General features: G+C 40.4%; 1 protein-coding gene across 1 annotated transcript; it reads right to left on the reverse strand.

The window, feature by feature from the left end:
• Positions 1 to 44,544: 44,544 nt before the first annotated feature.
• Positions 44,545 to 47,397, reverse strand: LOC145813563 (putative receptor protein kinase ZmPK1). The gene has a single exon (XM_082909142.1). The coding sequence runs from the start codon at positions 47,275 to 47,277 to the stop codon at positions 44,845 to 44,847; it is 2,433 nt and encodes an 810-aa protein (XP_082765268.1). The 5' UTR covers positions 47,278 to 47,397; the 3' UTR covers positions 44,545 to 44,844.
• Between the last annotated feature and the right edge of the window lie 24,692 nt (positions 47,398 to 72,089).

The following is a 72,089-nucleotide window of genomic DNA, read 5'->3' on the forward strand; positions in this document are numbered from 1 at the left end:
GACCTTAAACCACCATCTTCACCACTGAAATCCCTCAAGATTTCAGTGGTGAGGAGGCCCAAACAAGGTGGTCCCAAAACTCACCAAAAATAGCACAAAATGGGGCCAAACAAGGCCTAAGAGGGGGTAAACGACCCCAAACACAAACGTGGCCTTAATGAAGTATCTTAAATACAAAAAAACTGAACTTTTTTATGTTATACACGAAGCTCAAAACAGCAAGAAAGATAGGCTAAAAGTGTGTGCAAAAACGGAAAATAAAGAGGGAAAAGGGATTACCTTTGTAGCCAAAAGGGGACAGCAGCCTCTTGGTCCCAAAAACAGTCCCTTAGCCTCTGAAAATGGCCTCCAAGCTCCTTAGGTTGATGATGGAGGTGTTAGGCCAAGAGTTGTAGTTCAAATGGCCAAAAACTAGACCCTTTTGGACCCTCTGACCCACCCAAATGTAGAGAGAGAGGGAGACATACAGAGGGAGTGATATATATATCACATATATCTGATTTTTCCAACCCCTAAAATGGAAGGAGAGGCTCTCCTTATATAGAGAAACCAATGGGGCAAAGCTTCTCTTAGAAGCTTTGACCAAAAAGGCCAAGCTTCTCTTAGAAGCTTGGAGCAAAAGGGCCAAGCTTCTTGGAGAAGCTAGGCAAATGGGTCAAGAGGTTCAAGCTTCTTGGAGAAGTTAAAAAAAGGGTTCAAGCTTCTTGGAGAAGCTAAAAAAAGGGTCAAGCTTCTTGGAGAAGTTAAAAAAGGGTTAAAAGGTTCAAGCTTCTTGGAGAAGCTAAAAAAAGGGTCAAGCTTCTTGGAGAAGCTAAAAAGGTTCAAGCTTCCTCAAGAAGCTAAAAAAAGGTGCAAAAGGTTCAAGCTTCTTGGAGAAGCTAAAAAAAGGGTGAAGCTTCTTGGAGAAGCTAAAAACGTTCAAGCTTCCTCAAGAAGCTAAAAAAGGTTAAAAAGGGTCAAGCTTCTTGGAGAAGCTAAAAAGGTTCAAGCTTCCTCAAGAAGCTAACAAAAAGGTTCAAAAGGGTCAAGCTCCCTCAAGAAAAGGTCTCGGCCAGGAAAAGTGGCAGATTGATCAGAAACAGTGGCCGGCCGACCAAACACAATGCCGACCGACCATCAATAGTGCCGACCGGCCATCACGAATGGCCGGTGGCAAGGAAACAAGGCCGGTGGCCTCAAGCCATGGCCGGTGAGGTGTAGGGATTGCCTACAAGCTACTTCCCAACCTCAGAAGCAAAACAACAAGTGTTTGGTGCAAAACCAGACACAAAACAATCGCGTCGAGAGATCCTGAGGCAGGGCGCGTAGCCGAGACCTCCGGGAACTCAAGACGAACACGAACAAGGATGATCACCGAGTGTTCAAACGATGACGTCCAAGTCTTGAGGTCGGTCAAAAATGGGTTGTCTACAGTTGCCCCTCTTTGACAGAACTCGAGAGTCATAAAAATGACGGGAGTGAGTGTCAAAGCCCAGAGACGACCCATTTTTGACAAGGCCGAAGACTTAGACAAAAGCATACAAGCTACAAATAAAGGTATGCGCCCGAGGGCAGGGGCAAAACGCAAGACAATGCACAAAGCCGAGCATAACATATGATCATGCAAGAAACATAGGGACGTATCCCGGTGTTTCAGAAATGCATAAGCATTGGAACGTATTCCAAATGCTCTTAACCAAAGGGGGAGAAACATAGGGACATATCCCGGTGTTTCGAAACGAATGGGAAACATAGGGACGTATCCCGGTGTTTCGGAAAAAGAAGGAGAAACATAGGGACGTATCCCGGTGTTTCGGAAAGAAGGGAGAAGAAACATAGAGACGTATCCCAGTATTTCGAAAAGAAGAGAGAAACGTAGGGACGTATCCCGGTGTTTCGGAAAAAGAGAAACATAGGGGCGTATCCCGGTGTTTCGGAAAAAGAGAAAGAAACATAGGGACGTATCCCGGAGTTTCGGAAGGAGAGAGAAACATAGGGACGTATCCCGGTGTTTCGAAAAAAGAGAAAGAAACATAGGGACGTATCCCGGAGTTTCGGAAGGAGAGAGAAACATAGGGACGTATCCCGGTGTTCCGGAAAAAGAGAAAGAAACATAGGGACATATCCCGATGTTTCGAAATGGTGTGAGCATTGGAACGTTTTCCGAACGCTTTTAACCGAAGAGGGAGAAACAAAGGGACGTATCCCAAAGGTTAGGGACGTATCCCAAAGGTTAGGGACGTATCCTAAAGATTAGGGACGTATCCCAAAGATTAGGGACGTATCCCCAGGATTAGGGACGTATCCCAAAGGTTAGGGACGTATCCCAAGGATTAGGGACGTATCCCAGAGGTTAGGGACGTATCCCAGTGTTACGAACAAGGAGGAGAAACATAGGGACGTATCCCGGTGTTTCGACAAAGGAGAAGAAACATAGGGACGTATCCCGGTGTTTCGGAGAGGAGGAAAAACATAGGGACATATCCCGTTGCTTCGGAATGGAAAGAGAAACATAGGGACGTATCCCGTTGTTTCGGAATGGAAAGAGAAACATAGGGACGTATCCCAGTGTTTCGGAGAGAAGGAAGAAACATAGGGACGTATCCCGTTGTTTCGGAATGGAAGAAGAAACATAGGGACGCATCCCGGTGCTTCGGAAAGGTAGGAGAAACATAGGGACGTATCCCGGTGTTTCAGAAAGAAGAGAAAAGAAACGTAGGGACGAATCCTGGTGTTTCGAAAAGAGAGAAGAAACGTAGGGACGTATCCCGGTGTTTCAGAAAGGAAAAGAAACGTAGGGACGTATCCCGGTGTTTCCAAACAAAGGAGCGCGCAAAACAATGCAATGCAGGTGCATAAGACAGTGCAATAAAATGCATTTTCTATGCAAGTATGGGGGCATTTTCTATGCAACATTGAAAGTATATTCTATGCAGAAACATAACGATGCGCGGCATGCATGCAACTGAAGTGTATATGAAAGTTCACATTCTATGCAATGGAAAGGCATCAAACACGTACTCTAATGCCTCCGATTTACCTTTCGGAGGACTTGGCAACACAACTCTGCTCGAAAAAGGGACACCCTGTTTACATTGGCGAGAGATAACATCTGCTACTGCTTTAATTGCCATTCTGACTTGAAGCAGGCTTAAGCTTGGAGTAGAGGCACACTCATTCTTCGGAGCACTGACAAGGCCTGAAGAGGTACATCCGGAGTACAATCACGGAATTTGCTGAAGGTGAAACACACTTAGATGCTTCGATTTTTTCTCTTTTTTTTTTGCTTTGTAGTCTGGAACCCATATAGCTTCAAATAGGTCCTGGTTTTACTGTTCTGACATGACTTGGGTTGAACCCTGCAGTTTTATGAAAGAATGAATCTTGTTTTGCACAAACGTGAAGAATGGCACAGCACTCTAAGCACAAAGCGATTTTATTTTTGAAGTCAAGAAATGAGTTTTTAACCGGGTATTGAGTCTACGACTGAACACAGCGCACTACGACTCAACAACGGAAAACAAAGAGTAAACAACCGAAACACATCGAGACACACTCGGAACGACTCAAAGCAAGAATCGAGACAAACAAAACAAAAGACACGACATACAGACGTGCACAGGGAGCCTGTTTCACCGGGTATTGTTTCCCACCCTTTCTCATTTGTGATCCTCACATCACTCGGCCCTCAAGCTCTATTTTTCTGAAAAAGCCCTTTTCTCACTTTTTCTCTCATCGCACATCTCTCTATTCTTCAATCTCTCGTTTTTTTTTCCCCTGGTTGGTGGATAAATAGTAAGTTGCGGGGTCTTGCCCCTAGCATTCCGCTAGATTCTTCTTCTTGTTCATAACAGTGAGTTTCTTCTACAGAGGGGCTGCGCTACAATTGGGTATGTAGCAAATCTGCAGCTGACATCGGTTGACGATGCTCTGCTGGGGAGTTTGGACGTGATTAGATCTGCCCGGAGGAGGGAATAGGATATCTTGTCCTATTCCGGTTCGTGCTTCGCACTTGGCTTGATACCTCATTGCTTGGAGGATGTGAGAGTTTTCTGCCTTTTTGCGGTCAGTTTCAGTGGTGCCCTTTTCTGGCGAATACGGTGCCCTTTCGGCAAGTAGAGTGCCCTTTCTGGCAAGTATGTTGACAACGGGAGAAAGACAGAACACCTGACTCAACTGTGCCCCTATTTCATCATTTTGACCATTTTTTGTTTTTGCTTTCTACTAAAACAATCTTGACCAATATGAGAGTTAGATTAACATACTTGTTCGATTTTTGATTTGAAATCATGCAAGTCAGGCTATGAGCACTGAAAATTTTTCTTTTTTGGGTCCAAGAAAATGGTCTAGTTTTGGAAAATGAAATAATTTTCGAGAAAACTTAGTCAACCTCAATAAAAATTCTAAAAAACTATTTTTGCAAACGGCCACTGTTCAACGAGGACAGAACCTACTCTTCAGATGCACGACCTCGGATCGGAGGCAATGGAAAATTGTCCCTTGTCTGAAGGGCACTGCATGGCAACGGAAAGTTGCCCCTTGTTTGAACGGCACCACAGCACATTGAATGGCAACGGAAACTTGCCCCTTGTTTGAACGGCACCGCAGTGCATTGAATGGCAACGGAAACATACCCCTTGTTTGAATGGCACCGCAGTGCACTGCAATCAATCCTCAGAGCGACGATCACAACCGAACTCTCGGATACAGAAAAGGCAAAGACAGTCAAAACCATTACATGGACACAATCGATTTTAGAGGTATTTGTGGCTAGACTTCAGAATGAAGCTGCCTACGTATCCCAAACATGGGAATCAAGCCTTACGTAGTTCCGGTATAAGGTACACTCGAGTATTATCCTCTCCTTTTTTGGCTCTAACTTTTGCCAAGGCGCCCGTTGCGGGTTTTCGACCTTGCGAGCTTTGTTATTCTTTTCTTTTCAATTTTTTTCATTTCTTTTTCTCTTCTTTTTTTTTTCATTTTTTTTCTTTCTTTTTTCCTTTTCTTTTGCATTTTTTTTTCTTTTTTTTTTTTGTATTTTTCTCTTGCTCTAACTTTTGCCTGGGTCGCCCTTCCGGATTTTCGGCCCAGCGAGCCTCTCAAAGGGTAAAAGTGTAACAAGTCCACGCCAAATGGTTTTAGGGTTTTGAAGCCATCCGTATCCAGAAGAGCGGCTGTTGTATTGATTTACTGAAGGATCCATCTTCGGCTCTTCGAGCATATCTGACATTTTTGCCCCGAGTTTGAGGGGGGGCTTTTGATCTAGCTTTACAAGCTTCCGTTGATCTGATCTTCTTGATCTGACTTTGGTGCCTCTTGTTCGAGGGCTACTTCAAAATGGCCACACAGGCCTCACGTTATGGTTGACCGTTGAACGTTCTGAACTCAGGTTCAAGGTTTGAAAGTGAGGGGTCGAATCTCGAGGCTGAGAGCAATCCTAAGCTGCACAATCTCAAGAGCGATCCCACACAAGTCTTCGCAGGACCACGCAAAATATTTTTTGAAATTTTTTAAGAAAGCGACAAATTGCTCGCACCGAAGACAGTGTAGAACCAATATGGATCAAGCCAGGGTCCTTCTCAGTACTCACATTAACAAGCATGATCTCAATCATTAAGGGCTTAGCATGCCTCTCTTTCTCTCAATTGATCAAGTTTTGCAAAACCTGAGGAATTCCTTCCTCTTCGTTTTTATCACAATGTTTCGAAAAAAGTTTTGAAAAACTTAGGTCATTACAATGACTTCAAAGGCACAGAAAAGGCAAGCGAAGAGCACTGTCATTTCATTCAAACTTCTAGCGCAACTGGCACACGGCAGAAGCAAACATAAGAGTGTGAAAATCACTGCTGTTCCATTCAAATCTGTTAGAATAATTGGCTCCAAGGCAGAAACAGACTCAAAAGAAAGCAAAAAGACAAACACAAAACAAGATAGTGATGTCCAAGGTGACACCCCCAGAATCACCCGACTCTAACAAAACAGGACTGACTCGATACAACAAGACAGACCCGACTGACTCAGTATGAAAAGACTGACTCAATACAAATTGAGAAGACTGACCCAATACCCAAGTCAGAAAACACAAAAACTAGCATTCGCAAAATGCTCAAAACAGTGCGTGCCAAACGCCACATCTTGTAATAAACTGAACGCCGCCCGCAGGTGGTTCAACCCCCGATCACAAATTCACATTATCCCCTACAAGTTCACTAATCAAGTGCCGATAGACTTTACAGGACCCGGTGTGGGGATGACCCTATTGTCAATCAAATTTTGTATCTCGTGGCAGAGACGGACGCAAATGTCGGTGTCATGACCGGTTTGTTGATAAAAAGCACAGTACTTGGTTGGGTCATGCTTTGCAGGGAGAGGATCGGGTAGGGACCGTTGTTCTAACGGTTTCAGATGTCCTTTCCTGAGTAGGACCCCTAGAGCTTTAGACAAAGGCATAAAGAGCGGGGTGAAAACCCTCTTGCCTCTGGGTAGATAGTCCGAAGTTCGGGGGTTTGAAGTGGATGCACCAACAAAGAGGATGGCTACTCTTGGTGTGGTGGTGGCGACCATACCCACGTCTGAGGTCCTAGTAGCTGCGTCACCGCTGGTGGTCGCATTCGAACTGCGGGAAAACGCCCTCCTAGGTTGCTCCTTCTCCTGATCAATAAGGCCCTGCTTCATAGCATCCTCGATCTGTACCCCCATCTCATGCAAATCTGAAAAGGTAGGGAAGGGGAGCACGATCATTTTCTGCATTAGTTTGGGTTGGAGGTTGCGCACAACCATCCTTATCTGGTCTTTGTCGGAAGGCCTTGTAGCCATCATCGAGGCCTTTGCTCTCTACCTCGCCACAAACTCTGAAAAACCCTCCTTTAGCTCTTGGCGGGTGACTTCAAGATCACGAGTTGTGACCTCAGTCTGTGTGTTATAGGAGTACTGGTCACTGAAGGCCTCAGCCATCTCTTCCCAATTCTATTTCACAGAGTTCACTAATTTTGCATACCAGATTGCGGCTATCCCAGACAGGGTCCGGCCAAACAATGATAGCTTCTGTAATCTGGTGAGGCCCATCGGCCTTAGTATGTCCGAAAACAGCCGCAAATGTACCATGGGATCCCCAGACCCATCGAAACGGTCAATATGTGGCATCTTGAATCTGTCTGGCAGTGTCACAGCTGCATCGGTATACCCATCCTCGATGTTCGGGACGGATTTCATGCCTTGAGCCTTCTTGAACATCCTTTCAAGCTTGCTCATCTTTAGCGCCGTTGGATCCTTCTCTAACTCAAAAGGGGAGTCCGGTAGGTTAATGGGTGTCTTAGATAGCTAGAGTAGAACCGGGGGTGGAGCTGGCCCGACTGGAATGTCCGTATCATCCTGGACGTGGGTTGCCTCCCCGAGTATAGGAACTCTTGGTGGGGGAGGAGCCTGGTGCGAAGTAGATACTCCAGTTTGCTGCTCCAATCTGGCAATTGTCTCTGCCTGTTGGGCTATGACCATAGCCTGTTGCTTGGCGAATTCTGCTTGACGGACAGTGTCTTGCTGCATGGCTTTCATACTATCCTGGAGTTGGCGCACCATCTCTTCCAGACTCGACATATTGTTCTAATCAAACTGAGCAACCGGTATATCTGTGTCGGCAGTAGGCTCGGAAATCTCAGCCCGACTGCTCAAAGATCACTGATCTGGTAGCTGTTGTACTGGTGGTCTGTGCCTGACTAGCCTTCTCTAGCCCTGATTACCCTTGAACTGAGTCTATGACCTAACGAAGTCTATCAGTACAAGTCCAATGAACCTCGGGGGATATTGGAGCCTTCTAAAGCTATGGTTCCAGGACTACCTTGCAAAAGAGAAAACAGACAGCATCTCAGCCCAATTTCGCCAAACAGATATGAGCATAGTAGGATGACTGTGCCCTTCTATTGAATTCTGCCCCAAAATTCTGCCTATAAACCGATACCCTCAGGTAAAACTGATTCCCCAAATACTGATCGTGATGCCCACAAGCCGGATACTCAAACTTGCAAACTGATACATGCAATCTTGTAGAGGCCAACTCTAAAGCACATAGTAGATAAGTGAGAGCCAAAACACCCCTATGTTGGGATAGGGTTTCCCTGTCCTATTTTGTCAGGAGCTAGGGTTTCACTACGCACGCAGCAGTTTCAAACAACTTAGCATCGGGTAAGCAACCTGTCCTAGTTTGGAATGGTCACTATGGATTCCGAATATGCACTAGGTCGAATGGTCGAAAAGGGTGCCCCGGTAAAAACCGGGGTTTGTGTTCCCATACTGTCAGAGCCCATAACCGGTCAGCCTTATGGTCATGTCTTGACAAGACAAGCCTCCGGCAAACCGTTCAGGAATGGCAGATGGCAAACACTGTGTTCCTAGGCGCACCAATGCACATGCAATGCAAAGAAACACAAAAATGAAATCAAAACAGGATATCACGAGTTCGAGTCAAGCTCTCTAACATCCCCAGCAGAGTCGCCAAAAACTGTAGACGCGCTCGCGTGGGGGGCCCTCGCTACAGTTCGGACTCAATTTGTGTCACGGTTCTTAATCTGAACCAAAGAGTCCAAATCTGGCAAATCGTTTTGAGAAAACAGATTTTTGAAAGAAGTGCCAAACATGGACTGCTTTGCCAGATACAGAGTCGCCACCTAAATATTTTATTTTGGGAAATTTAGGAAACCCTGACTCGGTGCCAAAGGCCACGTGTCCGTCATCACCAAAGTTGCCTCGGCTCAGGAACTTGGGTACGATTGGGGAAGGTCAGCTATGAGCACCCCCTCTCGCCCGATCCGAAGATCGGCCTCTACTAACCGTGATATCTTGTTTTGAAGGCATTATGTGTTCTTATTCCATTTATTAGCTTAGAATTACTATGTTATGCGCGCAGCAAATAAGTATAGACCAAATCGCCTAAATTGGAACAAAACATTACATTTTCGTTTTGAAGATGGTTTGCTACTCGCAAGTAGGCTAAAATGCAGGTTTTGCCACCCTCAAGTGGGCTTTTAGAAAAGATGGTTTTGCCACTATCTAGTGGGCTTAAAACTCACAGTTTTAATGCGTTATCCCAATTTAGGTAATTCAACCTCCATCCACAGGCACTCAAGCAGTTATATCACATAAGCAGCTAGCCTCATGGTAATCATGCAATTATGGCAACACTCACACGCATGCAAGGATGCTAAAGCATAGAACTTACAGAGTACTCCAAGCCAAAACGAAAACTAGTTAGTAATCACATGCATGATCCTAGTTCATGTTAAAAATGGCTAGTGCAACACATGCAAAGATGCAATCTAGACAGGCTCGGCTATTCTAATATGGCATGTGATGATGATACAACTAACACGTATTCAACTTGGAATTGAAGTACAATGCAGTTAGTATGATGCACCGAGCCTGGTGCATGCAATACTGATGAATGATGCACGCATGCATAGCATAAGGTATGTTAAAGTAAACATGTCCTAATACTAACCATCAAAAGCAGGTAAGTAAAAGGGAGAAAGAAGTGGGGGTTGGAAGACATGCATACACGCATCCACACTTATTACAAAATTGCCCTCACTCGGAGGGTCCGAAAGAATAATACAAGTTAATTAACCTACAAGCTAATTAAATATTACAGACCAATTAATTAATTAACAAATTAAGTAATCCAATGAAAGCAGTAAATGGCCTCGGGAAGAGGGCCCAATGCAATGCGCGCTCGGCTTCGCTCGGAAAGTCACTGTCATGCACAAGTTGCCTCTGCTTTGACTATTCTGCTTCTCTGAAAATTGCACAACTTCCAAGGTTGCTTCTCTGAGTATTTTGGAACACCACCGGCTGAGTGGGATCATCACCGGCCGTTTAAAATGGTCATCGGCTAAACGTTATACTCTCGGCAAACACTCTTTGCCGGTCGGCACCCAACACTATCGGCCGGCCAAATCTTCCTGCAAAAACTGGTTTGACAGCAGCAGAGGACAAAACATGGCATGGCAATGCATTTCAAGCAAATGTGTGCACCACCACACTCCATATCATGTTTAAGACTCAAGGGAGTATGGTGCTCGACCCTCGAACCACCAATCACGCATTTCAATGCATGACGGCCCAAGAAGCCAAAGTGTGCAATTTCAATGTGGAATGAAATGCACATAAATAAACAATGAACTCAACCTCTATCATACTCAATTCAAGAGGCAAAGTATGCATGCCAATGTAATGCAACCTAGGCATGTGAGCTAAGTGTGCAACATGATCATGCAAACAACAAAACCATGTGCAATGGGCCATGAACTAAACAAGTAAGCATGCAAGGCATATAACATCAATGTTAATGACACGCATGCCACAACATGAAAGGCATAACACATGTAAATATGCAAAGCAACTTAACACAAAAAGCATGCCAAATGCGATGACACTTAAACATGCAACATGTTAATAGACTATGTGCCTAAACATACAAACATGTATAGCATGCAACAACATGCCAAAGGGATGGTCTTCAACTAATTTAGACAACTCTCTAAGAGGCCCAAATCAGTGGCCAAATGCCATGGAAATGAGGGCCAAAACACATACAAGCATGCATGCACACAAGGTTCAACACTTAGGCACCAAAGAGAAACTTTTAAGCACACTTAAAAGAGAATAAACATGGATACATGGCATGCATAGAAAGCTCTGAAATCATGTTATAGAAGGTGCAAAACCAAGTAAACAAGACAAGCCAAGCATGCAACAATGGTCTAAAACTCAAGGCAAGCCAAGGGGGATTACATGGTAGCTATACAAAGCGAAGCATGGATGACCCGAATGACCCAAGACAGATCTCAAGCACACTAAAAATGCATAAAAGCTTCACAAAGCTAAGCCAAAACAAGTAAGCATAGTGGTCTAAATGCTAGATACATGTTAAGGCAATTTCATGGCATTACAAGACAAGTATGCAAAGCAAGCATGGTGTGTCTAAACCAATTAAAAATAGTGCTATATCATGGCAAAATAAGCACAAATAACACTTAAGACATGGCCAACATGAACTTAAAAATGGTGCTCACACATGAGACTAAAATGGTATTTTTTGAAGACAACAAGGAGAGGGGATGGCCCTCTCCTTCTTAGGACCTTAAATCACCATCTTCACCACTGAAATCCCTCAAGATTTCAGTGGTGGGGAGGCCCAAACAAGGTGGTCCCGAAACTCACCAAAAATAGCACAAAATGGGGCCAAACAAGGCCTAAGAGGGGGTAAACGACCCCAAACACAAAAGTGACCTTAATGAAGTATCTTAAACACAAAAAAACAGAACTTTTTTATGTTATACACGAAGCTCAAAACAGCAAGAAAGATAGGCTAAAAGTGTGTGCAAAAACGGGGAATAAAGAGGGAAAAGGGGTTACCTTTGTAGCCAAAAGGGGACAGCAGCCTCTTGGTCCCAAAAACAGTCCCTTAGCCTCTGAAAATGGCCTCCAAGCTCCTTAGGTTGATGATGGAGGTGTTAGGCCAAGAGTTGTAGTTCAAATGGCCAAAAACTAGACCCTTTTGGACCCTCTAACCCACCCAAATGTAGAGAGAGAGGGAGACATAGAGAGGGAGTGATATATATATCACATATATCTGATTTTTCTAACCCCTAAAATGGAAGGAGAGGCTCTCCTTATATAGAGAAACCAATGGGGCAAAGCTTCTCTTAGAAGCTTTGACCAAAAAGGCCAAGCTTCTCTTAGAAGCTTGGAGCAAAAGGGCCAAGCTTCTTGGAGAAGCTAGGCAAAGGGGTCAAGAGGTTCAAGCTTCTTTGAGAAGCTAAAAAGTGGGTCAAAAGGTTCAAGCTTCTTGGAGAAGCTAAAAAAAGGGTCAAGCTTCTTGGAGAAGCTAAAAAGGTTCAAGCTTCCTCAAGAAGCTAAAAAAAGGTGCAAAAGGTTCAAGCTTCTTGGAGAAGCTAAAAAAAGGGTCAAGCTTCTTGGAGAAGCTAAAAACGTTCAAGCTTCCTCAAGAAGCTAGAAAAAGGTCAAAAGGGTCAAGCTTCTTGGAGAAGCTAAAAAGGTTCAAGCTTCCTCAAGAAGCTAACAAAAAGGTTCAAAAGGGTCAAGCTCCCTCAAGAAAAGGTCTCGGCCAGGAAAAGTGGCCGACTGATCAGAAACAGTGGCCGGCCGACCAAACACAATGCCGACCGACCATCAATAGTGCCGACCGGCCATCACCAATGGCCGGTGGCAAGATAACAAGGCCGGTGGCCTCAAGCCATGGCCGGTGAGGTGTGGGGATGGCCTACAAGCTACTTCCCACCCTCAGAAGCAAAACAACAAGTGTTTGGTGCAAAACCAAATACAAAACAGTCGAGTCGAGAGATCCTGAGGCAGGGCGCCTAACCGAGACCTTCGGGAACTCAAGACGAACACGAACAAGGATGATCACCGAGTGTTCAAACGATGACGTCCAAGTCTTGAGGCCGATCAAAAATGGGGTGTCTACAAAGGTCCACTTTTCCAGTACCGAGTTTGGGTTCTGGGAGGGGTGGTTAGGGAGATGTTACTTGTTATGTAACGCCCTCAAAAAAATACATAATACCCATCATTCAGACATACAATAATATATGAAAATCAACGCCTTTTTATTCATCAGAGTAGTTCTTACAACAGTATTACATGTTAACAACAAAAGCAAGTGTCGTACGGGCTTACAGCTTTCCAAGTCAACACTTGGTTACACAAAAGAAGAGTACTAACTCTATACAAAATAAGCCCTTGGCTTGATATACATGTAACACAACCAAAATTAATCAAAAAGAGTCTTCAACTCCCATAACTATCCAAGCTATGTCCTTGGGGGTGGCATGCTACCTATACCTGAAAAATAATGTCCCATATAGGGTGAGCCAATGCCCAATAGAGATATGCTAAACACAATATGAGCAGTAACTAAGACATTAGCAATTGATAAATGTTTAACTCCCATAAATCAATTCATAAAACCATTTCCATTACATAATCACTATGTCTATGTTTCATTTCATTATTCCATTTCTTATCCAATTTCCAAATTCATACCCATGGCTCAGAACCTGGCCACACACTCTAAACGAAATAATAATTCATATTAAATGTTTCCCAGTTCGCAATAGATAAGCATACAAGTTGTATCAACACCTCCACAGATAAGCATATGAGCTATATCAACACTTCCATAGATAAGCATATGAGCTATATCAACACACTAACTGACAAGCATATGAGCTGTATCAGTGGAGTCCATCCCCTATCTCCTCCCAAACAACATCCGGTTTAGAGGTCCATCCCATATCTTCCCCTAAACCGTGGAGTACATCCCCTATCTCCTCCCACACATACAACGTATATACATATAGGTCATATACACAATCAATCAATACATAACGTTAATGTATTCTATCAACCGTCATACTCTATGACACATCCACTCGATTAGTTTTAGTTTGCCTAATCATCATCCATTGTCTACAACAATCAAAACTACCCTCCACCGGTAGCCCAAAGCAATTATTTCTAAACAGATAATAAAAGCTCCAATCGAAAAAATATCAATGTTTTCAAGAGTGAGTGATTAATAAACCCAACTCTACCATTCTACAATATAATGAGCCAATTTCATTATTTCCAACTTAATTCCAAATAACAACAATTTTTCCAAATTAATTATACCAATTAATTTATACAACAGATTAGGGTTTTCTACCCCATTTCCCAATATAGACCCAAGAGTCCAAATATCAACAACCAACAACAATATCATTATTTTGAAACCCAAAATACACATTTTAGAATCAAAATAACAAACCCCCCTTTTATACATTTTGAAACCCTAGATCTCAAAATCAAACCATTTAACAAAGTGCCCAAAATCTAGGTCAAAGCCCATAAGAGTGAGTAGGAATCCCTACCTCAAAAGATGAAACCCAACGAAGGAGATGCCAAAAATGAAGATGCTCCAAATCACAAATTTCTCGGATCAAAAGATAGCCCTCGACGATTAACAACCTTTTTGTAAAGGCCAAAAGTGAGGAAATAACTCCTACTAGATCAATACTTAGAGAGAAGTAGAGGTTTTAGAGAGAGAAGCTCTCAAATGGCATTTTTGAAAAGTAAAAGAGAGAGTGAGGATGTAAAAAGTGACTTGAAAATACCCAACTGCCTTCTAATATACGATAGGTCCACTCGAGCGGAAAACACAACGCTCGAGCGTCAAGAATAAAGTACTGAGTTCGCTCGAACGCAAGAAGTCCCGCTCGAGCTCCAAGACACAAAAATAAAGTATATCCACTCGAGCGTGAAAACCAGTCCACTCGAGCGTAGATTTTTCCCTCCCAGAACTTACACCAAAAAAGTACTACCCGCTCGAGCGCCAACAAGCCCGCTCGAGCGCGACCCGCTTGAGCGCAGGAAATCCGCTCGAGCGTAGAAATCACACCTGCAGAAGTTTTGCAAAGCACGAAAATACTGGGAGTGTGCAATCTCCGCTCAAGCGCTAGACGACCCGCTCGAGCGGAACAACCAAAAACCTAGCAACAAGAAATTTAGACCAAGGCTCAACCGACCTGCTTGAAACATGCCCAACACATCCTAAAACTCAATCAAATGGAATTAAAGGACGACAACAAGGTAGACACAACTACCACTTCACGGAACCGAATCCGGAATGCAACTGAACAGTAAAGGGAATACCGGAATCGCTATAACCTTCCCCCCTTAAAGAATTTCGTCCCCGAAATTAAATACAAGTTTTTCAAAAACAAGTTTTCTCCATTCCCAACAATATTACAACATAATGTTAAACAATTCGACCCGTTACCGGTCAATCCCATCTCTTTTCAAGAGGCATTTCACATTGTACACAACAACCTGCATTATCAACATGCATTCCTTTGAAATTTACCCATTTCAACTCATTTCCCACAATTCCTTAACACATGCAACATTAATATCATGCTTGCATTATCACAATACACTCAACATGCACAACGTTAACACCGCTTCCAATTACCAAAACATTTACAATGTTTTACAACTTAAGACATATATAACGTTCTTAAAGTCCAATATTATTACAAAATTTCTTTACATGATTACACATCAACAAACATGTCCGGATATTTTTCACAGACTTCCAACTCACATTCCCAAGTGGCTTCCTCCACTCCGTGACGCTTCAACAAAACTTTTACCAAGGAGATGGTCTTGCCTCGCAAGACTTGATCCCGCCTATCCAAGACCCGAACCGGTCTCTCCTCATACGAGGTATCCTCATCTACCTCTAAGTCGGTCCAATCTAACACATGGGATGGATCCGGCTCATACTTCCGAAGCATACTCACATGAAACATATCATGCACCCCGGACAACTGCAGTGGCAAAGCCAAACGATAAGCAACTTCCCCAATCCTCTCAAGGATCTCAAAGGGACCGATAAACCGAGGGGATAACTTCCCACTCTTCCTAAACCTCATCAAACTTCGCCTAGGTGATATTTTCAAGAAAACATGATCACCTACCTCAAACGCCAAAGGCCTCCTCCTACGGTCGGCATAACTCTTTTGGCGACTCTGGGCTGTAACAAGCCTCCTACGGATAAGCTCAACTTTCTCCGTCGTCTCCCTAACCAACTCTGGACCCAACAAAGGTGCATCACCTACCTCGGCCCAACAAACTGGAGACCTACACGGTCGGCTGTACAAGGCCTCAAACGGTTCCATACCGATGCTAGACTGGAAACTGTTGTTGTAGGCAAACTCCACCAAGGGCAAGTGCCTCTCCCACGTCCCACTAAAGTCAAGGACACAACCTCGAAGCATATCCTCAAGGATCTGAATAGTACACTCGGACTGCCCGTCAGTCTGAGGATGATAAGCCGTACTGAAGGTCAACTTAGTGCCCAAGGCACTCTGCAAACTCTGCCACAACCTAGCAGTAAAACGAGGGCCTCTATCTGAGACGATCGTCACTGGGACCCCGTGCAACCTCACTATGTCCCGAATATACAAGTCAGCAAGATAATCTAATGAATCTCTCACGCGCATAGGAATGAAGTGCGCTGACTTAGTCAACCAGTCTACAACCACCCAAATGGCATCACTACCTCGCTGAGTCTTCGGAAGACCTACAACGAAGTCCATAGTGACATGCTCCCACTTCCACTCGGCAATAGGCAAGGGTTGCAACAAACCCGCTGGCCTCTGATGTTCGGCCTTCACTTGCTGACAAGTAAGGCACTTAGACACGAAAACTGCCACATCTCTCTTCATTCCCCGCCACCAGAACTGGCGACCCAAATCCCAATACATCTTAGTGCCTCCCGGATGCACCGCAAGGCGTGAATGGTGAAACTCTCGGAGTACTTCCTCTCGGCAAGACTCCGGCAGAAACAAATGGTCTCGGTATCTCACACTTAGGTCGGGATACACCGTCAAACCCTTCTCAACCGTCCCACTTGAGATCTTCTCTCGGAGGGATTCTACCTCAAGGTCCCCTCTCTATGCCTCTAACACTCGAGTCACAAGTGGAGGCTGCGCAACAACAGAAAACAAGGCCGCAACCTCAACAGATTCGCTCAGGAGCAAATCAAACTCGCCAAGTGCACCCAACATCTCCCATTCCCGGATGGCTATACAAGCTACATCACTAATGGATTTCCTACTAAGGGCATCGGCTACCACATTGGCCTTTCCCGGGTGATAGTGCAACTCAAAATTATAATCCTCGATGAATTCCATCCACCTCCTCTGCCTCAGATTCAAGTCTCTCTGTGTAAAAAGATACTTCAAACTCTTATGGTCTGAGAACACCTCGAACCTCTCACCATAAAGGTAGTGCCTCCAGATTTTTAAGGCAAAAATCACGGCTACTAACTCAAGATCATGCGTAGGGTAATTCTTCTCGTGTATTTTCAAATGACGTGAGCCATAAGCTACCACTTTCCCCTCTTGCATCAACACACAACCTAAACCCTCTCGTGAGGCATTGCAATAAACCACATAACCCACCCCTCTCTCCGGAATAATCAAGACTGGAGCGGTGGTCAATCTAACTTTCAACTCTTGGAACGACTTTTCGCAAGTCTCACTCCACACAAACTTGACCCCTTTCCGCGTCAATCTAGTCAAAGGTGAAGCTAGACTGGAGAAATCTCTCACAAACCAGCGGTAATACCCAGCTAATCCCAGAAAACTACGGATCTCAAAGACACTCTTAGGATGTGCCCAATCTTGCACTGCCTCAACCTTAGACGTATCAACAGACACTCCTTCCCCGGATACCACATGGCCTAAGAACTTGACCTCTCCTAGCCAGAACTCACATTTCCCAAATTTGGCATACAGCATATAGGCTCTAAGCAGCTCAAGCACCACTCTCAAGTGTTCCTCGTGCTCCTCCTTAGAAGGCGAATAAATCAGAATGTCGTCCACGAAAACGACTACAAAACTATCTAAGAATTCCCGGAAGATCCGGTTCATCAAGTCCATGAAGACTGCCGATGCATTGGTAAGCCCAAATGGCATCACCAGAAACTCATAATGGCCATACCGCGTACGGAATGCCGTCTTCGGAATGTCCTCCTCTCTGACCCTCAACTGGTGGTAACCCGATCTCAAGTCTATCTTAGAGAAACAACAGGAACCCTTCCACTGGTCAAACAAATCATCTATACGGGGCATAGGGTACTTATTCTTGACCGTAGCCCGATTCAACTTTCGGTAATCGATACACAATCTCAAGGCACCATCTTTCTTCTTAGCAAAGAGGGTCGGTGCTCCCCGTGGCGAAACACTAGGGTGGATGAAGCCCTTATCTAACAATTCCTAGAGCTGAATCTTCAACTCACTCAACTCAGCTGGGGCAAAACGGTAAGGTGCCATAGAAATCGGCGCTGTGCCGGGCACTAAATCAATAGAGAACTCTATCTCTCGGTGAGATGGCAAACTAACGAGATCCTCGAGAAAGACATCCGAATACTCACAGACCACCCTCGGCAACACAATCTGGGTCTCGTCACACTCACTACTCAAAAGGCTAGCAAGAAGACCACTAAGCTCGATCCGCCCTCGCGGATTATGCACCGGTGGCAACACACTACCAACCCGATCCCCCAAGAAATGGAAACACTCCCCGCTCAAGGTACATACTGTGACCCTCTGGCGGTAGCAATCAATAACAGCCCGGTATAACGATAGCCAGTCCATACCTAAAATAACATCAAAACCCTTCATGGGCATGACAACAAAAGGAAAAGGAAGCCTATGGTCGGCGACCTCTATATCACAACCTCTACATCTGTGTTTCAAAATCAATTCACCCCCAACAGGTGATACCACACATATAGGAGATGCTAATAGTGCCAACTCCAACTCCAACACAGATACGAATGCAGCAGATACCAAAGAATGAGATGCACCCATATCAATCAACACACTAGCAACTGAGTTGCAAAACAGAAAGGTACCTCTCACAACTGATGGAGCCGGTACTAGGTCCTGCGCGGTAACAGCATACACGCACCCTGTAGGCCCCTGATCCACCTGCTCACCTCTAGAAGAAAAAAACTGCTGCACAGACTAGGATGACGAAGCTCCCGGATTGGCCCTCGAGGCCTGCACAGACTGAGCTGGCTGATAACCCTGCGTCTGCCTAGAACCAGACGCCCCCCAAGTGGCACTCAACTGTGGGCAAAACCTCTTCAGGTGCCCGGGCTGACCACACTGATAGCATGACAAAGGCTGGCCCCTGCCCTGACTCTGGCCCTAAGGTCTAGCTGAAGAAGAAGCAGCTCGCTGACCCCCCCCCTTCTGCGGGCAAACTGAAGACTTATGACCCAGTTGGCCACAAGTAAAACAAGTCAAGCCTTCCTGATTATCTCTCCCGGAGCCTGCACTCGGCACTGGAAAGGTCGATCTAGCCAAACCACCCTGAGACTGCTGAGGGTTAGAACCCCTCTGTCTCCTGCTATCACCATGACCATCTTGGCTCCTCTTGGAGCCTCTCTGCCCTTCCTCCTCCTCCCGCATCATAATCTCTATGTGAGCTGTAGCATCCACCAAACGTCTATACTCTTGAATAAAGGACCCTCCAACCCTCAACTTGAGTCCACGCCTCAACTTCAGCTCAAACTCTAAGCAACGGCGTTCCTCAGATGCCACAAGTTCAGGTGCGAACCTGGACAAGCTAGTAAAAGTAGCCTCAAACTCGGCCACTGACAAACCCTGCTGTTTAAGCTGGCAAAACTGTTCCCTCAGCTTCTCCCTTGCAGCTGAAGATAAAAACTTCTCCTAGAAAGCATCTCCTAGAAAGCATTCACAAACGCCTTCCATGCCCCCACCGACACTGCCCTTCTCGTACTTCCACCACTGACCCGCATCTCCCTTCAGTTGGAAGGACGCCAAGGTCACCTTTAAAGCCCCGTCCTCGATGCCAAGCATCTCGAACGTCTTCTCCATCTGTTCCAACCACTCGTCAGCCTTAAGTGGCTCCTTCGGATCCCTAACAAACTCGTCCGGATTGGACCGGAAGAATTCCCTCTTCAAGAAGGAAGGCCCTGCCTCAGCTGTGTGGGCCTGCTCCTGATTCCCAGCTCTGAGAATACCCAAAGCTCCTGCTATTTCTCGGGCCAAGGCACTCATAGCCTGCTGACCCGCTGGCTCGGCCACATGAGCCTGACCAACTCCCTCCTGCTGTGCCGGAATATCATCCGGTAAAGGCATCTCCTGCCTACCACGCCTACCACGCCTACCACGTCCTCGTCCTGACATCCTAATAAAGGTAACCAAGACTATTAGCACATTCACAAATGTGCTGAAGCTATAACACTCACGTCCTAATGCATGGACAACTGTAATTCACTCCACATAAGCACCTAATCACATAAGCAATTACGAATTTCATTTCCGGATAATGACAGTCCCGAGGTGTTACTAGAGTTCCGATTAGAAACAGCATTGATCAAGTGCCTTTCCAACAAAACTCCCAGAAACCCAAGGATCCAATCAACATCCTAGAAACTACATTCCATACCCACATAGTCACAGAAGCATGTTATCAATTAAACACATAGCATATGACACTACATCTAAGTCTCTATCAAGCGAGACAAACCCATTGTGATACTAATCACTTCCCACGTACCGAAAGTATTCGAACTCGGTACGCTCTGATACCAAGTTGTAATGCCCTCAAAAAAATACATAATACCCATCATTCAGACATGTAGTAATATAAGAAACCCTTTCCATTCACCAGAGTAGTTCTTACAACAGTATTACATGTTAACAACAAAAGCAAGTGCCCTACGGGCTTACTGCTTTCCAAGTCAACACTTGATTACACAAAAGAAGAGTACTAACTCTATACAAAATAAGCCCTTGGCTTGATATACATGTAACACAACCAAAATTAATCAAAAAGAGTCTTCAACTCCCATAACTATCCAAGCTATGTCCTTGGGGGTGGCATGCTACCTGTACCTGAAAAATAATGTCCCATATAGGGTGAGCCAACGCCCAGTAGAGATATGCTAAACACAATATGAGTAGTAACTAAGACATTAGCAATTGATAAATGTTTAACTCCCATAAATCAATTCATAAAACCATTTCCATTACATGATCACTATGTCTATGTTTCATTTCATTATTTCATTTCTTATCCAATTTCCAAATTCATACCCATGGCTCAGAACCTGGCCACACACTCTAAACGAAATAATAATTCATATTAAACGTTTCCCAGTTCGCAATAGATAAGCATACAAGTTGTATCAACACCTCCACAGATAAGCATATGAGCTATATCAACACTTCCATAAATAAGCATATGAGCTATATCAACACACTAACTGACAAGCATATGAGCTGTATCAGTGGGGTCCATCCCCTATCTCCTCCCAAACAACATCCGGTTTAGAGGTCCATCCCATATCTTCCCCTAAACCATGGAGTACTTCCCCTATCTTCTCCCACACACACAACGTATATACACATAGGTCATATACACAATCAATCAATACATAACGTTAATATATTCTATCAACCATCATACTCTATGACACATCCACTCGATTAGTTTTAGTTTGCCTAATCATCATCCATTGTCTACAACAATCAAAACTACCCTCCACCGGTAGCCCAAAGCAATTATTTCTAAACAAATAATAAAAGCTCCAACAGATAAAATATCAATGTTTTCAAGAGTGAGTGATTAATAAATCTAACTCTACCATTCTACAATATAATGAGCCAATTTCATTATTTCCAACTCAATTCCAAATAACAACAATTTTTCCAAATTAATTATACCAATTAATTTATACAACAGATTAGGGTTTTCTACCCCATTTCCCAATATAGACCCAAGAGTCCAAATATCAACAACCAACAACAATATCATTATTTTGAAACCCAAAATACACATTTTAGAATCAAAATAACAAACCCCCCTTTTATACATTTTGAAACCCTAGATCTCAAAATCAAACCATTTAACAAAGTGCCCAAAATCTAGGTCAAAGCCCATAAGAGTGAGTAGGAATCCCTACCTCAAAAGATGAAACCCAACGAAGGAGATGACAAAAATGAAGATGCTTCAAATCACAAATTTCTCGGATCAAAAGATAGCCCTCGACGATCAACAACCTTTTTGTAAAGGCCAAAAGTGAGGAAACAGCTTCTACTAGATCAATACTTAGAGAGAAGTGGAGATTTTAGAGAGAGAAGCTCTCAAATGGCGTTTTTGAAAAGTAAGAGAGAGAGTGAGGATGTAAAAAGTGACTTGAAAATGCCCAACTGCCTTCTGATATACGACAGGTCTGCTCGAGCGGAAAACACAACGCTCGAGCGTCAAGAACAAAGTACTGAGTTCGCTCGAGCGCAAGAAGTCCCGCTCGAGCTCCAAGACACAAGAATAAAGTACATCCACTCGAGCGTGAAAACCAATCCGCTCAAGCATAGATTTTTCCCTCCCAGAACTTACACCAAAAAAGTACTGCCCGCTCGAGCGTGACCCGCTCGAGCGCAAGAAATCCGCTCGAGCGTAGAAATCACACCTGTAGAAGTTTTGCAAAGCACGAAAATACTGGGAGTGTGCAATCTCCGCTCGAGAGCTAGACGACCCGCTCGAGCGGAATGACCAAAAACCTAGCAACAAGAAATTAGACCAAGGCTCAACCCACCTGCTCGAAACATGCCCAACACATCCTAAAACTTAGTCAAATGGAATTATAGGACGACAACAAGCTAGACATAACTACCAACTCCACGGAACCGAGTCCGGAATGCAACTGAACAGTAAAGGGAATATCGGAATCGCTATATGTTACAAGTATGGCCAGTCGGGCCGCAAGTCTCCAGCTTGCCCGCAGAAAGGAGGAGAGCAATGACCTACATCATCTTCGGTTCATTCTTAGGGCCAAAGTCAGGGGAGAGGTTAGCCGCTCACTTGTTATCAGTGTGGGCAGGTGGGGCACATGAAGAGGTTTTGACCTCAATTGGGTGGCACACCTAGTGCGTTTGGTTCTAGGCATACACAGAGCCACCAGCCAGCACAGTCAACACAAGTCTTGAGGGCCAATCAAGGAGCCTCTTCGGCTCAATCAGTGCATCAGTCCTATGCTTCAAGGGGTAAGCAGGTAGATCAAAGGCCTACAGAGCGTGTGTATGCTGTTATCGAGCCAGATCTTGTACCAACTCCTTCAGTAGTGAGAGGTACCTTTTTGTTTTGCAATTTAGTTGTTAATGTGTTGATTGATACGAGTGCATCTTATTCATTTATCTCGTCTACATTTGCATCGGTTTTGGGGTTAGAGTTGGCTTAGTTAGCATCTCCTATCAGTGTAGAGTCACCTATTGTTGGTGAGATTGTTTTGAAACATGGGTGTCAAGATTGTGACATAGAGGTTTCCAGTTATCGACTTCCTTTTGCATTTGTGTTGATTGATATGTCCAGTTTTGACGTTATATTGGGTATGGACTGGTTATCATTTTATCGGGCTGTTATAGACTGCTACTGTTAGACGGTTGTTGTATGTACTCTGAGTGGTGAGTGCTTTTACTTCTTTGGGGACCGGTGGATAAAGTCTTATCACCGGTATATGATCCGCGTGGTCGAAGTGAGCTTAGTTGCCTTCTTGCTAACTTCTTGAGCACTAAGTGTGATGAAGTCCGAGTTAAGTTGCCAAGAGTAGTTTGTGAATACCCAAATGTTTTTTTAGAGGATCTTACTAGTTTACCTCCTCACTGAGAGATCGATTGATTTAGTGCCTAGCACAGCACCAATTTCTATGGCACCGTATAGATTTGCACCTGTCGAGTTGTGTGAGTTAAAGATTCAACTCTAGGAATTGTTAGATAAGGGTTTTATTCACCCTAGTACTTCACTTTGGGGAGCACAGGCTCTTTTTGCTAAAAAAAAAAGATGGTGCATTGTGATTTTCTTTAGATTACCAGATGTTGAACCAGGTGACTATCAAGAACAAGTACCCAATGCCTCATATAGATGACTTGTTTGATCAGTTCAAAGGGTCTTGTTGCTTCTCTAAGATAGATCTCAGATTGGGTTGTCACTAGTTAAGGGTAAGGGAGGAGAATATTCCGAAAACGGCATTCCGTACACGGTATAGCCATTACGAGTTTCTAATGATGCCCTTTGGGCTAACCAATGCACCAACTGTGCTTATGGATTTGATGAACCGGATCTTCCATGAGTTCCTAGACCGCTTTATGGTCATCTTTGTGAAGGACATCTTGACTTACTCACCCTCTGAGAAGGAACACAAGGTACATTGCGAATGGTACTTAAGTTTCTTAGAGCCCACAAATTGTATGCTAAGTTTAGAAACTTTGAATTCTAGTTGAGGGAAGTTAAGTTTTTAGGTCATGTGGTATCCGGGAAAGGGGTGACGATAGATTCATCCAAGATAGAGACAATGTAAGATTGGGAGCAACCTAAGAATGCTTTTGAGATCCGTAGCTTCTTGGGGTTGGCCGGGTATTACTGTCAGTTTGTTAAGGATTTCTCTAGATTAGCCTCACCATCAACTAGACTGATGAGAAAGGGAGTTAAGTTTGTGTGGAATGAGACTTGTGAGAAGTCTTTTTAAGAGCTTAACACTAGACTTACCACCGCTCTGGTATTGATTATTCCGGAGAGGGGTTTGGGCTATTCGGTGTATTGTGATGCCTCATGAGAAGGTTTGGGTTGTGTATTGATGCAAGAGGGGAAGGTAGTAGCCTATGGCTCGTAACAGTTGAAAACTCATGAGAGAAACTACCCTACTCACGACTTAGAGTTAGCGGCGGTGATCTTTGCCTTGAAGATTTGGAGACATTACCTGTATAGTGAGAAGTTTGAAGTGTTTTCTGATCATAAGAGTCTGAAATATCTGTGTACCCAGAAAGACTTGACTTTGAGGCAGAGGAGGTGGAGGAGTTTATGGAGGATTATGACTTTGAGTTACATTATCATCCAGGAAAGGCCAATGTTTTGGCCGATGCATTGAGTAGGAAATCTATTAGAAGTGTAGCTTGTATTGCCATCCGGGAATAGGAGATGTTGGGTGCTATTGGGGAGTTTGACTTGCATCTTAGCGAGTCTGTTGAGTCTGCATCCTTGTTTTCAGTAATTGCACAACCTACACTTATGAATCGAGTGTTAGAAGCATAGAAGGGTGACCTTGAGGTAGAATCCCTCCAGGAGAAGATTTCCAATGGGAACGGTAGAAAAAGGCTTGTATGTGCATCCCAACTTGAGTGTGAGATACCGTGACTATCTTTTCGTGCTGGAGTCTTGCTGAGAAGAAGTACTCCGAGAGTTTCACCATTCATGCCTTGTGGTGCATCTGGGAGGCGCAAAGATGTATCACGACCTTTGTCACCAGTTTTGGTGGAGAGGTATGAAGAAGGATGTGGTCATGCTTGTGTCTAAGTGCCTTACTTGTCAACAAGTGACGGCTAAGCATCAAAGGTCAATGATTTTGTTGCAGCCCTTGCCTATGGCTGAGTGGAAATGGGAGCATATCGTGATGGATTTTATTTTAGGCCTTCCAAGGACTCAACGGGGAAGTGATGCTATTTGGGTGGTAGTTGACTGGTTGACCAAGTCGGCGCAATTTATACCTATGCGTGTGAGTGACTCGGTAGATTATCTTGTTGACCTTTATATTAGGGACATAGTGAGGTTGCACGGGGTTCCTGTGACAATTGTTTCAGATAGAGATCCGCATTTTATGGCTCAGTTATGGTAGAGCCTATAGAGTGCCTTGGGCACGAGATTGACCTTTAGCACTGCGTACCATCCTCAAACTGACGGGCAGTCCGAGCGTACCATTCAGATCCTTAAGGATATTCTTCAAGGTTGTGTCCTTGACTTTAAGGCGTTGTGGGAGAGGCATTTGCCCTTAGTGGAGTTTGCCTTAACAATAGCTTCCAATCGAGTATTGTCATAGCACCATTTGAAGCCTTGTATAGCCAACTATGTAGATCTCCTATGTGTTGGGTCGAGGTAGGTGATGCACCAATGTTGGGCCTGGAGTTAGTTTGTGAAATGACGGAGAAATTTATACTTATCCGTAAGAGATTGGCTACATCCTAGAGTCGCCAGAAAAATTATGCTAACTGTAGGAGGAGACCCTTGTCTTTTGAGGTGGGAGATCACGTCTTTTTGAAGATATCACCTAAGAGGGGTTTGATGAGGTTTTGGAAGAGTGGAAAGTTGTCCCCTTGATTCAATGGGCCTTTTGAGATCCTTGAACGGATTGGAGAGGTAGCTTATCGTCTGGCCTTGCCGCCGCAACTTTATAGGGTTCACCATGTGTTTTATATTAGCATGCCTCGGAAATATGAGCCAAATCCATCGCACGTGCTGGATTGGACTGACTTAGAGGTAGATGAGGATGCCTCATACGAGGAGAGACCGGTGAGAGTCTTGGATACTCGAGACCAAGTCTTGCGAGGCAAGACAATTCCCTTGGTTACGGTATTGTGGAAACATCACGGAGTTGAGGAAGCAACTTGGGAACGTGAGTTGGAAGTCTGTGAAAAATATTCGGATTTATTTGTTGATGTTTGAACTTGTATTGAGATTGTACTACGTTAATGAATATGACAAGATTGAATATGTTATGAGATTATGGAAGCATTGTATGTGTTCTGTATGTTTTGGAAACACCAGTTTAACATGAACATTGTATATGTTTTGGAAATACGAATTGTGTATTCAATATTAAGAATTTGTTTATCATATTGATGGGATTGACTAATTGGAAGACGGGTCATGGTAATGGAATTACTTGATTGTCATTGTTATAATTGGTTCTAACTCAATTTTTAAACTTGATTTGAAATTTCGGGGACAAAATTCTTTAAGATTGGAGATTATAGTGATTCTGGTTTTGACCCAAACCCTCGTTGTATTCTGGTTAAGGGTTTCATGCTGTTGATTATATCTTGCTTCCTTTGTTTTTCCCTTAATTTTGGCTATTGGGTTGTTGTGGTTGCGATTGGAACAGATTGGTCGCTTAGTTTCCAAACTTGTTCCTATCCAGATTTTTGCTCCTCCGCTCAAGTGGCACTTCTTGCGCTCAAGCGGGATTTGCAAACTCTCAGCACTTTTGCAGGTCTGCAAAACTATTGGGAGAGTGTATTCTACGCTCGAGCAGTCCTTTTTGTGCTGGAGCGATGGTCGGTTCTCTACAAAACTACTGGGAGTGTGTATTTTGCACTCGAGCGTCACTTCTTGTGCTTGAGTGGTGTCTCCATTTTCTTTGTATCTTGGCGCTCGAGCGTCACTTCTTGCGCTCGAGCGGACTGTGTGTATATTAGTTCACGAAAATAACTTTTTATATCACTTTTTCAAATCTATTTCTCTCTAAAACCTACATTCTCTCTACTTTTTCATCTAGATCTAGTGATTTCTCCACCCTCAAGCCTTTGTTAAAAAGGTAGAGCACAACAAGAGCTATGTTTTGATCCGAATCAATCTTGGTTTCAGCATCTTTGGAGTTTCTCCACTTCTCCCTTGGTCTTCTAAATTTGAGGTAGGGACTTTCTATACTCCTCTATGAGTTTTAACATAGTTATTTGTTGATGGGTAAGAAATATTGAAATTTATTGTGACTTTGAACAAACCTAGGGTTTTGGGTTAAAATCAAAAGAGAGGTTTTCAGATGAACGTATTGGAAATGGTTATGGGTGTAGATATGAGCTTGTGTGGTGTTAAAATGGTTGATTTTGGTGGTTGGGAAGAGATTAGAAAAAATGAGGCTTTGCCCTAAAATGTCTTGAATAATTGTTTTGTATAAATAATGAAATTGATATTGAAAGTGTGAAATTGGGATGTTGCTTACATGAATGGTGTAGTTAGATTTGTTTAATCTCTCACATATGGAAGTTTGGATAATTTATCTATTGTGAAGATTGTATACCTATTTAGAAATATCTGTTTTGGACTATCGGTGGAGGATAGCCATGATTGTTGTAGAAATTGCATAGGATTAGGCGAATTGAAACTAATCTCTTCGTCGTTATCATTGAATATGATTATGAATTGTATACATTGTATATATGATATTTGGGAGAAGAAAGGGGATGTACTCCATGTTTGGGAGAAAAAATAGGATGGACTCCATTAAATTAAGTTGGCCTGTATGTCCAGGGCAAAAGTCTCGAAAACTGCGCGTATACATGCTTGTCGATTTCTGCGAACGAAATTTTTATAAAATGGCAAGTGAATGTAATTATATGTTAATTATATTGTTTGGAGGCCTATGGGGTGTATCCCCTATTTGGTTAATTAATTGAAGTGGGTATAACTAATAAATGAGATATGAGACTTGGCATATTTTGATCTTGTAAATCATTAATGACTTTATCACAAGCATTGTATATGCACATCATACTTATATCTTTGTTAAGATTTATAGATTGTGTTAGATTATTTCTACTGGGCTTTGGCTCACCCTACTTGGGAAAAACCATTTTCCGGTGCTGGTGATATGCCTCCGCCTAGGACGTATCTTGGGAGGAATGTGGGGCTAAAGGCTCATTTTATTTATTTTGTGTTTAACTTTTTTACAAGCTTGGGGCTTTAACTGTATTGAGCTTCTAACTCATTTTGTCGTAACGAAGCATAGTCTTGGAAAGCTGTAAGTCTGTAGGGCATTTATTGATTGATCATGAAGTTGGTATCACATGTTGTAAATTCAAGGTAGAGCTTATGAATGTATATCGCCTGTATTTCCTTTTGTAATTTAACTTTGATGAATGAAAGCTTCTTATTTTATTTATATCACATTGTACTAGTGTTTGGAGATGGGTTATTGTAATTATTTTGGGGGTGTTACAGATCCATTGGTTTCTCTACTCTAACGTCTTTGGGGAAAACATAGAGCATCTCAAGAGCTTCATTTTGATCCGAACAAAAGTTAGTTTCGGTGTCTTTGAAGTTTTCTCCTTGCTTGCGCGTCTTCTAACTTTGAGGTAGGGACTTTCTATATTCTTTTATGATTTATTTGTTGATTGTATAAGTAATGTTGGAATTTTGAGGATTTTAGACAAACCTAAGGTTTTGGTTTAAAATCAAAAGTGGGTTTTCAAATGAAGGTGTTGGAAATGGTTATAGGTGTAGATATGAGGATGTGTTGTGTTAAATTTGTTGATTTTGACACAGATTGGATTTGGGAGAAAATAGATTTTGCCCTAAAATGTTTCAATTAATTATTTTGTATAAATAATTGGAATTAGTATTGAAATTGAGAAATTGCAGAGATGTTTATATAAATGGTGGAGCTGGATACTTGTTATCTCACCTATGGAAATTTAGATAATTTATCTGTTTTAAAAATTGTGTATCTATTTAGAAATATCAGTTTTGGGCTATCGGTGGAGGATAGCTATGATTGTTGTAGAAATTGCATGAGAATTAGGTGAATTTATACTAATCTTTTATCGGTTATCATTGAACATAACGGTGTTTTTAATACGTTGTATATATATGATTTTTTTGAGGAGAAAGGGGATGTACTCCATGTTTAGGAGGAGAAAGAGAATGGACTCCATTGAATTAAGTTGGCCCGTGTGTTATAGCGATTCCGGTTTTGACTTGAATCTTGTTGTATCCTGGATTCGGGTTTCATGGTTTTATATTATTGTTTACATCTTACTTACCTTGTATCTCTTTAAATTTGGTTATTAGATTGTGGTAGTTGCGTTTGGGATACGTTGGTTGCTTAGTTTCCAAACTTTTGTTGCCCAGATTTTTGCTTCTCCGCTCGAACGGCACATCTTGCACTCAAGCGGGCTTTGCAAACTCTCACTACTTTTGCTAGTTTACAAAACTACAAAGAGAGTGTATTGTACGCTCAAGCAGGCTCTTCTTAAGCAACTCTTCCTGCGCTCGAGCATTGGTCGGTTGTTTGCAAAACTAATGGGAGTGTGTATTCTAGGCTCGAACGTCATTTATTGTGCTCGAGCGGAACAACTTATTGTGTCTGACTCTCGAACATCACTTCTTGCACTTGAGCGGACTGTGTATATCTCAGTCCATAAAAGTGACATTTTACATCACTTTTTCATATCTCTCTCTCTCTCCATTTCTACTTTTCAAAAATCCTAGATCTAGAGTCTCTCTCTCTCTCTAAAACCTATATTCTCTCTACATTTTTACCTAAATCCGTTGGTTTCTCTACCCCCATGCGCCTTTGTTAAAAAAGTAGAGCATATCAAAAGCTCCATTTTGGCCCGAACAAGATTTGGTTTCTTTGGTCTTCTATGCTTAAGGTAGGGACTTTCTACACTCTTTTATGAGTTTTAACTTAATTATTTGCTGATTGTGTAAATAATATTGGAATTTGGAGGATTTTAGACAAACCTAGAGTTTTGGTTTAAAATCAAAAGCGAGGTTTTCAAATGAAGGTGTTGAAAATGGTTATGGGTGTAGATATAAGGATGTATTATGTTAAATATGTTGATTTTGACACATGGATTGGAATTAAGAGAAAATGGAGTTTCCCCCTAAAATGTTTCAATTAATTATTTTGTATAAATAATTGGAATTAGTATTGAAATTGCAAAATTGGAGAGATGTTTAAATAAATGGTGGAGCTGGATACTTGTTATCTCTCACCTATGAAAATTTGGATAATTTATCTGTTTTGGAGATTGTGTATCTATTTAGAAATATCTATTTTGGAATATCGGTGGAGGATAGCTATGATTGTTGTAGAAATTTCATAAGGATTAGGTGAATTGAAACTAATCTCTTATCGGTTGTCATTGAATATGGCTGTGTTTTTAATACATTGCATATGTATGATGTTTGGGAGGAGAAAGGGGATGTACTCCATGTTTGGAAGAAGAAAGGGGATGGACTCCATTGAATTAAGTTGGCCTGTTTGTCCAGGGTGAAAGTCCCGAAAATCGCGCGTGCATACATGGGTGCCGATTCCCACGAACAAAATTTTTGTAAAATGGCAAGTTTGAAGTGTTTGTATAATGAATAAATTGGTTAGAGAACCACTGAGTTGTAGCCTCAGTTGGGTTATCTGAATAACAATGGACTTGACTGATGGATTGAGGTGAAATGAATTGTTATAAAATGGCTTGAGATATGAAACTTGGCATAATATGATCTTGTAATAATAGGAATGACTTTACCACGGGCATTGTGTATGCATATCATACTTATATCTTTGTAAAGAGTCATATATTGTGCTAGATTGTTTCTGTTGGGCTTTGGCTCACCTTACTTGGGAAAAACATTTTCAAGTGCTGGTGATATGCCTTCGCCAAAGACTGAGCTTGAGAGGATTGTGGAGCTGAAGGCTCACTTTTGTTTCTTTTGTATTTATTTTTCACAAGCCTATGGCTTTATTTGTATTGAGTTTATGACTTATTTTGTTATAACCAAGCACGGTCTTGGAAAGATATAAGCCATTAGGGCATATGAATATCTGTTTAACTTTCATTTCTTATCACTTCTTGTAACACATGCTGTAAATTCAAGATAAATGATTTATGAATGTACATCGCACGTGTCACCTTTTGCATATTAAATTTGATTAATGAAAGCTTCTTATTGTATCTATATCACTTTGTACTGGTGTTCAAAGTTAGATTATTGTAATCATTTTGGGGCCATTACAACTTGGTATCAGAGCGTATCGTGTTTGAATACTTTGGGTACGTGGGAAGTGGTTATTACCACAATGGGTTTGTCTCACTTGATAGAGACTTTAGTATGTAAGATGTGCTTACATGATAACATGCTTCTGTGATTATATGGGTATGGGATTTAATTCTTAAGATATTGATTGGGTTTACGGGTTTCTACAAGTCTTGATAGAAGAGCACTTGATCACTGCTGTTTCTAACCGGAACTCTGGTAACGCCGCGGGACAGTCATTATCTAGGAAGGATCATATGTGTTTATAAGACTTTGTGCTTATGTGGAGTGAATTACGGTTATCCATCGTATTAGGACGCGAGTGAATTAGCTTAGGCACATTTGTAAATGTGCTAATCTCTTTTGTTACCTTCATTAGGATGTCGGGACGTGGACATGGTGGTAGGCATGGTAGGCCTAAGAGGCATGAGGTGCCTTTACTGGATGAAAGTCCGGCACAGGAAGAAGGTGTCGGTCAGGCCAATCTAGCTGAGCCAGTTGGTCAACCGGTCATGGGCGCTTTGGCCCGCGAAATGGCCGGAGCATTACAGGAGTCAATGGACATTCTCAAAGTTGAGAATCAAGTCTAGGCTCAACCAGCTGAGGTAAGGACGTCTTTCTTGAAGCAAGAGTTTTTCTGGTCGAATCCGAATCAATTTGTGGGTGATCCCAATGAGCCACTGAAGGCAAATGAATCGCTAGAGCAAATAATGAAAATTTTCGAGATACTTGGCATTGAGGACAACCAGTTGTGAGTGACCTTGGCATCCTCCCAGTTGAAAGGAGATGCGGGTCAATGGTGGAAGTATGTATGTGGGCGCATTGAGGTGACTTGGGATGCTTTTATCAGCGCCTTCCAGGACAAGTTTCTACCTCCCACAGTTAGGGAGAAGTTGAGACACAAGTTTTCCATGCTGGTACAGTTGAACACTCTGGTGGCCGAGTTTGAGGCCACATTTACGAGCTTGTTGAGGTTTGTGCGGAACTCATGGCGACTGAGGAACACCATTATCTAGAGTTCGAGAAGAGATTAAGGACCGGGTTAATGTTCAAGGTGGCCGGGTCGATGATTAGAGATAATGGGTGCCTTGTAGAGGCGGCAACTCATCTTAAGACCATGATGTAGATGGAGAAGGAGAGGATGAGGGGCTCTAGGAGGAGTCAGGATGTTCAGTGGAACAATAAGAGGCGGAGGGGTCCCACTCCACAGCAGTCCTAGGGAGCTCAGTTGAGGTCCACTTTTCCAATGTCGAGTTCAGGTTCTGGAAAAGGTGGTCAGGAAGATTTCACTTGTTACAAGTGTGGCCAGTTGGGCCACAAGAGAGAAAGAAGGCAACGATCTGTATCTTCTTCGACTCCTTCTCAGTGCTAGAGTCAGGAGAGAGGCCAGCTGTAGACACCCCATTTTTGATGGCCCTTATGACTTGGATGTCCTCATATGCACACCCGATGATGAATTTATTTGCTCGTCAAGTGCTCAAAGTCCTTAGTGGAATGCCACAGCTTTGAGCTTTTCAAACCCTATACCCTTGTTTCCTTATTCTTGGACCAAGGCTTGGTCCTTCAAGCCTGCAGCTTCTAGTGGCCTGCCGGCTACCACTTTTGGGCTGTCGGCCATCACTTTTGGGCTGCCGGCCACTGATGTGGCTTGCCGACCAGCTGCCAGTGTATTTTGCAGATATTTTATGCTAGTTATGCCAACCGTTTGCACAGATGAATGCATCTTCACCCACGTGTAGGGCTGGATATTTTTGAGAGAATTGCTTGGTTCTCTATATATAGAAGACCTCTCGTATTGTTTTAAAGGTTAGAAAATTTTTTGCTTCAAAAATTTTCCTCTATCTCTCTCTACCAAATCTCTACACTTTTGCCTACAATTCTTCAACATTTGCCTATACACCCTCAACCAAATCTTCTCACCTTTGAGCTCAGGTACTTTTGAGCTTGATTTGAGCTCTAGAGGGTGTTTTTACTTGGTTTTGTTACTTGGAATTGCTTCTTCTCTTCAAGAGGTATAAGGCTTTGCCTATTTGCATGCTTTCTTTATCATTTTTCTTACTGTTTTTCCATTGCTTTGGGCTGTCAAAACTCTGTGTTTTTGGGCTGAAGCTTGGGTTTGAGGCCATTAAAGGTTAAGGGGTTGATAGCCCTTCTTTGTACCTTATTTTGGAGGCCTTTGCCCTTATGTTTCCCACCCTTTTACTATCTTTTTCCAAGTTTTTAAACAATGATTTTGAGAGCTTTTTCAGTGGCCAAAATCATATTTTGAAGTCCAAATTTGAAGGGGTTAGCCTCCCCTCCTTGTGTCTTGCTTACTAGCCCAGTTGGTGTCATGTTTTAGCATTTTAATCTAGCCTTTTTTAGCTCAATTCTAGCATATTTTAGGATTTGTTTTAGACTATTTTAGCACTGTTTTGGGCTATTGTTTGCATCCGAGTTTTGTTTTGCATGCTTCTAGGGTAATAGTCCTCATAAGCTTGATGTTTTAGGTCTTAGACATCACTTATTTGAGTTGATAGCACTTATTTTTGGCTTTTTATACTTCATTTCAGCACTAATGATCTCTGCAATCTCCCTCCATTCTCACCTTTTTATTTTTCTTTGAAAGCGGTTTCAAATCACTTGTTTCCCCAAGTATGTAATTGAGGTTCCATACTTAATGGTTTAATCCCTTATGGGGTGCATTACCAACGGTATGATACTTCTTTCATACCCAATGCAACTTGTGTTTTGAGCCCTCTTTCCATTAGAGGACTTAATTCACCATTGGACTTAATTGGATTAAGAAATGGTTGGTAAATTAAAATGAGTAACTAAAACTTGGGACTCAAAGTGAGAAAGATAATAATTTGGTTGTGTTCAATCGGACGTTAATTGAACACATGGAAGCTTGAACCATTTCATACTTGTTAGTGATGAAATGATTCAAGTCTCCATGGTCAACTTCTTTCCTTGATCATTCATGAAAGGGAGGAGGTTTGTGTCTTGTTTTGCATTTATTGAACTTGCACCTCTTGAGTCACAAGCCATCATGCAATGAAATTGCTTGAGTTTGTGGTTTGTGGCTAAAGTTCGCTTCTCCTTTGATTTGATCATGAAAATGATGGGTGAATTGTGTAAACATACCCTTGAAATTATGTGTATATGCTTTGTTTGTCCTCTGTTGCAGCAAGATGAATCTGCGCAACAGTGGCCGGCAGACCACCTCTGATGGCCGACCGGCCATCACTGGTGGTTGGCGGTCTTTACCAGTGGCCGGCTGGACACTAATGCAAAGTTCAGTAGTGAGTTTGTAAGGTAGAGTAAAGGGAGCAGCAATGTTGGTGTTCTATTATGCAAACAGAGGCATTTAGAAGCAAAACAATGGCGTTTTCGAGTGGAAAACGTGCATGCGCATGAACATCTCTCATTTCCCAAGGCGGAGTAGTTAATTGTTATTTAATTTAATCATTAATTGAGCTTGTGTTGTAATTATTTAATTAGTTAACTAAAATAGTTAGTTAATTTATTTGTTGTTGTAATAATTAGTTAACTTAGTTTAGCTAGTTATTCATTCCGGTTTGTAATAATTAGCCTAGTTAGCTTACTTAGCTCAGCTTTAATTAGTTAATAATTAGCTAGCTTAGTTCATTCGGACTCTCCTTCATGAGAGCGCAATATAATAACGTGTATGTCTTCCTACCCCATGTCTTTCTCCTTTTTATTTACTAAGCTTATGATGGTTAGTTTAGGGACATCATGTTTTGTTTAGCATACTTCATGTTTGCATCCACTTGTATTGCGTGCATTGAGGCTCGGCGCATCATTCTAACTACATTGTCGTTTCAATACTTCTTTGAATACGTGTTTCCGCATGTTATCAAATCGATTCATATGCCATGCTTCGTAGCCGAGCCTATCTAATTGCATATTGCATGTGTTACACTAGTCATCTTGCATAGTTAGAAATCATGCATTTTTTCTAACTCTTTTGTTTAATTTGGCTTGGAGTATTAGGTGAGTCTTTACTCACTTTAGCACAATCGCATGAGTGTTGATGTTGCCATGTTTAGCAAGCTTGCCATAAGGCTAATTGCTTAATTGATAAACTACTTGAATCCTGTGGATGAAGCCTTATTGCTTGAATTGGAATAATTTGAGCAATGTTTATATGCAATCACTTTTTCAAGTGATATAGATATTTCGAAACAATTTTCAAAACGAACATGACTCAAAATGTTCCAATTCTTGCAACATAGTCTATACTTGTGTGTGCGCTCATCACATAGTAATGCTAGCCTAATAATAAAAACAAGAATATAATGTAAATAAGAATCATATCATGATTAGTAGATGCCAATCTTTGATCAGGCAAATGGGGATGCTCAATTCATGACCTTCTCCTCTCGTACCTAAGTTCCCGAACCGAGACAATTTTGGTGATGACGGACACGTGGCCTTTGGCACGAGTCAGGGGTTTTCTAAATTTTTCAAAATATTTAGGTGGCGACTCTGTATCTGGCAAAATAGTCCATTTTTGGCAATTTGATTCAAAATTAATTTTGCAAAAGATTTGCCGGATTTGGACTCTTTGGTATTTATCAATTTCACATTACACTTGTGAGATTAGATTAAAAACCACGGGAGTCCGAACTATAGGGCTTATTTCGAACTTCTGAAAGGAGGCACGAAAAAATCGAGCTATACCAGCCGCTCACTTGTTATCAGTGTGGGCAGGCGGAACACATGAAAAGGTTTTGTCCACAGTTGGGTGGCACTCCTGGAGCATCTGGTTTGAGGCAAACATAGAGCCACCAGCCTGCATAGTCAACACAGGCCTCGAGGGCCAATCAGAGAGCCTTTTCAACTCAGTCAGTGCATCAGGCTTATGCTTCGAGGGGTGAGCAGGTTGAGCAGAGACCCACAGGGCATGTGTATGTTGTTATCACACCAGATCTAGCACCAATGTCGTTGGTAGTGAAAGATGCCTTCTTGTTTTGGAATTCAGCTGCTAATGCATGGATTGATACAGGTGCATCCCATTCATTAATTTCGTTTGCATTTGCATCAGTTTTGGGGTTAGAGTTGGCTCAGTTAGCATCTCCTATCTCTGTAGAATCACCTATTGGTGGTAAGGTTATTTTGAAGCAGGGGTGTCGGGGTTGTGACATAGAGGTTGTCGGTCACCGACTTCCTTTTGCATTTGTGTTGATTGACATCTAGTTTTGATATTATTTTGGGAATGGACTAGTTGTCATCATATCGGGCTGTTATAGATTGCTACCGTCAAAGGGTCACTGTATGTACCTTGAGCAGTGATTGCTTTTATTTCTTTGGCGACCGGGTTGATAGAGTCTTATCACCAGTGTATGACCTGCATGGGCGGAGTGAGCTTAGTTGCCTTCTTGCTAACTTCTTGAGTATTGATTGTGATGAAGCCCAAGTTGAGTTGCCAATGCTAGTTTGTGAATACCTAGATATTTTTCCGAATGATCTTACTAGTTTACTACCTCATCGAGAGGTCGAGTTCTCTATTGATTTAGTGCCTGGCACGACACCGATTTCTATGGCACCGTATAGATTTGCACTTGCCGAGTTGAGTGAGTTGAAGATTCAACTCTGAGAATTGTTAGTTAAGGGTTTTATTCGCCCTAATTCTTCACCTTGGAGAGCACCTACTCTTTTTTCCAAAAAGAAATATGGTGCGTTGCGACTTTGTATAGATTACAGGAAGTTGAACCACGTAACTATTAAGAACAAGTACCCAATGGCTCGTATAGATGATTTATTTGATTAGTTGAAAGGATCTTGTTGCTTTTCTAAGATAAACCTGAGATCAATTATGACTAGTTGAGAGTGAGGAAGGAGGATATCCTGAAGACAACATTTCGTACGCAGTATGGTCATTATGGGCTAACCAATGCATCAACTATGTTTATGGATTTGATGAACCAAATCTTCCATGAGTTCATAGACCGTTTCGTAGTCATTTTTGTGGACGACATCTTGATTTACTCACTTTCTAAGGAAAAGCATGAGGAACATTTGTAGATAGTACTTGAGCTACTTAGATCCCACAAATTGTATGCCAAGTTTGGGAAATGTGAATTCTGGCTGAGAGAGGTTAAGTTCTTAGGCCATGTGGTATTTGGGAAAGGGGTGACTGTGAATTCATCAAAGATAAAGGCAATGCAAGATTGGGAGCCACCTAAGAATGCTTTCAAGATCCATAGTTTCTTGGGGTTGGCCGAGTACAATCATAGATTTGTGAAGGATTTCTCTAGCCTAACCTCACTGTTGACTAGACTGACGAGGAAAGGGATCACGTTTGTGTGGAGTGAGACTTGTGAGAAGTTTTTCCAAGAGCTTAAGGTTAGACTTACCACTTTGGGATATTCGGTGTATTGTGATGTCTCATAGGAAAGGTTGGGTTATGTTTTAATGCAAGAGGGAAGGTTAGTCACCTATGGCTCGCAGCAGTTGAAAACACATGAGAGGAACTACTCTACTCATGACCCAGAGTTAGTGGCGGTGATCTTTGCCTTAAAGATTGAGAGGTATTACCTGTATAGTGAGAAGTTTGAGGTGTTTTCTAATCATAAGAGTCTAAAATATCTGTTTACACAGAAAGACTTGAATCTGAGGTAGAGGAGGTGGATGGAGTTTATAGAGGATTATGATTTTGAGTTACATTATCATCCGGGAAAGGCCAATGCTGTGCCTTAAGTAGGAAATCCATTAGCAATTTAGCTTACGTTGCCATCCGGGAATAGGAGATGTTGAATGCTATTAGAGAGTTTGACTTGCATCTTAGCGAGTCTATTAAGTCTGTGGCCTTGTTTTTGGTAGTTGCACAACCTACCCTTGTGAATTGAGTGATAGAAGCACAGAAGGATGACCTTGAGGTAGAATCTTTTCGGGAGAAGATTTTCAATAGGAAGATAGAAAGAGGCTTGAACGTGTACTCTGACTCAAGTGTTAGATACCTTGACCATCTCTTCGTATCGAAGTCTTGCCGAGTGGAAATGCTTCGAGAGTTTCACCATTCATGCCTTGCAATGCATCCAGGAGGCACAAAGATGTATCACGACTTTTGTCACCAGTTTTGGTGGAGGGAAATGAAGAAGGATGTGGTTGTGTTTGTATCAAAGTGCCATACTTGTCAACAAGTGAAGGCCAAACATCAGAGGCCAGCAGGTTTGCTACAACCCTTGCCTGTAGCCAAGTGGAAGTGAGAGCATGTCACGATGGATTTGGCTATGGGTCTTTCGAGGACTCGACAGGGTAGTGACGCGATTTGGATGGTAATTGACCAGTTGACCAAGTCAGCGCACTTTATACCTATGCTTGTGAGTGACTCGGTAGATTATTTTGCAGACCTTTACATTAGGGACATAGTAAGGTTGCACGGGGCCCCTGTGACGATTGTTTTGGATAGAGATCTGTGTTTCATGGCTCAATTGTGACAGAGCCTACAAAGTGCGTTGGGCACGAGATTGACCTTTAGCACTGCGTACCATCCTCAGACCAATAGGCAGTTAGAGCACACCATTCAGATTTTAGAGGATATGCTTCGGGGTTGTGTCTTTGACATTAAGGGTTCATGGGAGAGGCACTTGGCCTTAGTGGAGTTTGCCTATAACAATAGCTTCCAGTCGAGTATTGGCATGGCACCATTTGAGGCCTTGTATGGCCGACCGTGTAGATCTCTTGTGTATTGGGCCGAGGTGGGTGATACACCTATGTTAGATCCAGAGTTAGTCCGAGAGACGACGGAAAAAGTTGCACCTGTTCATAAAAGGTTGATTACTGCCCAGAGTCGCCGGAAAAATTATGCTGACCGTAGAAGGAGACCTTTGTCTTTTGAGGCGGGAGACCATGTATTCTTAAAGATATCACCTAGGAGAGGTTTGATGAGATTTGGGAAAAGTGAGAAGTTGTCACTTCAATTCATTGGGCCTTTTATGATCGTTGAGCGGATCAGGGAAGTAGCTTATCATTTGGCATTGCCGCCACAACTTTCCAGGGTTCATGATGTGTTTCATATTAGCATGCTTCAAAATTATAAGCCAGATCCATTGCACGTGTTGGATTGGACTAACTGACAGGTAGATAAGGATGACTCATATGAGGAGAGACCGGTGAGAGTCTTAGATATTCAGGACCAAGTCTTGCGAGGCAAGACAATTTCCTTGGTTAAGGTATTATGAAAACATCATGGGGTTGAGGAAGTAACTTGGGAACATGAGTTGGAAGTCTATGAGAATTATCCGGACTTATTTGTTGATGTTTGAACGTGTATTAGAATTTTGACTATGTTAATGAAATATGAAAGCATTGTATATGTTTTAAGAATATAAAAATGTTGTATATGTTGTATATGTTTTGGAAACACGGGTTTAATGTGAACATTGTATATGTTTTGGAAAATATGAATTGTATATTCAATACTAAGAAATTGTTCATCTTGTTGACGAGAATGGATGACCAGGGAATGGGTCATGAGGATGGATATGATTGATGATCATTATTATAATTGGTTTAAACATAATTTTAAACATAATTTTGAAATTTTGGGGATGAAATTTCTTAAGGGTGGGAGGTTATAGCGATTTCGATTTTGACCCGACTCTTGTTGTATCCCGAACTCAGGTTTCATGGTTTCATATTGTTGTTTACAAATTGTTGTGGTTGCGTTTGGGACAAGTTGGTTGCTTAGTTTCCAAACTTTTGTTGCCCAGATTTTCGCTCCTCCGCTCGAACGGCACTTCTCGCGCTTGAGCAAGCTTTGCAAACTCTCAGTACTTTTGCAAGTCTGAAAAACTACTGGGAGAGTGCATTCTACGCTCAAGATGTTCTTTCCGTGCTCGAGCAGGCTCGGCTCAAGCGGCTCTTCTTGCATTCGAGCGTTGGTCTGTTGTTAGTAAAACTACTGGGAGTGTGCATTCTGCGCACGAGCGTCATTTCTTAAGCTCGAGTGGAACAACTTATTGGCCTCATTTGGTAGAGCTGTGGGAAAGTGATTATGGCTTATAGCTTATAGCTGTGAACATAAGCTAATTTTTAACTTATAAATTAAGTTTCTCCTCCTCCACTCAAAGAATAAGTTGATTTTTGACTTACAAAAAGCTATAAGCTGTATTGTTAAGCTGAACTAAACACATCAAAATAGCTTAAATTAAGTTAAAAGTTGAAATAAGCTAGAAATAAGCCCTACCAAATAGGGCCATTGTGTCTAACGCTCGAGCGTCACTTCTTGCGCTTGAGCTGACTGTGCATATTTTAGTCCGTAAAAGTGACATTTGACATCACTTTTTCACATCTGTCTCTACTTTTCAAAAACCCTAGATCTAGAGTCTCTCTCTCTAAAACCTACCTTCTCCTTACATTTTCACCTAAATTCGTTAGTTGCTCTACCCATGTGCCTTTGTTAAAAAGGTAGAGCATCTCAAGAGTTCCATTTTAGTCCAAACAAGATTTGGTTTCGGCGTTCTTGAAGTTCCTCCATTGTTGCTTTGGTCTTCTAAGCTTGAGGTAGAGACTTTCTACACTCTTTTATAAGTTTTAACTTAGTTATTTGTTGATTGTGTAAATAATGTTGGAATTTGGAGGATTTTAGACAAACCTAAGGTTTTGGTTTAAAATCAAAAGCGGGGTTTTCAAATGAAGGTGTTGAAAATAGTTATAGGTGTAGATATGAGGATGTGTTAGGCTAAATATGTTGATTTTGACACATGGATTGGATTTGAGAGAAAATAGAGTTTTGCCCTAAAATGTTTCAAATAATTATTTTGTATAAATAATTGGAATTAATATTGAAATTGCGAAATTGGAGAGATGTTTAAATAAATGGTGGAGTTGGATACTTGTTATCTCTCACCTATGAAAATTTGGATAATTTATCTGTTTTGGAGATTGTGTATCTGTTTAGAAATATCTATTTTGGACTATCGGTGGAGGATAGCTATGATTGTTGTAGAAATTTTATAAGAATTAGGTGAATTGAAACTAATCTCTTATCGGTTGTCATTGAATATGACTGTGTTTTTAATACAATGTATATGTATGATGTTTGGGAGGAGAAAGGAGATGTACTCCATGTTTGGAAAGAAAGGGGATGGACTCCATTGAATGAAGTTGGCCTATTTGTCCAGGGTGAAAGTCCCGAAAATCGTGCATGTATACATGGGTGTCGATTCTCACAAACGAAATTTTCGTAAAATGGCAAGTTTGAAGTGTTTGTATAATGATTGTATTGGTTAGAGAACCACTAAGTTGTAGCCTCAGTTGGGTTATCTGAATAACAATGGACTTGATTGATGGATTGAGGTGAAAGGAATTGTTATAAAATGGCTAGAGATATGAAACTTGGCATAATATGATCTTATAATAATACGAATGACTTTACCATGGGTATTATATATGCATATCATACTTATATCTTTGTTAAGATTCATCTATTGTGTACTAGATCGTTTCTACTGGGTTTTGCCTCACCCTACTTCGGAAAAACATTTTCAGGTGCTAGTAATATGCCTTCGCCAAAGACTTAGCTTAGGCGGATTATGGAATTGAAGGCTCACTTTTGTTTATTTTGTATTTATTTTTAACAAGCCTAGAGCTTATTTGTATTGAGCTTATGACTCATTTTATTGTAACCAAGGATGGTCTTGGAAAAATGTAAGCTATTAGGGCATATGAATATCTGTTTAGTTTTCATTTCTTATTACTTCTTGTCACACATGTTGTAGATTCAAGATGAACAATTTATGAATGTACATCTCATGTGTCACCTTTTGTATATTAATTTTGATTAAAGAAAACTTTTTATTGTATCCATATCTCTTTGTACTAGTATTTAAAGTTGGATTATTGTAATTATTTTAGGAGTGTTACAATGCCAAAAATCTTACATAATTGGTCAAATCCCCTGTTTAATTTCTCTGCAAGATTCCTTCTCTTCTCTAATCTTTTTGCCCAATTTTATATTGTCATGGAAGTTGCATTTTGAGATTTATAAGTTTAATTTTTTTGTGAAATGTCTTTGGGTAAGATATAAATCAAATGTAGGAATTTGAATTATAGCCAAACTAATTTTTTATCCCTAAAATATTCTAAAAATCTCTTATCCATTTTGAATTTGAATTTTGAAATAGATTAATATACTTTTCATTTGAAAGTCATAAATCAAGAAATATACATGGATTAATTACTATTTTTTTTAAATGATTCAATAAAAGCTAGCCAATAAAAGTTTTTTTAATTATTTAAAAAATAAAATTCTAAAAAAAAACAGTATGAGAGTTTTTAGCTTCAGAAATACTTTCTCATTAAAAACCTCTTTTTTCTTAATATATATACACTACAAGGAAAAGCAGTTTTGGCGACTAAAAACCAAATTTTCGTCGCTGAAAGTAGCACAATTGGCGACTAAAATAGAATTAGTCTCCAAAAGTGAAGACTTTTGGCGACTAAAAGAGTTTAGTAGCCAAATGTATAGATATTGGCGACTAAAAACAGATTTATTCGCCAAATGTATGGGTTTTAGCGACGAAAAGTTTTTTAGTAGCCAAAAGTGACGGTTTTTGGCGACTAAAATAATTTAGTAGCCAAAAGTATAGGTTTTGGTGACTAAAAAACAGTTTGGTCGCTGATTCTACGTGCTTTGGTGACTAAAAACAGTTTGGTCGCTGAAAGTGAAGCTTTTTGGCTACTAAAAAAAATTTAATAGCTAAAAACAGGCAATTGGCGACTAAAGTTCAGTTTGGTAGCCAAAAGGGGACGTTTTTGGCGACTAAAAACAGGTTTAGTCGCCAAAAATGCTACTTCCAGCCGGAACTTATTTTTTTAGCGACTAAAAAATATTTTAGTAGCCCAAAATTACAGTATTGACGACTAAATAATATATTTAGTCACCAAAAGTGGCTTCAATTTTTTTTTAGTAAATAATTTATTTTTTACATAAATTATATTGCATAAAAATAGTTATATTTATATATATAGTTTTATATTAATACGGGTCAATATAGTATATAAATAATATATATTGCATATATATTCATGTGATGTTGTAGTGGTATAGTGGAAGGAGTGTGTTGCTAAAGGTTTAGAAAGTAGAAGGTTGGTTGTTCGAATCTCAGAAAAAGTTAGCTTTTTTTTTTTTCCACCGAACAACCTTTGGCGACTAAACTATTGGTCGCCAAAAGTATTTGTTTTGGCGACTAAATAGTTTGGTCGGCGTTCCATCAACTATTGGCGACTAAAAGATTAGTCGCTAAATGTATAATTTTAAACAGTGGAATTGAGTATTGGCGACCAAAATTTTCGTCGCTAAAGACCTGTCTTTTTGCCAACTAAAATCTTTTAGTCGCCAAAACCTTCTTCAACCGTTTATTCGCGACAAAACCGGCAACTAAAAAATTTAGTCGGGAAAGGTAAAAAGACGACTTTTGGCGACTAAAAATTGACCTTTTTTAGTCGCCAAAGGTGATTTTTCTTGTAGTGATACAGATTTTTATCAAATTTTCACATCATATTATATTAAATTATGTATGTACGCAATGAGTGGAGGCAAACATAAGAGGGCAGAGAATCTTTTGTGGAATGAGGATAGCCATAACAATGCCCATTATGGTAAAATTTTTGGTTGAAGGAAAATATTTGAGACCTCTAAAAAAAAAAAATTAAAATTTAACTTATAATGATATGATATGATATGATATGATAGTTATTAATTTTACTCATATTCAATCATATAAAGCCAATTTTGATGACACGTTATTGTGGATGAATTTGTAACTCTTTAATATTTATATTCCTTCAATTATACTATTAGATGATAATTTTAACTTTTTAAAATTAAAAAATACGTATGTTTTAATGTGTTGGAAAATTCTATATATATATATATATGATAGCAATAAGAATCATATAATACCAAAATATTTATAATCCTAAGACATATTTAATATATTCCAAACACTTTTACTTATTTTTATTCATTCTTTACACATTTTAAAACTCCTTATATATATTTTGCAACACTAACAATTGCCTTCAAAGTTGTTTTTAGGCCAAGTTTAGGAAGACTAAATAAGTGCACTTTTTGTCTTTTTAGACTAAAAAGTTGAGGTTGAAAATATGAATGTTTAGGTTAACTTTTTGACTTTTTATGAAAAAATGTGTAATAAAAAATTGTAAAAATTAATTTGTAGGAGAAAATTAGAATTGGGAGTTGTGCAGCCGTAATTGTTGACTTTTGGTGAATAGTGATAACTTTTTAACTTTTTGAGTAACTTTTTGACTTTTTGACTTTTTGGGGTGTTCCCAAACTTGGCCTTAGTATTTTTCTTATATACAACGAGGTATTTAGAGGAGCTTTGTAGAAATGTTTATACTTTCTAACATTCTTAAATCAACAAAATCACTCATTTATCAATAACTTTTTAACATGATAATTGATAAGAGTATGATTTAAAGGTTCTAAATAGATTGGGATGGGATGATATAATTTTTGGTACAAAAGATCTAGAACCAGAAAAGACAGTAGGACAACCACACACAACCTAAAAAGTAGGCAACTAAAGTAGCTTTCTCCTTTGCCATGCTGGGGGAGGCATGCTTGTTGGATCTATGATCTATGATCTTCAATTTGGCCTTTGCTAATAATCTTTATATTATTTATTTATTTTGATGAGGCCTTTTATTTTGCTAATAATTACTTGCCTCATGGTGCAGAAGCCTCTCTACTACTTGACTCATAGTTGGTCTTGCATCTTTGTCTTCGTCTGCACACTGTAATGCCACTTCAACTAATATTTCCATCTTACTTGCATCATATCTATCCTTCATCATTGGATCTATGATCTCTTCAAGCCACAACTCCTTCGAAACATTTTCATTCTTCTTCTCTCTCACCCACTTAACTAGGTCCCTTTGTTCCATCTCTCCTGAATTGTCAGAGGTGTGAAGACCTATCGTTGGGCTTTTTCCGGTGACCATCTCCAACACCACCACTCCGTAGCTGTAAACATCAACTTTGGATGTGATTCGAAAATTGAAAATCCACTCAGGAGCCATGTAACCTCTTGTTCCTCTTACTCTAGAGAAGCATGAGTGATGTCCATCACCTCTATTTAATAGCTTTGAGAGACCGAAATCTGCAACCTTTGGCTGGTAATTGGAGTCCAAGAGAATATTCTGAGGCTTCACATCACAATGGAGAACCCACTCCAAGCACTCATCGTGCAAATAAGCCAGACCTTTTGCAGAGCCTACCGCGATATAAAACCTTTTCTCCCAATCGAGGGCATTGGAAGTAAGATTTTCTGCTAAGGACCCGCGCTCCATGTACTCGTACACCAAAAGTCGGTGTTTCCCGTCCACACAATATCCCCATACCTCTATCAAGTTCATGTGGTTAACTCTTCCAATGGTGCTCACCTCGGCCAAGAATTCATCTTCTCCTTGTTTAGCATCATTGAGCCGCTTGACTGCTGCAACTCGACGATTAGACAATACACCCTTGTATACCACGCCACCGCTTCCTCTTCCAATCTCTTCACCAAAGTTACGCGTTGCTTTCTTTAGCTCATCGTAGGTGAATTTTCTAAATCCAGTCGCGACTTGAAAGTACCTTTGTCTAGTTGCACTTGAATTTTGACGGTTTCTATACAATAAGTACAACACCAAACAAATACAAATAAACTCAACTCCTCCAATAGCACTAGCAAACCAAACCATGAACTGTAATGTCCCATTTTCTTTGGGTTTCTTGTAACTTCTGTCGAGCTGCAAACTAAGTGGATGAGAGAAATTTGAGTTGAATCCTTGAACATGATTTTCATAATATCGGATTGAGGCATTCGGCAATTTTATGTACGTGTGACCATCAAAACTTGGTTGACGTTGTCCATTGAACAATAGTTTCTTGTGATAGCAATTGTAAAAACCACTACGCAAGTTGAATTTGTATTGAAACGCATAGCAGTTGCAGCTTTGCAAGCATTCATTCGCACACCTCTTGTAGGTATAATTTTCACAGACCTTATTATCATCATAGCCATAGAATTCAACATGAGGAAGATGAAGGAAACCAATCTCACTCTGGTTGCAAGAAAGACTGAAATCTGGCTCACATCCGAGAGATTGGTCTGTCTCATTTTTAATCTTGTACCCTGGTGTACAAAAGCATCTCCTACCAGATTTCTCATGGGGAACATAAGTACACAAACTGTTGGGTCCGCAGATACCATGGATAGTGCACGGTTGAGATTTGGCTTGCCAAGTCACGTTCCAAATTTTGTTTTTCTCGTCTAGACTGTACATTCGAATGTTGCCATCGTGATTCATTGTTAATCTTCTCTGAATCCCAATTCCAAAATCTGCAGCTGTGAATTGAAAATCATCGGTTGATTTGAAATGGCCCGAGGAGTTGAATACAGCAATTCTGCTATTATTGTAACTAGACCTTCCGGCCTCCCAGCTCTTTTGCCATGGGTTCGGCCAATACATGCTGGATGCTTCAGGGCCATCATAGACAAGACTGAGGACGTTTTCGTCATTGAAAAAGAGCTTGTAGAAACCAGAAGAATAATTGGTTTGGCTTCGAGATGACACAAGCTTTATGTTTCTGGTGAGTGGTTGGTAGGGAAGAAGGGTATCAGTTGGTGACTGAAAACTTTGCCAAAGAATTAAACCCTCCGAAGTAAGAAGAAAAAGGTTACCAGTGTCATTCAGTAGCAATTGTACTGAAGAGTTTGACTCGGTGTTGGTAACCCAAACGTTGAGTTGGCCGGCATCTGTCAAGATGAGATTGCCATTTTTATGGAGGGTGAGCTTGGATAGTCTTCCATTAATGGGTTGGTCTCGGTTGGCCATCCAGACTGTGGTGTGACTCCCATCATACAATGGTTCACGGTACCAAATAGCAAAGCAATAAGCATTGAAGCCGACAGCATAGAAGCCTGCCGAGAATACACCGTTTGATGAAATCAAAACATTGTCCGGCTTCTCCACTGAGAGAGATGAGCCTTCACTCATGCTATATATGTATGGTGTTGAAAATGAAAAGGATGGGAATAACAAGACCAATGGAATAATAAGGACCAAAATTGGCGTAGCCATGAAGTGATGATTCTGCATATGAGTTTCTTAAAGAGTTGTAGTTGTTGTGGGATGGTGGTGGTGGTGGTGAATATATATAGTACAAATCATCAACTCCAAGGACAGTGTATTTATCAAGCAATATTTAATTTTCTCTTAGTGTGTGAACTGGCTCCATGCCATGAATATTTTGTTAATATGTGTTGAATGTCTACTCGAAAGGACTATTGATCCAAACAATGGGTTTGAATGAGTCAAAAGGGGCCGTGGCCTACAGAGCCTTAGCTCAAGGTACACGTAAGCCTAAACACACATTCAATATTACCTTGAACAATTAAACCATAGTCCAATAATAAATAATCAAAACTCAAACCAGTGACATGCCACAAGTGAAAAACAAGTCATAACCAACTTCCTAAAAATATATATATAGTAAATGGGACACAAACCGCCCACAAAAATAAAATAATTCTAAATAAAATCCAACCACAATGTATGCACAAAACTCGACAAAGCAACCTAAAAGAAAATTAAATAAATGCCCTAGAGGTCCATGCAATTGGGTCCATGCAATTGAGTCCCCGCTACGCCATGAATCCACTCTAAGTCCTTCTAATACCTGGAAATGGTAAACAACTAAGTCAGCTGATAGCTCAGTGAGTAGCAACATGGATAGTAAATACAGTTTTGAAAACAAGGATAAATTCCAAAGTAAGATATATATCACAGAAACTAGATTGGCATACAGTTTGGTAAATACATTCTTGGTGGCAAAAATTCTATGGACAGTGAAAATTTATCTCAAATTTTATTCCAAAAGTGAGGGTTATTTTGAGAAGTGGCTAATTTAGTTGATTTTTTTTTATAGTAATTTTTATTTTTTAGCTATTTTAAGTTAGGATAATTTTTAAGTGTGGAAGTGCATATCATATCTACAATGAATTTAACTACATAGTAACTGCAATGAACTTACGCAAGTGCATATAGTATGCACCTTGCAAATTTAAATACTTCCCTTAAAGTTATTGCCAAAACAAGCTTAACTACATGATATAAATTTAAAATTATTGGAATGTGAGTCTTATTTACAATGAATGTAGACTATTGATTTAGTTTTATAGAATCTTTAGTTTTTTTCAGGGGTAATATGGATGTTCTTGATGGTGGTGGTGGGAGATTTTTACTTTAATATTTATTTTTTTTATTTAAATTCAATGGTAACTATTATTCAATTCATTTAAATTCAAGTTTAAATAAGTTTGTCAGATAGAACACATTTACAATTTATATACGAATTTGGATCAATTTAAATGGGTTTTAAACTAGTGAAATTGGACGGATTCATAGTTTTATGTTAATTTTGCCAACTCTGGTCTAGAATTAAATATTATCTCATGATATTTGTTCGGATAAGTATATTTGAAATGATGAAATTTGAGAAATATGATAAAGAAGAATTTTCTTTTAATTTTTTATAATTATTGTTGTACAACTATAATCTTTCGTATCAAATATTTCAAATTCAAGTAACTATTTTCATCATTATTATTTCCAATTCTTCATAATCTATCATGATAAAACCTACCAATTCAATCTTAAATTCACATTTCATTTTATGTAAAATTGAGTTTTACCTTTAAAGATATATAGAGATCAACTCCTACATTTTTGTCAACAAAAACAATTCTTTTCAGGTCTTTCTAATATATAATTATTTAAAAAGTATAAAAAAAATTAACTAAAGACAAAAGAAACATAAATTCAAATTTTTTGGTTAACTAAAAATAATGATTTTTTTGTTTCTTTTTCTTTAGTGGATTTTTTTTCTTTTAAATTAGAGAAAAAAAATTAGTACGTTCTCACCTATTATAGCATCTCCAATAGTGATTGCTATATTGCTATTGCTATTGTTATAATTTGACAATAAATAGTATTATTTTGTCAAATTATAACAATAGTGCTCCAATGGTCATTTGTTATTTTTGGCAAATCTTAACCAACTTTCACTCCATGTTTGTAGGTGTTATTTGGATATAGATTTTTTGTGATTTTATTTTTGTTTATTTTTTGTTTTTTGTGACATTTTTTTACCTGTTTGTTAAAAAAATTATATATTTATATTATTCCCAACTAGACAAATATAAAAAATAAAAAAAAATGAAAAATTGGAAGAAAAAATTTGTTCGATTAATTCATCCCACCAAAAAACATATCACCTCATATTTATTTTTTTGCATTATATTTTATTGAAAATATTAAATTATAGCACAAATTAGTGAACATTATACATTGAAAAAATAATATTACATTGTTTTGTAGAAAATACTAAAAAATAAAAAAGAAAAACATGAAATTTCATTACAAATTAAAAATTACATTGCAAATAAAGACTAACAATTACATCAAAAATTAAATAACATTGCTAAATTTAAAAATACATTATCTCGTAATTATTCATCAGGAGGCAGGAAAAATAGTAATTTGGGCAGCTAACATTTAAGGATCACTTGGTGAAAATCTCATTTTTTCGCATTGTGTAATACGCTTTCATCTGAGGGTCCAAATGAGAAATGTCCGTAGTCATTATTTGGTGTTCTTCCTTTTTCATCTCAAACTCATGTTTTTTTATCTCAAGTTCTTTCATCTCCTATAGTGCTTGAATCCTTTTTTCTTCTCTTTCCTCTTTTTTTCTTTTCTTTGCTCAGCAAGGTGTTGGTTAAATGTGTCTATTTGTGTACTCATTTTTTGGACTTCAGTTTCAATGACTTGATTTCTCCAAAATAATTCTTTTGCAGATTTCCTACCCATCGGCCTTTTACCTCTTGCAGAGACACTACCCTCACCAACAGTTGGATTGTTACCAACACTAGGACTGGTGTCATCTTCAAGAGAAATGCAGTTATCCATAGGTGAATCGGGGCTTGAATTAGGAGAAAATGGTGTATGTATCCTTGATTTCAACGTATTTGTAGGATTTACATCTTGCCACCTGATATTATTTTGCAAAATTGGCTAGCAATGTTCAAAAATAAAATGTTTGTTTTCATCTTGATGGTATAACAATTTTGCTTGAAGGATCTATATCAAAAAAATATTAAATTAATTAATTAGTTAATTTTATGTAAGACAAAATAAAAATAAAAATAAAAACTAACATAATAAATAAAAATGAAATCTTATTATATCAACTTGTGATGCCCCACTTGGATGTAGATTTTCAACTTGTGTTAGACACCCACGAAATTTGTTACAACATTTCATTATTACACCCCATCGAGATGAGATAGACACTTGTGTTCTTGAGTGATCATTCTGCAGCGAGCAAAAATTTTCAAAACTTCTTTCCCAAAAATGAGTATGCGATTGCGAATTTCCAACAATTGGGTCTTCAGTAATGTGACGCCAAGCTCTGCAAATTGCCACATCTTCTTCAGTAGTAAATGATTTTTCTCTCTTTGTTTTTGATGAACCTTCCATAGTGATTGTGTGAAAAAACTAAAAATAATATAATTTCGGAAATTTAGTATGAAATCAAATTGAGATGAAGAGAGAAGAAAAGAAAAATGAAATGTGCAATAGTTGCTGTGAAAAAAAATTCAAATAAAGAGTTCATATTTATAAAAATTCAAACAGACGCAACGGCTCTATCAAATGCCCAAACAGAGCCCAACGGCTCTTTTATAAAAAATTAAGTTTATTTTTTTAAGCCACCCACCCAGCCAGCCAGCAAATTGAGTTTTTTTTTTTTTTTTTTTTAAGCCAAACAGAGCCAACGGCTCTATCAAATGCCATCCCCCATCATCCACATGTTGATCTTGAACGATTGAGATGATTTGTTCATCAACATTTTCTTCCTCTCCCTCTCACTGTCTCTCTCATTCCTCCTTCATGTCCTTCTCACTCTCACTCTCTTCTCTCTGTCTTCAATCGGTGAATCTTCTCACTCTCTTCTCACACTCTGTCTCTCTCTCACTATCTTCGATCTACCATCCCCATCGTCCATGTCTCTCACTGTCTTCGATCTTCTCACTCTGGCTATCCAGATCTACCTCTCTCTCACTGTCTCACTCTATCTCTCATCTCTTTGTCTTCGATCGGCGACTGCATATGCTCAAAAAGACAATCGGCCACCGGCGATGGTATATGCTCAAAAAGATGCTCAAAAACCAGGTATTTCTCCTTTTTCGTGAATCTGTTTAAATTTTTCCTGTGAATATGTTTTGTGAATCTGAATGTGCTAATTTCGAGTAAAATGGTGAATTCTGAATTTGTTTGAATTTTTTTTTTCCTTGTGAATCTGTTTGAATCTGAGTTCTGAATCTGTTTTTTTTTTTTTTTTTTTTTTTGAGAATCTATTTGAATTTGATGAATCATTTGATGAATTTGATGAATCTGTAATTTTTTAATCTATAATTTTTCTGTGAATCTGTTTTTTAACCGTTTGATTTCAGGTAAAATGGTAAAATGTTGCATTATTCATGAAATTTTTTGGTGAATTTTGAAACATAAAAATGGTGAAACAGTTGTTGGGGGAGGGAGGGAAGAAAGGAAGGAAGGAGAGAGGGAAACCGTTGGTTTTGGCTGAGTTGGCATGAATGGCAGCTACCAAAGCTTGTGTCAAATTTGACACAAGTTTTGGCATTTCTCAAATTTGGCAGCTGCTATGTTTTGTCATTGGAGCATCAAAATTCAACACAGCTGCTATATTATAGCAATGGCAGCTCCAATGACAAACCATTGGAGTTGCTCTTAGGTACTAAAGGATTTATTTTATTTTTATTTTTTAATTAAAGCTCACTAAAAATAAAAAATTTTAAAATAGTTTTTTTTTTTTCTCTTTTCTTTTTTTTTTTTTTGTGTCAAATGCACACTTACTAGTCAATTAATCCATCGAAATGACAATTCCTCTACAAGTAGATATGACCTCAAATGATGGAATTTATGATTAAATTTTTATAAAAATATCGAAATTAGTAATTATAAATAGATCATGAAAATTAACATAAAGATAGAGTAAAATAAAAGAAAATTATTTCATTATGATGTTTGTAAAATTGTAATATTTAGTACCAAAAATATTTTTAATAATTACTTTTATATTATTATTATTTCAAATTTCAGATCTATCACATTTTATCAAGATATTTCAAAATCATAAAATTATAAATTGTGTTGAGAATTTGACTTTTTAGGGTTCGTTTGAGAAGTGTGTTGGCGTTGAATTTTTAAATTTTTTAATTATTTTAGTCTGAGGTTAAAACTCTCGTTTGAAAAAGATTTTTGACTTTTTCATGGGAGAAAGAATATAATGATTATGAATTAGATGTGAAAATTTATTTTATTGGACTAAAAAGTCTATTTTATTTTTTATGACTATTGTAGTCAAAAAAAAAAAAAAACCCAAAACTTTCTTTTCCAAATAAGCTCTTAGTATTTTTCAATATTCTATAAAAAGATATGTGAAAAAATAAAAATAAGAATTAATTTTTTTATAATAATTTTTTAGTTAAAATTGTGACTTTCCAAAATAATCCATTTAACTTGTTAGGTTGCAAATTTAAATTATTTTACTTTGTGATTATAATCAAGATTTCTTTGTTTTAAAATTATTTTATTTATATGATTATTATGGAGATCTTTTTATTTTAAATATATAAATCCACACACCACTTTATTTTATTTTTAAGTCTTCGTAGACTATGAAGTCACACTACAGTCGAGAAAAAAAAAAAAGCAGCCAAAAGAGTCGTTCTCTGCCCCCCACATCTTTTCTAACTAGGGCCGGCACTTGACTTGACGTCTCTTCCCTGCCAGACCCGAAATGTAGGACCAAGATAGGAAATTTAAGCGAGGTGATGTCGATGGAATTTATTATCTGTACCAGGAACAGTTTATTTTTAGAGGTGGAATAAGAGGATTAATAGTGGGAGGATTATTAGTGAAGAAATTGATAGTGAGGAAATTAAATAAAATTATGTTTATTTTGATAATAGTTGTTAGTGTAGGAATTGTTAAATTATTTTTATATAAAACTATAAAACAAATAAAAAAACATATAAAATTAAACATTAATATTTAAAAAAAATTCTCAATATATAAAAAATAAAAAAATTTCTAATTCCTTCACTATTTTTCTAATACTATCTATACCTCCTCCATCTCAATCCCCCTTCTAATCTCTATCTATATCACCTCCTCCATCCTAATTCACTATCTCTACCTCCTCCATCTCAATCCCCCTTCTAATCTCCATCTATATCATCTCCTCCATCCTAATTCTCTCCCTAACTCTACAAACTAACATAGGATTGGTTTGGGAAGTGGGTTGACTTTTTGACTTTTTGATTTTTTTGGCTATTTTAGCCTGGGTTAAAAAGCTTGATTTGGGAAGGACTTTTTGCCTTTTTGACTTTTTTGTGAGAGAATAGTGTAATGATTATGGGTTGGATGTGATGTTTTGTTTGTTATGGCTAAAATAGCCTATTTTGTTTTTTGTGACTATTTTAGGCAAAAAAAAGCCCAAAAAACTTCTTCGCAAACAAAGATACTAAGCCTCCGTTTGGCAAGAGCTAAACGGGGCTTTTTTGGCTATTTTAGCCACAAAAAACAAAATATCACATCCAACCCATAATCATTACATTCTTCTCTCACAAAAAAAACCAAAAAAGCCAAAAAGCCAAAAAGCCAAAAAGCCCTTCCCAAACTAAACTTTTTAGCCCAGGCTAAAATAGCCAAAAAAGTTAAAAAGCCAAAAAGTCAACCCACTTCCCAAACGGAGGCTAAATAACCCCACCTCCATCCTAATCTCCTCATATCTATTTAATGCCAAAACAAACGAGGCCTAAGAGAAGTGATGTGTGGATAGAATTTAAATGTGGGTTTTTTTTTTTTTTAAATTATCATCTTAATTTGAGAAAATATTTGAATTTTGTAAATTACTTTTAAAATTGATTTTTTTGATCTGTACCATTCAATTTTTAGGATTCATTAAGTAAAATATTTATATATAAAATAATTGAATATTGGTAGTTATATATTTGAATCATATAATTAAGATAATTTTATATAATTGAGATAATTTTATTATTGTATAGGAGAGTAGTTAGGAATTTTATTTTTTTAATTAATTCTGTTAAATAAAAAATTTCTAATAAGCGGTATTTGTAATCTTTCAAACAATATGGGACAATCAGTATTTTAAGCGAACATCAATGGGTGTATTTATAAGGATAAATTACACCTTCCCTCCTTTATGTTTGACCACTTTTCTACTTTGGCCCTTAAAATTTATTTTTTCTCACTTTGACTCTTATATTTCAAGTTTTTTCCAGTTTACTCCTAAAGTTAATTTTTGTTCAAAATTAGACAAAAAATGCCATAATAATTGTCATATGAAAAATTTATTATTATATTATAAGTTTATGTTATTTAGATATAATAAAATATTTTTATGTCACGTGATTGTTAATGTGTCATTTTTTGTTTAATTTTAAACAAAAATTAGCATTAGGAGCAAACTAGGAAAAACTCAAGGTCAAAGTGAAAAAAAAAAAAAACTATAAGGACCAAAACAGAAAAGTAACTAAAGATATATGGGGCAAAGTGTAATTTACCCTATTTGTAATTCACCCTTTAAAGTTTTACTTCATATAACACTTTTCTTTTGCATCAATTATTCTTTAGTAATATAGATGGGGAAAAAAAATATTATTATCTCTTTTATACTAATATTTACTATTATTATAAAAGTGTGAAGAACTTACATGTTTTATACTAATATCTACTACTATAATTTCTAAATTATGAAGAGTTTTATATAAACTAACTATCTCTTTATTTTTTAAATTAAACCCTCACAAATTATATCTATTTTCAAAAGTCTTATATAAATATAAACAAACCGCCTCCCTTCGTATCTATAAAAAAAAAAAAAATAAGCCATCTTCTTATTTTTTACATTGATAATTATTGAAAAATAAAAAATAATTACTCTTTTTTATTTCTTGTGTCTGCTTCTATACTTATATACATAATATTTATAATTCTCCATCATGGATCAAATCACTATGAACAATTTTTGTTGAATCTTAAAATTGTATGCATTCGTTCGAATCTAGACGAAGGAAAGCACATGCGCTTCTAAAACAGAGATTTGCGCTACATCTCAAAAATTTACAGGTTATCTTTATACACTTTCTTTTTGTTTAAATTATATTTTATGAACTATAATTTTACATTTTACTTTAATAACTAATGTATGATGTTAAAATTCTAAACAAGAACCACTTTCGTTAGTTTTATTTTTTAAATCTGTTTTTCAGTTTTTGATTTTTATATTTTCTCAGTTTTGGTGATTAAAGATACTAAAATTTCTTCATATTTTATATTTAAATTATAGTTTTAATGAAAATCTAATATCTAATAATCTAAATAGAAATTAGTAAAAAAAAAATATAAATTCAAACATGTACTTTTTTATTATTATTATATATATTGTTGTTGTTATTATTATTTAATATTAATAATTTTTTTTCCAAAAAGAATGGACAATAAATTATTTTTTAAGTATATTTAGATTAAGTGAATCTAAATTTACAAGAAAATTAAAAAATAGAAATTATTAAATTAAGTTAATCTAAAAATAAAATGAAAGGGTTATTAAAAAAAAGTGTCAAAGACAAAAAAAAAAAAAAAATCAAAATCAAAAGATTCAAAACAAAAGTTTAAAAGAACAAACCAAACCAAACCAAACCAAACCAAACCAAACACTATTATAAACTTGTATTGTTTTAAATCTTTCTTCACTAATCTCTAATTTACACCAATTATTCACAATTTCCTTTCAATTTTTATATGAATTTAATAATATAATTAAAAAAATTGTGCATACACACAAAAATGTAATACTAAACATTTATATTATGGCGAACTATTTAATTATGAATAATTAACTTCTCATTGTCACTTATATTATATTGTTACAAAAGATTTCATATATTATTTTGTGATATCTTATATATGTCAATGTCTACATATATAAATATATATATATATTGATATATACTGTATTCATACATTGTCAATCTGTAATGTTATATTATTATCAAATATTTTAATTTTCTAACATATATCATTTTTGTAATATAGTTATATTTGTTAGGAAAAAATTGCGGAATCGTATATTATTCTCCTATCAACTTATATTCTATATATATATATATACATACACGTTGTCGATATTGATTTTCGGCCACACAACCTGTAGACGCGCTCGCGCGAGGCCTTACGTGCTACAGTTCGGACTCAATTTGTGTCACGGTTCTTAATCTGAACCAAAGAGTTCAAATCCGGCAAATCGTTTTGAGAAAACAGATTTTTAGAAAGGAAGTGCCAAACATGGACTGCTTTACCAGATACAGAGTCGCCACGTAAATATTTTTTAAGGGAGAATTTAGGAAACCCTGATTCGGTGCCAAAGGCCACGTGTCCATCATCACCAAAGTTGCCTCGACTCGGGAGTTAGGGTACGATTGGGGAAGATCAGCTATGAGCACCCCCTCTCGCTCGATCCGAAGATCGGCCTCTACTAGCCGTGATATCCGTTTTTGAAAACGTTATGTGATCTTATCCCGATTATTAGCCTAGAATTACTATGTTATGCGCACAGCACAAAAGTATAGACTAGATCACCTAATTTGGAAATAAGCATCGCATATCCGTTTGTTTTGAAAAATGTTTTGGAATTTGCTACTCACAAGTAGGCTAAAACACGGATTCCAATGAGCTATTCCAACTCTGACAATCCAACCTTCACCCATAGGCATTCAAGCAGTTTATATCACATAAGCATCTAGCCTCATGGTAATCATGCTATTATGGCAACACTCACACGCATGCGGTATGTTAAAGCATAAATGCTTACCGAGTACTCCGAGCCAAAACAAAAACTAGTTAGTAATCATATGCATGATCCTAGTTCATGTTAAAATGGCTAATGCAACACATGCAAAATGCGACTAAGATAGGCTCGGCTAATCTATAATGACATGTGAAATGCTACAACTAATCACGTATTCAATTTGGAATTGAAATACAAATGCAGTTAGAATGATGTGCTGAGCCGGGTGCATGCAAGACAAATGTATGAATGCACGCATGCATAGCATAAGGTATGCTAATTTAAATATGCCCTAGTCTACCATCATAAGCAGGTAAATAAAAGGGAAGAAAGACGTGGGGTTGGAAGACATGCACACACTCACGCACACTTATTACACAATTGCCCTCACTCAGAGGGTTCAAATAAATATTACAGTCCGAATAAATAATACTAAATTAATTATTACAAAACTTCTAATTTAATTAATAAATTAAATGCAAATGGAAGGTGGCCACAGCCCTCGCTTCGGGATGCGCAAATGATGCGTGCTTGATTTGGACTGCCGGGAAATTCGCTGCCATAGCATTGATGCCTCTGTTTGCACTGCCTAGCTCCCCTGAAAACTACACAAGTCTCAGGATAGGTTCTTTTCGCACTGTGGAACACCACCGGCTGGGAGGGATGACCACCAGCCGTAGTAAATGCTCATCGGCCTTTGATAAAGCTATCGGCCACCAAAGGAAGGCCGGTCGGCACTGTATGTGGCCGGCCGGCTAAAACTTCCTGCAGAACCTGCAGTTGACAGCAGCAGAGGGCAGGCAGTGTATGGCATGGAATTTCAAGTAAGTGTAAGCATGATCACACTCCCTATCATGCAAGGGAGTCAAGGGAGCGTGACCCTCGACCCTCGGGCCATCAATTGTGCATGATGGCCTAAGAAGCCGAGCTTGCCATTCAATGAAAATACATGCAACATACAAATGAATACCAAGACCCCATCATGTTAGAGTCAAGGGCCTCGGCGACTGAGGGTTGAGAAATGTTGCATCACTTGAAGTATGAACACTTCTCACCCCTCAAGTTTGGCTTGACACCCCAAGCTAAACAATGTAATTCAAGTATACAAACATGGCTCAAGTTATGCAACATAAGGCTAAGATGCAAAATATGTCAAATGCAATGCAATCTATCATGCAAGCATGCAATGTCCAACCATGCAATGCAACTAGCTAAACAACATGCAAACATGCAAATGTAATGCAATGTAAGCATGCAACCAATACAATGTAACATGCCAAACATGCAAAGTATGCGAAGATGGACTTATATTGAAATGAGGAGGCCTCAGCCCACCCCAAAACAATGGCCTAAGTGCACTAAAATGATGATGCCAATCATGCAAAATAAGTATGCAAACTAATGAGCCTAAGACTAAGGCATGAAGGCCAATTCTCAAGCATACCGAAAGAAGGCAACGATGGACATTAGACCAACAAAATCAGTGCCATGGCATGCTAGAATGAGCCCCAAAACCCACACACATGGCATCCCAAAGACTTAAACACAAGGCATGCACAATGCTCCATTCTAAGGCATAAAAGGAGACTTCTTCAAGGCATGGAAGGAATGATAGATGCGAATATTTGAGCACAAAACATGGACTGATATGGTATGGTAAGTGATTCCAAATCACTGAAAAAGCCTAACTAAGGCATGTTTATGACCCACACCTTTAAGGCCCACGAGCCAAAATGCATAGCAACTATATCAAACATGTCAAGCATGACCAAAACAGTAACCAACAGACCTTAAGCATGAAAAACAATGCCAAGAACTTTACAAAGCAAGGTCAAAACATGAGAGCATGGCGGTCTAATGGCTAGATGCATTTCTAGGCAAAATGGGAGAGTACAAAGCAAGTGTATTAAGCATGTAAAGGACCACAAATCCGACCAAAAACAGAGGTAAGATATGTCCAAATAACACCCAAAAACCTCTGAAATAGGGCCAAATACAACCAAGCATACATGCTACCCTTATGAGCCAAAACATGAGCAAAATGAGAGACCAAGGGAGAGGGGTGTCCCTCCCCTTTACAAGACCTCAAAACCCCTTCTTCAACACTAAAAATCCACTGGATTTCAGTGGTGAGAAGGCCAAGACTCAAGAGTAACCAAAGCTTAAGAAAGAAAGCACCAAAAGGGCCAAACAAGGCCTAAGAGGGGGAGGTCGACCCCAAACCACAAAAGGACCCTAATGAAAGATCTCAAGCATGCAAATACAAAACTTTTTCATGTTATACACAAAGCTTAAATCAGCATGCAAGGCAGGTCAAAAACTAATGCAAGATTGGGGAAAATAAAGCAAAAGTCTTACCCTTGAAGAACACTCCAAGAATAGCTGGTCCAGCCGCTCTCTTCTGACCAAAATCAGTCCAAAACTTCAAAAACAAACCCTCAAAGCCCCTCAAGGTCGAAGCAAGGTGTAATGGTGTGTGTCTTAGTGCAAAAATAAGGTCAAAACACACTTTCTAGGCCTCCAAACACACACTAAGGATGAGAGAGAGGGAAAAATAGAGAGAGAGAGAGAGAGTATATGACAGATGTATATATGTATAATCTCTGGCTTTTTGTTCAAAATCTCTAACACTCTACAATGGAAGAAAAGAGGTGCTTATATAGGCAAAGAAATGGTTCTAAGCTTCTCAAAGAAGCTAAGTAAAAGGGGGCAAAGGGGGCGAGAAGGTCAAGGCTTCTAGAGGAAGCTAAGACAGTTGGCCAAGCTTCTTGAGGAAGCTTTGACAAAGGGTTAAGCTTCCTCAAGAAGCTTTGACCAAAAGGGGGCAAAATGGGCAAAACAGCCACATGTTAGCCCCGGGGTAGGTTTGGTGTATTCCAGCTGGCACAGCTGGCATGCACCATGCCTGAAGAAGGCAAAAAGGTGTTACCGGCCAAAAAGGGAGGTCGCTGGCCAAACAGATAGCCGGCTGGCCAAATTGAGTGCCGACCGGCCATTGGTATTAAGAAACCTTGGCCGGTGTCATCAATTAATGGCCGGTGATGCAAAGAGAAAGCCGATGGGATGTGGGGATGGTCAACAAGTCATTCTCTACCCCTCAAAGCAAAAAACACAAGTATTTGGTGCAAAACCAAACACAAGACAAACAAGTTGAGAGATCCTGAGGCAAGGCGCCCAACCACGGCCTCCGGGAACTTAAAACGAACACGAACATGGATGATCACCGAGTGTTCGAGCGGTGACGTCCAAGTCTTAAGGACGGTCAAAAATGGGGTGTCTACAGTTGCCCCTCTTTGACAGAACTCGAAAGTCAAAACAATGACGGAAGTGATTGTCAAAACCCAGAGACGACCCATTTTTGACCAGGCCGAAGACTTAGACAAACATGCAAGGCAAACAAGATATGCGCCCGAAAGCAGGGGCAAAATGCAAGACAATGCACAAAGCCAAACATAACTTATGATCATGCAAAGAAAGCTATAATGAAGCATAACACGCGACAGTTTTAAGCTAGCATACACCAAACTACACTACAATGCAGAAAGGATGTAAGAGAATTATGCAATTCTCAATACGTCTCACGCAAAGGATACAATACCTGTCCGGTTCGTCTGGTTGCATCAGTCTCAAATGAACCGTACACACAATATCGTGCCTGAAAAGAAAGCAAACTTAACAGGTACAATATTGTTAGCAACATGCATAACATGCAATCGAAAGTGCGTGACAACGCAAGTTGAGTGGAACACATAACAATGCCGTGAAGGCGCAAACACATGTAAGTAAAGAACACGTGACAACGTGCACAATGTGTATGAAGAAACTTGAACACATGTAAGTAAAGCATGCGGTCTACACAAGCAATGTGTATAGAAACTTGAATTGAACACATGTAAGTAAAGCATGCAGTCTACGCAAGCAATGTGTATAAAAGGAACTTGAAATTGAACACATGTAAGTAAAGCATGCGGTCTATGCAAGCAATGTGTATTGAAAGGAATTTGAAATTGAACACATGTAAGTAAAGCATGCGGTCTACGCAAGCAATGTGTATTGAAAGGAACTTGAACACATGTAAGTAAAGCATAACGCGACAATGCATGCAATGTGTATAAAAGGAACTTGAACACATGTAAGTAAAGCATGCGGTCTATGCAAGCAATGTGTATAAAAGGAACTTGAAATTGAACACATGTAAGTAAAGCATGCGGTCTACGCAAGCAATGTTTATTGAAAGGAACTTGAACACATGTAAGTAAAGCATAACGCGACAACGCATGCAATGTGTATAAAAGGAACTTGAACACATGTAAGTAAAGCATTCGGTCTACGCAAGCAATGTGTATAAAAGGAACTTGAAATTGAACACATGTAAGTAAAGTATGCAGTCTACGCAAGCAATGTATATTGAAAGGAACTTGAACACATGTAAGGACTAGTTATTCATGATGTTGAAATGCCAAGCACTGTAACATGGTATAATTGAAGTGATTTGTGGGATTCACAAGATACAAAAAGGATACTGGAAGGGACGTTCCTTGCGCGTGCCGAGCATCGCTCATAGAAGACACGGCTTGAGGTTAACTCGAAGGCCTACCAATGTTCCGAAAGTGTACTTCCTTGCACTGTCTCAAGTAATGAAGGCGCCAAATCACATAGTTGACCCAAACAAGGGCGCGGGAGATGCATGGCTCACAAGGGGAGATTACTGGCATCAATTCCGATACTTTGCCGCCCTTCTTTTGCTTTACTTTCCTTTTTACTAGTAGTTTGAACACATTGCACTGCTTTAGGCAGGTTTTACCTTTTCAAAAATGTGTATTTTGCAAAACACGTGAGGGAAATAAAACAACCATTTTGTTCAAAATGATGTTACATTTGTGCTTTCCTAAGAATCGCATCGCATGGTATCACATAACAATGTGAATGAAATTGAACTCGGTTTGAAAATTGAGCACTTGCATCGTAATAATCAGGTAGTGAACTGATTTACAACTCGATAAGCAAAACAAAGAAACTCGATAAGCTAGCCAAGTGCGAGTACAACTCGATAAGCATCACAAAAACTTAAGGAATGTGAAATACAACTCGATAAGCAAATTTACAACAACTCGATTAGCAAATGGGCGTGACGCCGTAAAAATCATCATCGGAGGGCATTGGCAGTGGTGGAATTCCCCAAATTCTCAGCATGCTCAACATGTAAACAGCTCAGGGAGAAATAAGGAATACCACCGGCCACAGGGGAAAGCCATCGGCCTCAAGAAACGGCCATCGGTCAGAATCTTTGACCGATCGGCCAAAAGTGGTGGTCGGTCGGCACTATATTTGGCCGGCCAGCCATGAATGAAAGAATCACCAGAATGTTGACACCTGTCCTCCACTCAATCTTATCCCCTACAAAAGGCCTTAGCTTCGTAGTTCTACACAATTCAACACTGATTTGTTCAAAATGGAGGGATTTCTTGCCTAGAATCTCTCGTCCTGGATTAACAACTTGGATGGCTCGGAAAAGCTGAATTTCTGGGGTTTCGGCATAAATGCACTATTCGCCCTGAGTCGCACTCCGCTGCACTTTCCGTTTCTTCACGCCGCAGCGAGGTTTTCGAATCCGGTGACTCACGTCTTTAGCTTTAGCGGGCAAGAGGTATGCCCTACTTTCAAAGATTTTCAAGCTTTAATGGAATCCGAGCGTGACGAGGAGATCTTACCCCAGCTTAACTTTGGTCATGTTCAGAGCTTAGGGCGAATGTGTGGACTCACTATGTATGACGCTCGATCTCTGATTTGTGATGGAATGCTAGATATTCCGAGTTTGATTCATTGGTTTTCGGATACCGGTGACCGCGGCGACCATCATTGGCAAGGCTTCCGGTGACATGCCCTCTGTTTGTGCATGCTATCTCATTTTCTGTTTTCCTCAGGCTCCGAGGGATCTAGCGTCCGGTTGATTGAGGTTACCCAAGGCTTGAAGGAGGGCAAGGGCTGCATTGCCATGACTCTGGCCGAGACGTTGATGGGCTTGGATGCCTTTTATCGCCGAGAGACGACCAGATTTGCGGGGAGTCCACTACTGCTGCAGGTAATGTTTCCCACCCAATCTCACATATGTATTGCTCACATCACTCGACCCTCAAGCTCAGTTTCTCTCACAAAATCCCTTTTCTCACTTTTCTCTCATCGTACTTCTCTCTATTCTTTATTCTCTTATTTTTCATCCCTTCCCAGGTGTGGTTGATGGATAAGTTGCAGGTTGTGGACGCTTGCCCAGCATACTCAGCTCACAACTACTTCTTCAGGCAATGTCTAGTCAACGCCCTTGATGATGGATAGTGGTTTGATTGGATGTGCAACCTGTCCGCAGACTGCATTGCTTGGCGGTGCCCTTGGCTCAATCTACCGGCAATGGGCTACAACATGTCCCGACAGATCGAGATTCAGTTGATTGGCTTGACCCACTACGTATTCTATTTTCCGTTCCGGTTCCAGCGTCAGTTTGGCCATGATCAGACCTGTCCGGCAGAGGGGATAGAATATCCTGCTGCCTTTCCGTTTCGAGGTGCGCAGCTTGTTCGGCAGGCCACAGCGTGGGGGACAAGAGAACTCCTGGCCCCCACTCCTACTTTCAGTTGTACTTTGTCTGATGAGTGCTTGGATTGGCTTAATGAAGAGGCACAGGAAGGGCCCAGCTTGGCCTCAAAGGCTTCAACCAGCTCTGGGAGGGGGCGCAGGAACACCTGACTTATCTATGCCCCAGATTTATTACTTTATTAGTACTTTCAAGTTTTCTTAATGAATGTAATAAAAAGCAACTTCAATTTGTATGCAAGAGCATGAGGACTCTGTACTGAAATCAATGAACTTTGAAGGTTATGGTACTGAAAATTTCCCGTTTTGGTCTAGAGATGGTCTTAGTTGTAAAAAGATTAATTTGAACAAAGTCAACTTTTATCAAAACTTTTCAAAACTATTTTCGATATGGAGCAGAACTGGACACGCCTGAGATCTGTCACTGAGATGCACAAACCCCGGATCCCAGCAACTGGAAAGTTGCCCCTAGTCTGAATAGTACCGCAGCATTGCATGGCAACGGAAAGTTGCCCCTAGTCTGAATAACACTGTACCAGAGATCATAACCGGACTCTTAAATGTTGAATAGACAAAGATGACCGAGATGATCAAATGGACAAAGTTGATCGGGGAAAATTTTATGGCTGAACTTCAGGATGAAGCTACCTACGTATCCCAAAGATGGGAATCAAGCCTTACGTAGTTCAGGCTTAGGTTCACTCGAGTTTTTTCACTCTCCTTTTACGCTCTAATTTTTTCCAAGGCCGCCCTTTGCGGGTTTTCAACCTTGCGAGCTCAGTTCAGTTTTTTATATTTTCTAATTTTTTCAATGCTCTAACTTTTGCCTAGGTCGCCCTTTCGGGTTTTCGGCCTAGCGAGCCTCTCAGGGATAATATTTCTTCAACTTGTCCATGTTGATCGGTTGGGAGAACTCTAGGCCATCTAGATCCATCAGAACCACAGCTCCACCTGGCCAGATAGCTTTGATGATGTAGGGACCAGTCCAATTGGGTCTGAACTTACCCCTTGGGTCGTGGATGGGAGCTCGGTTGTCCTTGAGCACCAAATCTCCTTCTTTTAGATTCCTGGACTTGACTTTCTTGTTGAAAGCCCGGGCAATTCTGCGCTGATAACTTTGAACATGGTACAGTGCTTTTAGTCTTCTTTCATCAAAGAGCATGAGTTCCTCAAACCTGCTCTGCTGCCAATCTGCTTCGGCTATTTGGCACTCAGCCAATACTCGCAATGACGGAACCTCAATTTCGATAGGTAGAATGGCCTCCATTCCATAAACTAATGAATACGGAGTCGCTCCGGTGGAAGTTCTAATTGAAGTCCTGTAGCCCCACAGAGCAAACGGCAGCTTATCTGGCCAATCCCGGTAGGTTTCCACCATCTTCTGCAGTATGTGTTTGATATTCTTATTGGCGGCCTCGACTGCTCCGTTGGTTTGCGGCCGGTATGTGGATGACTTATGAAAAGCCACGTTATATTTCTCCAACAAGTCAATCACTTCCTTCTTAAAGTGGGAACCATTATCCGAAATGACCTCGTTTGGGACCCCATAGCGACAGATGATATTGTTTCTGATAAATTTTGCAACGTGCGACGCCTTCAACACCGCATATGATTGGGCTTCGACCCAGTTTGTAAAGTAATCTATCGCGACCAGGATGAACTCATGTCCATTCGATCCCTTCGGAGTGACAGCCCCGATCACATCAATTCCCCAAACTGAAAATGGCCATGGCGAAGTCATATTATACAGCTTCGACGGCGGAATATTCATGCGATTTGCATGGATCTGGCATTTGTGGCATCGCTGAACAAAACCGATACAATCCTCCTCCATGGTGGACCAGTAGTAACCTTGTCTGAGGATCTTCCGTGCTAGCATCACCCCGTTCATATGCGCACCGCATTCTCCTCCATGGATGGCCTCCATCCGGCACTTCGATTCCTCAGCTTCAACACACAGCTTATGCATTCCCAAATGACCTCTCTTGTACAATTTACCTCCGCAGATGATGAACTGAATGGCTATTCTTCTGATTGCCCTTTTATCCTTGGCATTTACCCCTGGCAAGTATGCTTCCTTCTCCAAGAAATTCCAAATGTCGTAGTACCAGGGGTTTTCGTCTTGAACCTCATCTATAGCAGCAATTGACTCATAGGCTGGCGCAAATTTCTGGTCAATGATGACTGGACGCATCTGGACTCTGAATGGGATGTCTATCATAGAAGATAGAGTTGCTAAAGAATCTGCGAACCTGTTGTTCTCTCTTAGTAAATGAGCAAAGTTTAGCTTCTCAAACCGAGGAATTAACAAGTCCAAGGTCCGGTGATACATCATCATCTTTTCTTCTTTGACTTTTCAGTCTCCTTTTGCTTGAGACACAACAAGGTTCGAGTCCCCGATGACGTCCAACCGTCTTGCCCCTAGTTCTAGGGCTGCTTCTAGACCGGCAATGCATGCCTCATATTCTGCTTCGTTGTTCGAGACTTTGAACCGGAGCTTGAAGGCTAGGGGGATACGGGAATTGTCAGGTGCTATCAGCAACACTCCTATTCCATACCCATACTGATTTGACGCCCCGTCAAAGTACATCGTCCAATACTCGTCGTCGACGTGCAAAATGGCTTCATCTAGAAATAGGTATTCAACTTATCCACCTCCTTCCACTGGATGATTGGCTAAGAACTCTGCCACTGCTCTTCCCTTGACTGACTTGCGTGTCACATATTTTAGATCGAATTCGGAAAGCAATAGCAACCAACGAGCTAGCCTACCTGTAAGTGCCGGTTTCTCGAAAAGATATTTGATGGGATCGAGTCATGAAACCAACATTACGAAGTGAGCTAACAGGTAGTGCCACAACTTCCTGGTAGCCCATACCAAAGCTAAGCAAGCCTTCTCCAATGGTGTGTAGCGAGTCTCATACTCTAGCATCTTCTTGCTCAGATAGTAGATAGCTCTCTCTACTTTGTCCTTTGATTCTTGCGCGAGCATGCAGCCCATCGTGGTCTCGGTTACCGAAAGAGACAATGTCAACGGTCTCCTCGGCTCTGGTGGTGACAACACAGGCGGGTTCTGTAAGTATTCTTTGATTTGTTCAAAAACAGCTTGGCATCGGCCGTCCCATTGGAATTTCTTTCCTTTCTTCAGGAGACCAAAAAGTGGTTCACAAGTCAAGGTTAATTTTGAGATAAACCGTCTTATGAATTGCACTTTAGCCAGAAAGCCTCGCACTTCCTTTTCAGTCCTTGGTGGTGGCATTTCTAGGATGGCCTTGATTTTGGAAGGGTCGACTTCGATGCCCCTTTGTGTAATCAGAGACCCTAGCATTTTTCCTGCCGTAACACCGAACGTACACTTCTGAGGATTTAGCCGCAACCGAAATTCTCTGATCCTTTGAAAGAACTTTTGCAAGGCGGTGTAGTGGCCCTCCCTTTCTTTGGACTTGACAATCATATCGTCTACGTACACCTCCACCTCTTTGTGGATCATGTCATGCAATATCGTGGTCGCGGCCCGTTGATATGTAGCTCCAACATTCTTCAACCCAAACGGCATCACTCTGTAACAGTATGTCCCCCACGGGGTGGTGAAAACAGTCTTCTCCCGATCTTCGGGTGCCATTACTATCTGATTGTAACCTGAGAAGCCATCCATAAACGAAAGCAAAGCATGCCCTGCTGTAAAATCCACCAACTCATCAATATGTGGCAAGGGGAAGTCGTCCTTTGGACTAGCTCTGTTCAAATCCCTGAAATCCACACATACTCGGATCTTGCCATCCTTCTTCGGTACCGGAACAATGTTGGCCAACCAAATCGGGTATTCGGATACCAGCAGGAAGCCTGCATCGATTTGCTTGGTGACTTCTTCCTTAATTTTGATGGCCCAGTCCGGACGAATCCTTCTGAGTTTCTGTTTGACAGGTCGGGCCTCGGAGTCAAGAAGGATCCGGTGCTGTACAATCTCAGGATCGATTCCAGGCATGTCTTCGTAGGACCATGCGAAAACATCTTTGAAATCTTTTAATAAAGCGACTAAGCGCTCGCGTTCCTCCAAAGACAACGTGGACCCGATCTGAACCAGCCGCGGGTCCTTCTTAGTACCAATATTTACAATAGTGATTTCATCAACTAAAGGTTTAACAAATCTTTCCTGCTCTTGATCAATTAATCGTTGCAAAATCGGAGGAATTTCTTCCTCGTCGTTTTCGTCAAAATTTTGAAATTCCTGATTTAAGCAATATATCAAAGGCAAAGAAAAGTACTCGGAAATCACATCCACACTATTCTCATTAAATACTTTCAAACCGTCCGATTCTTCTATTACAACAGACTCAAAGGAGAAAGAAAAAGATGACCTGGACAGGACTGTGGCATCCGGGTTATCACCCCCAGGAATACCAGACTCAAACTCAGTCGAGCTGGAACCTGATTCCGACTCACAAGACTCGGTGGAATCAGATTCTGGCTCATTACCTGACCTGGTGCTGCTTGATAAAAATCCCTCTTCGTATTGCCAAATGAGAGAGGGTGCGATGGATGCATCCAAAATAGTTGATGGTAGGCCCGCAGCCGTTTCATTCCCGATCATGCATACCGAGAAGTTATCCCCCAAGCACTTCTGTTCTATCGGAGAATCTGAAAGTAGACATGCCAGCGCTACCCCCATTTCATTTTCAGCATCCTCAGACTGCACTTCCTTACTCTGCTCAACCTCAGCTAATGGGTCTGTCTGCTCTTCGGCAATGTTATCCTCAGGTAACTGCAGGTCAAAGAAAATCTCAAACCCTGGTACGCGTTTCCTCTCCGCGTTCAGCCACGGCTCTGGGAAGCCACAGAATGGAAAGTCCTCCCCCTCCCGGACGAAGCGTCCATTTAGGGTACCCTGAATGGGCCGGTGCATTAAGTCAAAAGGCTTCCCCATCTGTTTCGCTCTGGCTCTTCCGGCCATTTCCTTTCCTTTCCTCACCCAATCCTCTTTGGTGGGCAGATAACCCAAGCGAAAGGTATGTGGGTTATGTGGCACCTCGGCCAATGCTGCGACGCCCTTCCGGCCGCTCTTTCCCAATCCCATCCCAGGGATATGTTGAAGCTTGTTCATGAGGTACACCGCTTGAGCACTGACATATACCCCCTCGTTAGCGGCCATCATGTCCTGTACAACCTGAGCCTCAGCAAAGGTGAATCCTGGCATAAACACGTCCTTCATACCGTGCTTAATTTTCAAAACTGGCGTAGATACTTCCGCCGGTGGATGGATCGATGAATTCCCAAAAACAATGGCTACTCCCTTTCCATAGGGGTATTTCACCATTTGATGCAAGGTAAAAGAGACTGCCTTGACTTGATGCAGCCACGGCCGCCCCAAGAGTAGATTGAAAGTGGCGGGAACATCTAGGATGTGAAAGTCAATTTCATGCTGCCCTGGCCCAACCTTGGTCTGGATCTTCACTGTTCCCATGACTTCTCGGCTTGTATTGTTGTATGCCCAAATTACCTAGGCTGTTGGTACGAAGTCCGTGGTCTTCAAGCCAATTGCATAGGCAGTCCTTGCTAGACATACATTGATGGCGGAGCCTGTCCACTTGTTTCTGCACTCCACGGAGATGTAGAGTGGCTTGTTGTGGTTCGCACCCTCAGGTGGCAGTTCTTTGTCAGAAAAGGTCAACATCGGGGTAGCTCCTCCCGGAAAAACTAAGCCTACTAGCTATTCTGGCGTAGTTTCTATCGAAAGCTTTGCCTTGTCCATGGCTGATAAGATAGCCTGTCTGTGCACTCGTGATGCCATAAGCAGTCCCCAGATGGAGATGTCTGCCTGTATCTTTTTTAACTGCTTTAGTACAGCCTCTTCTTCGACTTGCTTCTCTTTCTGTCTCTCAGCTTCCTTGTCTTTCCCAGATGTCTCCGGCTGGTCTAGGTGCGGGGGCTTGAAATACCGTCCACTTCTTGTCATGTGGTCAACTTCTCCAAGGTACCAAGTGTCATCGGGTTGGTTGTTCTCCCAATCTTCGTCCGTATGGGCAAGACATAAATCCTCATCTTCCCACCACATTCCATCAGCAGCCAACAGACACCTGTCTGGTTCTGGCATGATTGTTCTCGCACTTGCGGTATCTTCCACCCCTATGCTCGCAGCATTCTCTGTTCCTGCGCACACAGCAATTTCAGCCCCTACATGGGCCTTTGCCTTTCTGATTCTCGCAGGATCTTCAAATCTTTCTTGTTCCGACCATATCAACACAGCTGGCTGCTCAATAATTCCTGTATTCAGAATGCTCCAATCTCTAGCGGAATTCTTAACACCGGCGCTCTCCGGCGATGTATCCTGTTCTCTGACTCTTTCGACTATCGCCGACATTCGTGCCCCTGTCGGACTCTGTCCTAGTTGGAACTCTTCCACTACATCTGGTTGATCATCTAACCACCCAGTGGCCTCTGCTGATTCCTCATAGTCAAACCAGTTGACTGTTGCGCCCCCTGGATCTTGGTCACTGTAAAACTGGAGATTGGCAAGGTCTTCTTCCACAGCCTTTAAATCATCTGTTCCCTGTCCCAAACTATCCCCTTGGATCACACACAGTTCTCCTCCTGTTGGTAATTCCACATCTGGCCCATCCTGGTTTATTGATGAAATGTAGTTACCTGGACTATATGTCTTCTCAACACGACTCCCAGATTCTGTAGATTCTGACTCAACAACCTTCTTCTCCTTTGGGATCTCCTCTCTTTTGTTCTCGATAGTCACCACCATTGGCTTAGGTCGGGTCATGGAGGTGTCCATCATGCAGAAGTCGGTGCAGTTGGGAAGGAGTACCTCTAGTTTAGGCAGGTGGGAAGGAGTGATATAGATGCTAGGATCGTAAGGCACGACCCCAGTTTGGATGAAGTTGATCCTTTTAGGCGGTGGAGCTTGGTTATGTGTGGAGAGAGGGTTTGTTGTAACATTAGGTTTCTCGGGAGGCAGAATCACCCCATTATCAATGAGATCTTGAATCTCATGACGTAATCGGAAGCACAAATCGGTGTCATGACCGTGCTGTTGGTGAAATGCGCAATGTTTGGCTGGGTTGTGGGTAGGGGGAAGTCTTTCTGGTAGGGGCCACGGTTCTAAGGGCTTCAGATGCCCTTTTCTGATTAAAACCCCTAGAGCTTTGGATAGGGGCATATATAGTGGAGCGAAGGTTCTCGCGTTTTTTGGTGGGTACTTGGCTGTTTGGGTATGGCTTCCGGACGCACCGGAAAATGGCGCAGCTGTCATGGTTCTTGGAGGGGGGTTGGTGGTGACCATGCTCACTTCAGAGGCTCTTGTAGTTGTAGTACCGCTCGGACCTGCATTAGTGTTGCGGTTGAAAGTTCTTTGGGGTTGCTCCCGGTCATTATCAATTAAGCCTTGCTTTAAGGCATCCTCAATCTGCACCCCCATTTCATATAGATCAGAAAAGGTAGGGAAGGGGAGTACAATCATCTTTTGCATCAACTTCGGCTGAAGATTGCACACAATCATCCGAATCTGGTCTTTGTCTGTACGCCTTAGGGTCATCATCGAAGCCTTAGCCCTCCATCTAGTCAAAAATTCTGAGAAGCTCTCTTTAGGCTCTTGCCTTGTTGTCTCGAGATCACGGGTTGTAATCTCAATTTGTGTATTATATGAGTATTGCGTAATGAAGGCCTCGGCCATCTCGTCCCAGTTTCTCTTGACATCATCTTCTAATTTGGCATACCAAATGGCCGCCACACCTGATAGGGTTCGGCCAAACAGAGACAGCTTCTAAAATCTGCTGAGGCCCATTGGCCTTAAGATGTCTGAAAAAAATCTCAGGTGCACCCTGGGGTCCCCGGACCCATAAAATCGATCAATGTGCGGCATTTTGAATCTGTCAGGCAGTGTCACAGCTGCGTCGGTATATCCATCTTCGATGTCAGGGATGGTCTTGACTCACTGGGATCTTTTGAATAGCTTTTCGAGCTTGCTCAACTTCAATGTTGTGGGATCTGTCTCGAACTCAAAGGGAGAGTCCGGTAGGTTGGTGGGTGTTTTGGATAACTGGGGTTGGATTTGGGGTAGGATCGGGGGTGGAGGTGGTCCCATGGGAATGTCCGTGTCATTCTGAACATTAGCTGTCTCCCCAAGGGTGGGAATTCCTGGCGGGGGAGGAACTTGTTGCGAAGCAGATGCTCCGATTTGCTGCTGTAACCTTACAATTAACTCTGCTTGTTCATTCATGACCGTGGCCTGCTGCTTGGCGAACTCTGCCTGTCAGACAGCATCCTGCTGCATCATTTTCATACTCTCTTGGAGCTGGCGCACCATCTCCTCTAAATTGGCCATACTGTTCTGATCTGACTAAATTATCGGTGTATGTTC

Source organism: Camellia sinensis, chromosome 15 (assembly GCF_055761805.1).
Source record: "Camellia sinensis isolate YWXY chromosome 15, ASM5576180v1, whole genome shotgun sequence".
In the NCBI taxonomy this organism is placed as follows: Eukaryota; Viridiplantae; Streptophyta; class Magnoliopsida; order Ericales; family Theaceae; genus Camellia; species Camellia sinensis.

Coding starts and splice junctions, on each gene's coding strand:
- LOC145813563 (XM_082909142.1), bottom strand. CDS start 47,277: ATGCAGAATCATCACTTCATGGCTACGCCAATTTTGGTCCTTATTATT.